We start from the raw sequence: 72,089 nt of genomic DNA, 5'->3' as shown, positions 1-72,089 counted from the left end.
GGGAAGAATGGCAGAGTGTGGATATGGCTTCGTTACATTAATCATATTCTTTGAGGACTTCGTGTAATCAGATACTTGAAGGAGGCGTACTGTGGGGTGGGATTTGACATCTCCACCCCACCCCCGCCTGGCTTTTTATGGGCTTAGCATTTCATAAGGATAAAAATAAGAGAAGGAAACTTACCATGCACTGTGTGTAAAGGCATATACACGTATTTCTAATAGGGCCCAGTATATCCTCTTGTGGGGTAGTGTCAATGGGTGGATTGTAACCCCAGTGTTAACACCGAGCTGCCATTACTCAGAAGCTGATTATGTAAGCCCGGATTTATTCATTCAACATTTCTTCAGTGCATCTTTACTGAGCAGCTACTATGTAATGGGCATTGTGCTGAGAACAATGGTGGATTAAGTAAACCGAGTCCCTGCTCCCAGGGAGGGAACAGGGTTAGAGTTTCGACTCTGGTGGGGGAGACAGATCTTAAACAAGCAAACAAACAGATTGTCTAAGCTGAGTTCTCTAGAAACACCGTCTGAGATGAGGATTCTTGCAAAGGTGATTTATTGAAGACTCCATAAAGGAGTCTAACAGAAGCCTTATAAGGCGGTGTGGACAGCAGAAAAGGGCAGGGAATGAAGCTAAACAAAGCTGAGTCCAGCCTCAGCTTGATCCCAGGAGAGCTTAAATGTATGAATGGCCCCAAGAGTGACCCACTTTGAGACACTGCCCTGGACCTGGGCTTTTGGACTCAGTGATGAGTCAGTCACTGGTTGCCCACTGCCTTATGGAATCAGTGTCCATTGTCGTGACCTCCTAGGCGTCCCTGGGCAGCATGGATCCTTGCTGACCATCAGTGTCCCTTGGGAAGAGGGAGTAGCTGGGAGTCATTAGCAGACAACACTCACAGTGACTAGAGAGTTGGTCCCCAGCCAGGCATGAGGAGCTGGTCAGGGTACCTGGTTTCTACTACATGCAGAAATAGAGTCTTTTAAGTTGGTAGTAATGCCATGAAGAAAAAGAGGAATGGAAGACGGACAGGTCACAAAATGCTTCTTCAGAGAGGACCTCTGAACTGAAACCCAAATGACAAGTGGAACCAGCATCGTGAGGATATGGGACACCACCTTCCTAGGGACATGAAACAGCAAGGGCAAATAACCCAGGGGTGGGTTTTTTTAAAGGGTGACAGTTTAAGGTACTTAAGGAACAAAAAGAGAGCCCAGGTGGTCCAAGTACCATAAACAAAGGAGCGGGTGGTAGAGGAGAAGGTGAAAGAAACAGGCAGGGGGTCAGGGACACAGGGTGTGGCGGGCCAGGAGAAGGGCTTTGGATTTTATTCTGAGGTCAGAGGAGAGCCTACCTCACTATTCAGCCAACCAACATCTGATATCCCAGTCTAGACATTAAACCACCAGCCCACATTCAGCCCCTCCTAGCACCAGGCTAGAGGCTTTGAGATACTAAGCACAGGGTGAGTGTGGTGCGCACGGGATGCTGCCCGTTTCACCATGGAGACAGGTCCTGCTGGATGGTCTGGTTCTGACCCTCAGAGGAAGCACACTCACATGAATTGGAAGATCAGCTGCAAACACCAGCTCTCCCTGCACTAAGACCGCCTTCCTGTTGGTTCATGCGGCAGCCTGTGGTTTTCTCAAGCTTTGTCATGGATGACCTGTAGTTTTGATGGAAATCTGAAGCTTTCAGGAACACATTTCCCCCAGATTAGAACCCAGTGCATTTTCCTACTAGGGCAACATTCTACAGGGTGGATAGCCCTGCAGAACTCAGCTGCCCAGATTGTGATTCATGGCCATTCTATTTAGAAATGCAGGACCACGGGCCCCATCGCAGGCCCACTGAATCGGGATCTGCTATTTAACCAGGCCCCCAGGTGATTTGCGTGCATATTCAAAGTTTGCTGAACTCTGTTGTAAAAGTTGTTTCTACAGGAAAATGTGTCCTGAAGTTTAATAAGTCACTTATTAAACTCCAGAACATACAACCAATGCGTAAAAAAAGTGTTGAACTTTATGACATAATTGGAAAAGAGAAAAACATGTACTAATCCTTTGCACAATCATTGTCACTGGTGTGGACATCAGGAAGAGGCCTGGATTCCCAACAAGACTGAAGAGAGACCCCAAAAGGAAAGGGATTTGGAGAAGGAAGGAGTGAGGAAGGTAGCTTTGATGGAGAGTTTCACAGAAAAGGAGACGTCAGCATTAGTCTAGGTTTGTCTGAAAATATTTCTACGAGGTAAGACTTCCAGAATGGTAGAAATCCAGAAATCTACTCTTTCATAAAAACAATGAGAATGCAGACAAAATGATCAAAATCAACTTTTTCAGAGCTCTGGAAATTCATCAAAAGCTTGCAACAATCCAAGAAGTATTTATTCAAGAAAACGTTAGCTTTACAAGATGATCATAGGTATTACCCCCAAGAAGATTCTGTGGTCAAATGGAAAACATTGGATGTGAGAAAGTTAAACAGGTTTCTCTCAGCAGGACTGTTCAGAGCCTGTAATGTGCCAAATGCACAGTGTATATAGTATGCAGTTTTCCCCCAGACTTAATTGACCACAGATCCCTTCTGTTGTGAGCTATTTTGTGGATTTAAATCCTAAGAAATACACTTTGGGAAATACTAGGTAAGACTTTGAGGTGAGATCCGAGAAAAAAGCAAGAGTTCTGGACACTGGAGGAGAGGGTGAGTATAGTGTGCACAGAATCCCCTGAAAGCCCTGTTATTTTTCTGGAAGGTGTTTAGAAAGGAAACTAGTTCAAAAGTAAAGTAGTAAAAATTGGGGTGTCGAAGGTTGGATGGAGTAATTCAGGATAAAGAAGAATTTTTTTAAATAACTTATCTTTTAATTTATTATTTTTTTAATTGAAGTATAGTCAGTTACAGTGTGTCAGTTTCTGGTGAACAGCATAATGTCCCAGTCATGCATATATATACATATATTCATTTTCACGTTATTTTTCATTAATGATTTTTACAAGATATTAAATATAGTTCCTCTGCCACACAGAAGAGATTAATTTTTTAATCTATTTTTATATATAGAGGTTAACATATGCAAATCTCATACTCCCAAATTTATCCCTTTCCACCCCCTTTCTCACAGTAACCATAAGATTATTTACTAATGTCTGTGAGTCTGTTTCTGTTTTGTAGATGAGTTCATTAGTGTCCTAGGATAAAGAAGAATTTCTTAAACAAGTTACACAAAGCACAGACCATAAAAGATTGATTATTATGATGTCATCAGAATTAAAACTTCTGTAGAACAACAAGAAAAATCATTAGAAATAAACTTCTGTAGAATGAAAAATAAAGTGAAGAGACAAGCCAGCGACTACGAGAAGATGTTTGCAATACATGTAACCAACAAGGGTTCATATCCAGAAAATATCAAGAGCAACAGATATTAACTGGATAATATTGAAGGGTAAACACAGAAGGAAATGTAGATGATCAGAAAATATGTAAAAAGGTGCTCAACTTCTAGAACTATCCAGGAAATACAAATCAAATTAAAATCATCATGAATTTGACAAATATTCTAATCCCTGACAACACCAAGCACCAATGGAAAGGTAGAGCATGGCAACTCTCATATATCACTAATAGGGGTATAAACTGGGATAACCATTTTGGAGAGTGATTTAGCAAAATTTAGAAAAGTTGAAGACATGCCTACACCGTAGAGAAACTCCCACTTGTATGCACAAGGAGACAGATCCAGGAGAGTTTGTTTCAGCATTGTTTGTGAAAGCAACCTAAATGGCCATTAGCAGAACAATAGATAAATATATTGTTGCATATTCACACGATGGAATATTATATAATAGTTAAAAATGAATAAAGGTTGTAGGTATTAAATAGATAAACAACAAGGTCCTACTATATAGCACAGGGAACATATTAAATACCCCATCATGGCCTATAATGAAAAAGAATATGAAAAGAAATATATATATATATATATATATATATATATATATATATATATATATATATATATAAAACTGAATCACTATGCTGCACACCAGAAATTAACATAACATTGTAAACTGACTATATTTCAATTAAAAAAAAAGGGTACAGCTGTTAACATTGATAAATCCTAATAGGACACATAGAGTATGAAACCATTTACTTATTTATTTATTTAATTTTTTATTGATTTATAATCATTTTACATTGTGTCAAATTCCAGTGTAAAGCACAATTTTTCAGTCATACATGAACATATATTCATTGAGACATTTTTTTCTCTGTGAGCTACCATATGATCTTGTGTATATTTCCCTGTGCTATACAGTATAATCTTGTTTATCTATTCTACAATTTTGAAATCCTGTCTATCCCTCCCCACTCTCTGCCCCCTTGGCAACCACAAGTTTGTATTCTATGTCTATGAGTCTATTTCTGTTTTGTATTTATGCTTTGTTTTTGTTTTTTTTTTTTTAGATTCCACATATGAGTGATCTCATATGGTATTTTTCTTTCTCTTTCTGGCTTACTTCACTTAGAATGACATTCTCCAGGTGCATCCATGTTGCTGCAAATGGCGTTATGTTGTCAGTTTTTATGGCTGAGTAGTATTCCATTGTATAAATATACCACATCTTCTTTATCCAGTCATCCATTAATGGACATTTAGGCTGTTTCTATGTTTTGGCTATTGTAAATAGTGCTGCTATGAAATAACATTTATTAAAAAGTTTTTAAAAATGCAAACATATATTTCATATCACTTATTGGATCCTTTTCAGATGCTAAAAATATGCATGGACATGATGCATACAAATTTATCATGATGGTGACCTCTACGGAGAGAGGGTAATGGGGCGGGGGAGGGATACACAGGGACTACATCTCTGTCTATAACTTTGTTACTTTACAAAAAGACATATTAAGCAGATACGGAAAAAGGTTTAAATTTGATCAGGCTATGTATGGATGAGTAGGGGTTTGCAATAGTATTCTCTCTTTTTTTCTGTATATAATACTTGTTATGAGTTGAATTATGTCCCTCCAAAATTCATATGTTGAAGTCCTAACCCCTAATTACCCCAGAATATAACCTTATGGAAATAAATTCGTTAAAGGTCTAATTAGTTAAGATGAGATCATGGTGGAGTAGGATGGGTCCCCTGATCCAATATGACTGGTGTTCTTATTAAAAAAAAAAAGAACTGTGAACATAGACCTGAGTGAAAGTATAGCACCATATCAACACTAAGGCAGACATCAGAGTGATGTGTCTACAAGCCCCAAACTCCAAAGCTTGCCAGTAAACCACCAGAAGCTGGAGGAGAGGCATGCAACAGGTCCTTCCTCAGAAGGAACTGACCCCAGTGATACCTTGGTTTCAGACTTCTCATTTCCAGAACTGTGAGACAGCACATTTCTGTTGCTGAAGCCACCATTAGTGGTAATTTGTTATAGCAGCTCTAGCAAATTAATACAAATTTTATAATAAAAGACAGCTCTGAGCAGAGATACAGTCTTCAAACAGGAATCACTTTGAGTTCTTGAACAGAAAAGAGAAAGGGCAGAGTGCTAGGAGTAAACTTCCTAACTGGCGCTATAAAGGATTCAAGGGGATGTGAGACCAGACCCAAAGTCGATGAGGGGCTGCTGGGGCAAGGCACGTGCTGGGCCCCATTGAGGTGATGCTGTAGGGAACAGAGGGAAAGGACAGAGCCAAAGGAGACATCATGAATGCCATCCACCTTGGCCTCAGAGCCAGGCTAGGGAAGGCAGAACATAGTAATGCTTAAAACAATGGGTTCTAGAGTCAGCCACTAATGGGCTTGAATCCCATTTGTCCCTAACTAGTTCAATGACCTTGACAGATTATATAACCATTTTGCCTCAATCTATCCATCTATTCTGTACATGTAAACATCGCACTTCTGTCATAGGATGGATGTGAGGATTAAATGAAATAATGCAGTTAAAATACTTAATTAATACATGGCATGTATTAAGTATATTATGAATATTAGATATCACATTGTAGTACCACTCACGTCCCCATCAGACAAGCTGAAACCACTCCAGGTATCTCGAATAGTGGGAACCTAATACGAGGGATTGGTTTTACAGATAAATGTAAGGTCTTGGAAAACACTAGGAGATGGGTGAAGCAGCCTAGAGATTAGCAGCTACAATAAGCTGGTGTTATTATACCCAGAATGTGAGGGACAACATGGAAAAGAGGTGGTACTCGTTTCCTAGGGCTGCCTTAACAAATTACCATAACCTAGGTGGCGTAAAACAACAAAAGTTTACTCTTTCACACTTCTGAAAGCTAGAAGTTCAAAATCAAGGTGGCAGCCAAGTTGGTTCCCTCTGAGGGCTTTGAGGGAGAATCTGTTTCATGCCTCCTCCCTGATAGCTTCTGGTGATGGTCAGCAGTCCTTGGCATTCCTTGGCTTGCAGATACATCGCTCCAATTTCTCTGCCTCCACCTTCACGTGGCTTCTCACTCCACGTCTCTGTCCTCTCCTCTTCTTACAAGGACATGAGCCACACTGGATGAAGACCCACCCTATCCCAGTATGACTTCATTTTTAACTAATTCCACCTACAAAGACCTTACTTCCAAATGAGATCACAATCAAAGATACTGGAGGTTAAGACTTAGCTATATATTTTGGGGGAATACAATTCAACCCACAACAGTTATGTTCTCAGTAGTAAGTCAAGGCCATTCAGGGTGGGCTAGAATGTTGGCTGATACTATTGAGCCAAAGAGGGAAGGACCATAGCATGAGAGATGCAGCCACAGACTCTGCCCAGCTATTGCTATAGCACCAGAGGCAGAAAGAGACAGGGAAAAATATCCCTGCTGCTCCCTTCCTTCTGCCCTCCCATCTCTCACTAGTGCCTCCTATTGGCCAAAACAGCTGGAAAGGAGCTGATGCAAGAGCCTGGGAACTTTATCCTGCAAAAGTCAGCCATTCCTTTCCCCCGATCCAAAGCACGAGGCCAGAGGTTGGACAATGTCAGTAGTAACTGGTGAAAGTTTTTCAAGGCCTGGGTGGACCTAGTCACCACGGCTGGGATGAGAGGGAGGGGTGAGAGGATTCTGAAGTGTTGACAATGAATATCCAACAAGAGAGAAGAACAAGATGAGCACGATCTCTGCCCAAGGAGATGTTGATCTAGTGGACGAGAAAGATAATTTATTTTATTTATAAAAGCTTAAAATTCAAACTTACATAAGTGCTATGACAGGTAAGGAGAGTGAATGATGAGAACAGCCATGGCTATTAAAGTTAAAGTGAGGGTTTAGGGAGGCCCTCCTTGAAGAAATGACATTTAAGCTGAACATTTCATAGGTTCTTTGGATCCACTCAGTTCTCCTTCCTTTGTAGAACTGGCATCTCTCACATCCTGTGATCCTCGAGGGGCTGCTTGTCCCAGGTCCAGTGGGACATCACATGACACAACCCAGGCCAATCAGACTCTTCCTCCCTGGAAGTTGAGTTTAAATTAAACACACAAGAACGGCAGCACTAGAGGTTGAGCTCTCTGATGGCGATGCCCAAGAACTGTCTAGGAAACTGCCCCAGAGAAGCTGTGACATATTCTATTTTCCAAAGATTGCTGTAGTAGTTTCTCCCATCCCACCTGGTCTTCTTATGATAGGACCTTGATTCTGTTCCCTTTGAGATATAGGTCTGTGCTCTCTCCACTTGAATCAAATCGGCCTTATGACTGGTGGAAATGATGCTCTGTGACTTCTGAGGCTATGTCCCAAAGGGCAATAATACAACATCCAGCTGGCTCTCTTGGGATCCTTGGAACCGAGCCACCACGGAACCTAGATATCTGCTTTCCATAACCCTCTGTGTTCCAGGCTCATTGCAATGAGGCCAGTACCAAAAGCTTCACCACACTGGAAAGAAGCTCAAGATCCCACGGAGAGAAACCAAGGCTCCCAGCTCCCTACTGCCGGTGACCTCCCAGCTGACAGCCATGTGAGTGAGCCACATTGAAAGTGGCTCCTCCAGCCCCCATCTGGGCCATGCCAGCTGATACTTCATTGAACAGAGACTCTTTGTCCCCTCTGATTCCTGCCCAAGTTGAAGATTCATAAGCAAAATAAATGATTGTTGTTGTTTTGTGCCATCAAGCTTTGGAGCAGCTTATTACCCAGCAATGAATCTTGGAACAGCAGTCTTGACTTTCCTGTCTTCCATGGCCTGCCTCTTTGGCTCTTTTCAATTTTATAAGCTACTTAGTATTCTTTTGATTAATTTATTCTAACCTAGATTAACCAAAATCTGTTCCTTTTTCATGTAAACAAAGAGCCTTGGCAGATAGCCCTGGAGAAGGACAGTAGACAAACATCAACGAAGAGGTAACAGTGGGCTCTTGTTCAGGTAAGAGCCTGGGACCTTGAAAGGGATTAGAACAATTGGTGAGGCTGGAGTGTAGTGAGCGAAGGGGCACATGGGGCTCGGAGTGAGGATGAGAGGGAGCAAAACGGTACGGATCATGTCCCAAGCCTCAGCGAGGTATGTCATACATAACGTCTCACTCAGCTGCATATCAGATTGTTGAGTAAGAAGTAAGTCCTAGTTTTAAGCAACTCCTCACTTCTACACAAACACACAAACACACACACACGCACACACACACACACGATACCCTGTTTAAGGGAAAACAAAATTGAGACTCAAAGACCACTATTTAACACTGACCTGGAACTTGACCTAGCTCTATTTTTCTCCAAAGCTTGACCCAGTAGAAGATTTACAACTTAAGAGAGCAGAGTGTCAGGAGATTGATATGGGGGACACGCACGGACGACTAAACAGCCCGGTTGGAAAGACTCAGTGACATTATGAAGCCATAAAACTCATTTTACAAAAAAAAACGGGGGGGGGGGTAGGAGGAAGCATACAGACTTGGGATGTGGGTTGGATCCTGCCATGAGATATGTAGTCTTAGGGATTTCACTTGACCTCCCTCAGAGTCCATTTTCTCATCTCTGGAATAGCTGGAGAGGATACTCAAGTCTCTGTTGTAAGGTTTCATAATGATACTTGTAAATTGGATGGTGTTTGATAGGTATCAAAATGTCACCAATAACACTAGATATTAAGAATTAATTATTTTTACCAGTTAGTCTTACCAATGAGTGTTACTAGTAACACCCAAGGGTGCATAGCCAGAGACCCAAAAAAGTAGGAGAGGGTGAAGAAAAGCAGGAAAAAGGGAGGAAACAGAGTAGAATGGGAGAAAGGGATGCAAGGAAGAAGGAATTACTGGAGGGAGGGAACTGGGGAAGCAGGAACAAAGAAAATCAAATCTCACGCTGGGTGATTTTTAAGTCTCTATGCAGAAAGCCAGTCCATAGCCTGAAGCAACTCCTGGTGCCACTGCCCCTGTAGGAGAGGTGCCAGCCACGTGCAGTCCAGCCCTGTGATCTTGTAATGGATCAGATATTCATGCTCAGGGGTTAGAACACCTGCAGCTCCTGTGAGACCGGTCCCCAAACCATCCAATGCTCCTTTTGCCAAGACAGCAGGTCGTCAGCCCCCCTCTGAAGTGAATCCTCTTCAGGCAAGTGCCAACAGCTCACTGAATTCTTGGTCACCATGGGGTGACCTCCTAAGGTAGCCTTGCTGCTCTCTGACCTTCATTCTTGGGGGAGCTGCAGAAGGAATTGGAGGTGGGCATGGAAGGGCGCCCCCTGCGGGCAGTGGGCAGAGTAGCCCACACCCTCCTCAGCACCAAGTTTCCATTTCTGCCCAGCACCCAATGAAAGGAAGCAGTTTTCAAAACATGTCATCCACGAATGAGGCAAGCAACAGATGAAAGGAATTACAGCAACTCCCCAAGTCATCTAAAGTGTGGCCAGCGTGGCTAGAATTCCTGGAATTGAACTTTCTAGACAAGTGGGAGAAGTGGATCAAAGGGAGTTTCTTTTTTAAAAGGGAAGTGGATCTGTGCTACGATATTCAGAACAGGGGTGACTGGGGAAGACTGATTCGGTTCCTTCCATCTTCCTAGCCTTGGTGGCCTTACTGGAAATTCCTACCCTCCCAGCTTCCCATCCCCACATCAGGGCGAGGCCCCTTTCTCTGAAGAAAATAGAAGTTGCAATGCTTGGCATATTAATTCAGAGCATATGGTCCAAAATATTGTTTGCTATGGCTCGTGGGCTTATGATATTTAATTTAAAATAGATTTTCCTAAATAAAAAGAGACTTTATACAGATGGCCATTAAAAGCAAACCGTTTTGCTGCTCGGCATTGTTAAAATACAATGTTTTTAAAGCATTTTATAGCACGTTGGCCCTTTGGCAAGAATGGAGCATTCCGAAAAGATGGAGACTTGGCGTGATGACAAGATGGTCCTGATGCCATTGTCACAAGTCCTATTCTGGGGGCAAGTTTTACCTCCGAAGGCTCGATTTTCTCTTGTACAGAAAATTTCCTGTCTACATCCTGAAGTTATATTCAGATCTGAGAAGGTCCGACCCTTGAGATCAAGCAGCTGAGGTGATGGCCACAAACGCTTCATGATGTCATTTCTCGTTAAACAGGAACAGATTGTTTCCACAGCAAACATCTAGCAAGCGCAAGGCCAGGTGTTTTCCCATTTTCCATGTCTCCTCCAGCGGTAGTGGGAGCATGGTGGGGCTTGCTTTTTCTCTCTCTCTTTTTTTCGGTCTTCTTTAAACCATTACCTGAGGTTGAGGACTGCCGCTGAAAGGGTGGCCTGGTTTTGTAAAGGCCTGGAGGTCAGTCCACGTATAAGTGAAGTGAGGCTGGTCTACACGGAGCATGTGAGGAGTGGTTGTGCTACTCCGGGTGATGGAGGATGATCAGAGTGGTTACAAAATAAAAATAACTTCTGATTCATCTCACGGACGACCATACCATGAATTATGTTAATCCAGCTTGGTTTCTTCAGCCGGTACATTTTAGGACCTCAGAAGAGGGCAGGAGACCCAGCGGGTAGAGCCCACTAAGCTGCTTAACCATGAAACACACAATGGAAAATGACATGGAAAAGAATCGATGGTGTGGACTTGCAGGCTTCAACTCCGAGTGGGAACATTCTGGGCAGCCCCGGCCTCCATCTTCCATCCTCCTCACAAAACCAGTCACAGACAATATCCTCTGGAATATGATCAGGAGAGAGCACGTATCTCGGGGTCCAATCTCCTGAGCTGGCTTTTATGATGCAATGACAGCCGCTAAAGACTTCTGTGGGAAAAGCTGATACTTGAGAAATGGTTTCGTATTAGTTCAGGATAGAAGAGAAAGCTGATAGCAGTTTCTAGATTGTCAGTAATCCTTTCTTATGAGTGGCCAAAGAGAAACAGCCCACTTCCTGATGGAGGCTCAGAGCAGCGTGGAGGTACAAGAACAATCGTTCCCAACGCAGTCCCGTCTGTAATTAGCAATGCCCCAGCCGTGGCGTGGTTTGCTTTTCTAGTTCAGTAACCTTTAACAACACTTGTAATCAGCTGGGTTTTTAAAAGCGGGGGCGAAGGCCAGGGGAAAGAGTCACATTACACTCAGCACAGCAGGCCTGGAGAAATGCTCACTGCTGGACACACCTTTCTGCCAGGGTGGCTTTCTGTGCCTTTGTTTGAAGGGATATAAACAAAGCTTAGGGGAACACAGGAGCGCTTCTGCAGTCCCCTGGGGTAACTTTGTAGGGGAAGCTGTCTCCTTTGTCCGTGGACTGAGGGATCGGGTTTGCAGGCAGACTGAGGACGGCAACCCTGCCTTTTGGGGAGCTTTGGGGACAGTTGTTTGTTTACCTGGTCTGTACCTGGGTATCAGGTGCTTAAATGGGGCATAAACCTGCCAGGGCTTGAAAGAGTCAGAATACGTATCTGAAGGAATTAACAAAACCAGAAGACACCTTTGCCCAACAAAGCAGGCAAGGCCCCTACTGGGGTCTTTGCAATTCAACTCCAGAAAATTCTTCAGATGGGTTATCAATTAGCACCCGCTGTGGTGAGCAGGAAGGTAAATATTGATTTGTAAAGTTCCCATCTCCGTGGCTGTCTTTGAATGAACTCACGAGGATTGACCCCTCTTAACCAGGCATTAAAATTAAAGAAAAAAAAAAAGGAGCTAAGGTTTTTTTCCTTGTTAAGATGATTTTTTTTCTTTTTATAAAAAGCACTGCATGTTCAGTATAAATGAATTAGGAAGTCTAGCTAATAGAAAAGGAAAATGCAAAAGCATGTATAAGCTGAGTACTCAGCATTAGCTACTGTTAACTGTGGTATATGACATTTCAAACTTGAAAAAACACATTTACAGACAATTTCTAACAAAACTCAGGGCAGGGCGTACACACTGTTTTGTAAACCCCTTGTGTCACTTTTGAGTCTCTGTTGTGGCCATTACTTGCAACGGATAAATCTGCATTTACATCATTTTTAATGGCGGCTTGGTATTATATGTCACGATGTGCAAAAGCTTATTTAATCAAGCCTTTGTTTTTAGATGTTCAGACGGTTTTTTGGGGTGTTGTAATCTGCTTCCATGAACCACCTTCTGGGTAAATATTTACATTAAAGTATTATTGTTGTTGTTGTTCAAATGGAATACCTTGGTGATGCTTTGGAAAGTTTTCTGAGAACTACACCCAAGGCAAGAAGCTGGCATAAACTCAAATGAGCCAGTGGCCGTCTAAACATGTCTGAATAGAAGATGTGAGTGGAGTTGCCCAATAGGTGTTACTGAAATAGTAAAATAGGAAATGTTAAAAGAAATTCTGTAAGAATATCAGGCAATGAACCAAATTGTACAGGGCCACCAATGACCTGTTAGATGCCTGCCATCTCTAATTTCTAAGCATACTATTTTAGGAGCCTCTGTTTTTATAACACATAAATGCATGTGGCATCTTCCTGGGTTATTTGGACCAAATACTATAATTCTTCAAACTCAGCAGGCTGTTTTAGGGATTACAAAAAAAAAAAAAAACCTGGTTCAAATGGTGATAGGGAGCTGAGGGGAGATGTCAAAATGACAGTGCTAAAGGGGAAAATGCTAGGACAGAGCAGGTCTAAAGTCATCCTTAGTGAACTCAAAATATATGATTTGATAAAAATAATCTTAAACTCTGCTTTCAAGGAGAGTGTTTATATGGAGCATGGGCAGCAGTGAAGAAACTCAGCAGACAGCCCTGGATATAGAGGGCAACCATGTGGCGGGGCTGTCACCACCTCCCAGTCCTTGTAGGCTGGACACAGCTAATCAGTCAGACGGCTCCTCCCTGAGTCCACACCCAGGCCCAGAATCCTCCATCCAGGCCTCCAGGCTGTGATGACCAGCCTATTGGAATTAGCACTGGAGCTGGTACTTGGCTTTTATCTCTGGCCCAATGGGCTTACACCAATAAGGGATGTGCTGGAGGAAGGGGGAGGATTTAGTTTGTTAGGAAAGTGAGAAACTGATGTCTGGATTAATGGAGCTAAGAGACAGGAGAAGGGCATTCTGCTGAAAAAGGTGAGACTCTCTCCTGGTGGAACAATCCCAAAGAGGCCTGTTTTTCTTTACGTAATTAGGAATTTTAATCTGCAGACTTTCCTGCAGTATTTAATCACAGCCCCTCCCCCCACTAGGATGAAGGGGGGCACCTATAAATGACTGTGTGTCAGCAAATTGAAAGCTCTCATTTCTATATACAGATCTTTCAATTATTCAACATTTATTGTGTGTGTTTGTCTTCAGTTGGTTTACCCGAGAAAGAGGAGCCTGAGGCAGGACTTGCATGCAGCTAATTTACTACGGAACTTGAGTTCTGGGAACCTCGGTGAGGGACTGGAAAGACAACGCACACAATGAAGAAAAGCTGATATGAGGATGTGGGCTACATCCCCCCTGGAGCCATGGAGGAGCTTCTAGATTCTTCCTCAGCCTTATCTGCTGACGGACCTGAGGAAGGGAGTGTTTAATCCATGTCTCCACCCCTATAGGTCAAAGATTACCAGAGGAACAAGTCTCTTGCCCTTGCGTGGGTGCCAAGTGGGTTTCTGCTGGCAGACCTGGAGCAGAAAGTGACAGTGCGGCCTGTGCCGAGGGCTCTGGGACTGTCAGATTCCCCTCCTGTGAGGCGGGTTGCTACTGCTGTGGCTGGAGGGAAATACATCCCAAGAGAACATGAGGAAGGGCTGCAAGAGGTGTCAGATGCGGCAACTCTGCACCAGCCCAGGGCTGATCACGTGGCCCATCACCCATGGTGCCACATGGCTGTGTCACCGGAGAGTAGGTTCCTGTCTTGCACAGGAAAGAATTCAAGAACAAGCCATCGTAAAGTGAAAGCAAGCTTATTTAGAGAGATACACATTCCATAGACAGAATGCAGTCTGTTTCAGAAGAGAAAGCCGCCCCCGGATTCACTGTGGTCTCCACAACTCCCTATCGCTTTACAGTCCCATCAAACCCAGTACCTGACCAGCCCCTGTGGACATTAGAGTTTATGACTCCTGTTCGGATTCCAGTTTGTCATTTGCTTTCGTTATTTAAAAATTCTGTTTTCTAAGTGACTAAATAAACAGTGGAGATTTAAATGACTTCCGATGTTAAATTGCCTGGTTCCGTGCTCTGAGACGCAGTCTTATTCTCCAGAAATAACTACAATAAGACTTAGAGTTACTCTCTCTGCCTCTAGAACGGGCTGTGAGGACTTCAAGAGTCATTGAATCTCTCTGGTCGCAGAGTCTTATGGTTCCTTTCATGATTATGGTAGTCGTTCTTGCCTCCGGGCCCCACTTCCTGGCCCTCTGGTGATTGTGAGGGGGCCACGTGACTACTTAAAGTCAATGAAATGTGAGTAGAAATGGCATGTGTCACTTCTTGGCTGAAGGTTTTATTGTAGGCATGTGACTCCCAAACTTCCTTTCTTCCTTTGGGTACAGTAGCTGGCAACAGTCAAGATGGCGGCTGCTCCCTCAGCCTGGGTCCCAGGAAGGCAAGGATGAACGCAGTCCTCTGCCAGCCCATAATGGCTGCCCCGTGAGCCATAGTTTGCTGACCGATTTTAAGCAGCTGATATTTCAGGATTCTTTGTTATTATGCCCTATCCTGACTGATGCACGTGGACTTACACCCTTTCCTGGAAATTGGGTTCAATGGGTGCTAGGATTCTAAAACAGTGCCTGTGTATTAATATGATTCTTTTCAAGTTATTTCCACTTAGTGTTCTTTTCTTTTCTTTAATCTTCTGAAACGTCCAATCTCCCTACCTAATGCTCATACTCTTTTTAGGACACAGCAACAAGTAACTCGTGCCCTCAAAACTACCACTACCCATTTTTATGATATTACATCTTATTTTTTCTTGTATGATAGAGATTTAGACATTGATATAGATATAAATATTTGTGTCCTTTCTGTTCCCCACTGAACATTATCTTTAAATTTTTTCATTATTGTAACTTCTTTTAAACATGATTTTAAATGTTTTTCATTATTATATTGATGAAATAGTTATCTTATTTGTGGATATAGTTTCCAACTATTTCTTATCATTCATTCACTAGCAAGTATTAACTGAGTGCCTAGTATGTACCAAGTTCTACTCGAAGGGCTGGGAACAAAGAAGCAATAAGACAGACAAAAGTCCATGCCTTCATGGAATTTATATTCTATGGAGGAAGACACACAAGTAACTTATGAAGAAATATTATGTATTATAATTTCAGATAGTACCATGTGCTATGAAGGAAAATAAAGCAAGCAAGGAATCACTGTCACATAGAAGTATTAGAAGTAATAAAAGAATTAGAGACACTCTTTCTGAGTAAGTGGCAGCTGAATTGTGGGGAAGAACAAGCCTTAGGGGCTGATGGGAGAGCGAGTTTATAGGCACGGAGGCCAAAATAAGCATGGTCTGTACCAGGACTGGACAGTCCAAAATGACTGGAGCCACGTGAGCAGGGAGAAGGCAGTTAGAAGATAAAGATGCCAAACTACCAAGGGCATTGTAGACCATGAGAAAAAGTTTACATTTGATCGGTGGGCATTGAAGAGCTTTGCAAGTGGAAGAGTAGCATCATCTGATTTAGCTTAAAAAAGAAAAAAATCACTCTGGCTGCTGAGTGGAGAATGGCCAGTTGGAAAGGGAAGGCTTGGCAGCGGGGAGGGCAAGCACAGAAGCAGAGGGAACAGAGAGGGGTGGTTGTAGAAGCTCATGTAACAGACACACGGGCTGCTTCACACAGGGCAGCAGTTTCCAAACATTTTTTCTTGTTCACCCTAACAGGATTTTGAAAAACCGTTAAGTTCTTCCCCACATTTTTAAGTTGACATCTAAAATTTTCCAACCTAGGTATTAAGTAGTTACCAAAAAGTGTAATTTCTGCTCATTATATATGTTGACAACTTAAAATAAAACTGTTATGTATCACACTTTTCAAGATATTTAGTTGAAGCTAAATGCCATAATTTATCAAATACCATGTCAAGTGTGCATTCACTTTAAAAGTACACTAACAAGCTTTTCCATGACAATAAGTTATTTTATTCTGTTCTTTATCTTTTAACTCATATTTTTATTCTGCTTTCCATTACATTTCCCTACAGATTTTTATCCTAATGTCATATATTTTAATGTCTGAAGGTCTTTTATTGATTATCCTAGCATATTCTCTACATCAAAATTACGTGTCAAAATTAGAGTCTTTTTAAATTCCTAAAGCTCATAAAGCCTTTAACCAATGATTTTTTCTGATTGAGTTATCAGAAATTCTAATACACAATTAACTATAATAGTACACAGTTGGCTACAATAACATAAACATATTCCTATCACATAACTGATTGCAATAACATCAACTATTAATTACTAACACAAAATTGATGGCAATAAAATAAACACATTACAAATGCTATTGAATAATGATTAGACATAAAAAACATAAAGTTTATTAGAAATGCATCTCTTCGGGGGATTAACAGAGCTTTTTTTGCCCTTGAATTTTTCCCTTTTTTTAAATTGCTGCTAGAATGAGACAGAGCTCAGCATCAATTCTATCCTAATTTTTATTTTTATTGATATAAGTGCTAAGAAAACTTATCCACATAAATATGTTAATAGAAGTGGAAGGAGTTGTACTGCAGCAAAAACTGTCAATGACTTGACCTCCTTCTGAATTATATGCCAAAATATATGACAAGCTGATCTGTCTTCGAACTATGTTGTAATGACCTATTAGCTCAGTGGGTCCTTTCCTCATTTTGTTGAGCACCCGGAACTGGAAGCAATCTGACTTTACGAAGGATTGTCCCAGTCCTTGGATCCACTCCTCTAGTTCCTCTCACCAAGGAACCTAAGGGGTTTTCCACCCCAGGGTGAGGTGCCACCGTGAGCTCAGGAACGGATGCTGAGTAAGCTTTTCTGCTGTGACAGATGAAGAAGGTAACTGGGGAAGGACAGTTGTGAGAGGAGCAGTACCAAGACTGTCAGCGACCTCGGCATCCTTCTCAGGCAGATCTGTTTGGAGAAAGAGAAAAGGGAATTTGATTGCCTTAGACTATTCAGCTCTTGTACGCCTGGGAAAACTTTCATGGAAACCCACAGATGCGAAAAACCCTGGTTTCAAGTCCACTGAGCTCGGTTTTAACAGTGAAAGTGGTGAGAATTACTAGAGTTAGAGTAAGTGTGAAAGGCTCATACTTGCTTGCTGATGGAGTAGATATGGGGTATGACTAGGCAGAGGGAGTCCAAGATGTACCTCAGTGTATGAGGAAGAGGGGTGGGTATAAGGGAGTCTGATACACAGTAATGAATTTTATAATCTCAGTGGCTTGAGAAACAGACATTTATTTTTTATTCAGGCAAAGTCTGCTGGGTTAAGATTGACTCTAGGATTCAGGATTTCTCCAAAGCGTGATGCTGCCACGTCAACACATGGCATCCAAGGTTCTACAAAAGAGAAGGAGAATGGAGCTCCAGGGTTTAACTTTCTTGTCCTGGAAATAACTCCAGTCACTTTTGCTTACAGTCCATTGGCCAGGGCTAGTCACCTAGTCCCAAGACGATTGCCTAAGAGGCCGGAATGGAGGAGACCATAAGGGCGTTTTGTGAGGACTGTCATGGCCATGCTGCGTTTTGGTGTGTGAAATTAGATGAACAATGTTTCTGAGTGGGAAAATAATATTTGCATAGATTCATTGCAAACCAGAGTTTTTTTTTTTGGTGGGGGGCGGATAATAGTTTTCATCTAGAAGAATAAACAGGCAAGACCAGTGGAGGGAAATAGGAAAAATAACACCAATGAGAAGGATGTGCCTTAAGAAATATTGAAATATATAACAAATCCAAAATTATTACAATGGATAGTTTCAAAAGAACAAGAGAGAAAAACCCTGAAACAGACCTTAGTTTATATAAATTCTTAATGTCTGAAGAAAGACAGACTTGTGGGCACCTGTACCACTCTATGTACCATTACTGAAATAAATTACAGGTGGGTTAAAAAGTTGAATAGGAAACAAAATACTTACTTCAAGAAATGATCTTGAGATAATTTAAATAATCACCTATATTTTTCCTTCAAGAAAAAATGTAGGTGATTATTTAAATCACTTCAAAATGAGCAAGGAATTCCAAAGCATAAAGCAATAGAAGAAATCATGAAAGACTAAAGGCATCTGAGAATATACTAATTTTTATCAGTAGGCAATACAAACGAAATTAAAAGGCAAATGACAAACTGAGAACAGACACTTAGATAACCATGAGACAACGGGTTAACAATCTCAATTTAAAGAACTACAAAATTGTGATGCTGCCCACATGCCAAGTTTTAATAAAAAATAAGGGAATTCACACTAGAAATAAAAATAGCTAAGAAAGACCATGGCATGCAACATAAAATAAAATAATATTTTTGATCACCAAATTGTCAGATAATTTTAAGCTGTGACTTTAGCAGTCAATGCTGGTAAGCCTTTAATGCCAATGGTGATGACATACTATGTATGCTAGGGGAAGTGTAGGCTGGAGCAAATGTCCTGAAAGCAATTTGTAATATGTAATCAATACCAAGATGTTAAAATGTCCATGCCAACGTTCTGTATCTGGCAAATATACATACCTGTGTGTATTCATTGATCTGTACAAGAGTTGTGTGCTTTCCTATGTATAAATTATAATCTCAATTTAAACGAAGGGGGAAGGAATATTTATATTCTGCCTACAATCATTAAAAATTTTATATTCTTTAACCCAGTAATTCCACTGCCATGGATTATCCTAAAGAAATAATAAATATATAGTTAAAATGTGTGTATAAAGATGTTTACTACAGGGTAACTTACAAGAGTGAAACTTGGAAAAAAATACCAATATACTGCAAAATAGGAACAGATTATTTTTAATATGGTAATTTTCTTAAATGGAATTACAAGAACATTTTGTTAAACTGAGATAATTATCATAATATGATGATCAATAGTAATTCAGAATAAAAAACTTTATAGGATATAACTTGGTCCCATTTTAAAATATATTCCTATGGAAACATATGCCTAGAAATGAAAATGTATAAAAATGTTAAAACAGTAATAGTAGTTATCTCTGAGTGATTTTTTATTTTCCTTTTCCTTCTCAGTATTATCCAATTTTAAATAATTAACAACATAATAATTAATAAATGATGTTAATAAAATAAATAGAAAAATAATTAAGTGCAGTCCCAGGAGGGTCTCCTACTCTCCAAAAATGGCCCTCAGGCTTTTGGAGGAAATTCAGCTTTTGCCAAAATCACAAAATCATTAGTAGTCCAGTTCGGTCCCCAAAACCAGATCCATCATTTAGGCGTTGGTGCAGTGCTGTACAGAGGAAAGCATGCTGGGTTGTAAGTCACAGGTTAACTTTCGATGTGGTCGTTACCATGACTGCTCACCAAGGAGATTTACAACAAGGAGATCCTGAAACTCAACACACCCTTTGAAACATTATAGGTGAAGAGAGAACAGAAAAGCTGGCTGGATTTTGTTTATCTTACAGGAGAAAATTTGTCACTTTAGTCTGGTAGAACTCACCCGTCATCATGGGCAGTTAACTTGGGAGAATATCTTTTTCTGCCTCTGTCTGTAGTAACACTCTGATGCCCCCTAGGCTTCATCTGACCGGGGGTGGTAAGAGAAGACCAGGAAGATAAGGATGGCAGACTCCTACGCATCTTCACTTTCTTCTTGACAACACCCTGATTTTGTTTGTGGTCCAGCTCTAGGGAATGAAACATGATTATTCCTTATGGCCATCCCATGTCTTCTGGGCAAATATTCTCTTTCACATCCTTCCTTGAAGCTGGATGTGGACCAATAGAATAAGTCTAGCTTTTCAGGGAAAGCTTTTCTTCTAAGATAACAAGACAGAAGCTTATGAGGAAACAGCCTTTTGCCTCTGCCTCACTGTCCCACTGGAAGGCAATCATGATGCCTGGAGCCACTGCAGCCACCTTAGGACCATAAGAAAAAGCTTAGGAGAATTCCATAGAAGCCAACCCAATGCTCTGACATGGTTTAGCTGCAGAACCAGCTCTGGAGAGTCTGTAAGTTTCCTGAGCAATTAAGCTGTTGGTGTCTAGGTTTTGTTATTTGCAGCTAAATGCTTCTTAATTAGATACAATGACACTTTACAGATGGCCTTGATTTGATCATGATCTTGTTCCTAACTTCCCAAATATGGATTTGTGGCTATCTGGGACACCTCTAATGGGGTTTTCTAAACATGACTATACTCTGGCAAACTAACTTGGGAAGTGCAGAAGGCCTTGACAACAGTTAAATCAGATGGGGCCCGCCCCAGTTAAATCTTTCCAATTCAAGGATGCTTGAGACCTCCATTATTCCTCCTGCCCTGGTGTTTATCATCTTCAGTTAACTTGCCTGGTGGCCAATGTTCTAATTCTGTTCCCTGGATCCACTCTTTGGGAGATGTGCTATATTTAGAAACATCTATGCCTGTTGCTTACAAATATTTTTTTTTTAATTCCTTGGTTTGTATGGGCATAGCTAGCAGAGTTGACAAACAAACTCATGGAAAATGTATTTTTATCTAAACATGTCTATCAGTATCTTGTCATGAGCTTCTTAGTAAGAGTCTACCTTAACCCATAAGAGTCCGTCTAATAGCAGAACTTTGGGCCAGAGTTTTTAAAATAGGCAAACTCTTTGATATCCATGCAAAGGACTGCCTGTCTGTCAGTGCGTAAGTCCAGCCTGAATTACTCCCACAGAGTTACAGACACACATCCTGACACACTCCTACATAATCTGAACTCAAGTGCGTAAACAAAAGAACTTTTAAAACAATGATCCATCTAAAGATTTTAGAAAACTACGTGATGTTAGCACTCACCCCAGTTACTAGCAAGAATGACCTAGACTCAATGTCCCCACTCTCTGACAACATGTGACAATACGTATTCCATACCCGAACACTGCCAGGGATGTGAGCATGGAATATTGCCCTGGATATCAGGGCTTTGGACCTAGTCCTCTTTCTGCCGTGAATTCACTCTGATTTTGAGCAAGTCCCTTCCTCTCTCTGGGCCTTAGTTTTTTGCTTTTTGCTTTGTGTGTGTGTGTGTGTGTGTGTGTGTGTGTATGTGCGTGTGTGTGTGTGTGTGTGTGTGTGTGTGTGGTATAAAGAGATGAATTGGACCAGATAATCTGAAAGGCTCCAATCTGCTTTCAGATCCTCCTGCCTAGGAATGTAGACAAACAGAAAGTTTTCCCTCCTTCTATTAGAAGATGCCCTGGAAACCTGAAAAATGATAATATTTGGAATGCCAGAGTTTACTGAGAACTTACTGTAGGCCAGGCACTAGACTGTGAACAGCTTTTTGTGTATTACGTCTCTCTTATTCCTTAAGATAACTAACCATTATCATCTCCACTTTGCCAATAAAGAAGTAGGTCTGAAGGGCCTCCATGATTGGATCCCACAAATGAGAGGAAAGAGCTTAGGTTCCAAAACCCATCCTCTTCTCCATCACATCACCCTACATCCAGAAGGAATTTAGCAAGGGTCCAGCAGTATTTACAACAGCACCTGAGCTTAATTGTAGCAAAGAACAAGACTCAGGATTCTCTTTATTTCTGTCTGAAATTAAGCATGCATACCAGTAAAATGTTGTAGTTCATATTTTTTTGGAGGCTGTGTTTTGGCTCCCATGGGTAAATGGCGTCTTCTTGCTAAAGGCTCTGATAGGCAAAGAACAATCTGCTACATTCCATCGTGGGAGTCCCGTCACCAAGGCTTTTTGTGTCCTGTTACGATTTGGGTTTTCGCGCATCGCTGTCGCTGAATCCCATAAACATCCCCAGAGTTCAGGATATTGTAACACTTACTCTAAAGGTATTGTGAATATGCTGAGTAAAAACACACTTGCCCTCTGTAAGCTGTGGTTTTGCTTTGAAATCTCTGTAATTAACACATTCGCATTTCAGGCACTGGGTATTATTGAGTTCAAAGAAACAAAGATGTATTTCATCTTTTTTTTTTCCCCTCTAGATGATTCATCAGTTCCACTCCTCCCGCCCACAGACGTCTAAATTTCAGTTTTCTGCGAAGCTACAAAGCGTGAACTGGCATCTACGCATTAAGTCAGAGGACACCAAGTGTTAAACTGCAATACCGCCAAGGGTTTGGTGTCAACCCTCTTAACCTGTTTTCCGGTGGAGGCGTCATTAACAATGCTCTTTGCCCTTGGGCACTAAAAGGAAAAGACTCCAGTAACCCTACACCAGCAGTTCCACTTAAGTAACTACCTGATGCATGGTTATCTTTCCAGGCTATCCGGTGAAGGGGGTGGAAACATTTGCTTCTGTGTCCCTGGCAAGCTGGTTAATGCTTGTCAAAGCAACGGCTCTCTGTTCGCTGAGGCTCCATCTCTGATCCGTATTTGAATTTGAACACTTGTGATAACCAGATAATGCTCGGGTTTGTGTGTTTACTGGACTATGAGACAGCACAAACTTCAGCATGTCCACTTAAAACACACACACACACACACACACACACACACACAATTAGACAAGTAAGAGGAAATATTTCATACGGAAACGCCCTAGTTAACTTCCTAGGTGTATCTGCGCTAATTTGAAATATCATCTCTAGCAGTCCCTAGACAATGAGTTTGGAAAATTCCTCTTCAATTTATTTTATGTTGCTATTTTATTTTATTTTTTGATTTGTTCAAGTAAATATATTCATCAATATTTTCTTTATTTGCACAAATAAATATATGAAGTCTCCAAATATTCACTAAGGATTTGGTTAAAAGAGCTCTAAGCACTATTTTTAATGTATTAAGACTGCCCCTGGCTATCTTCTTTAGTCTTGACCAGTAGACGCAGCTAATTAGGTTGAATATTCCAGAGAAATGGAAGTCCCTGCCGAGAGAGATAATTCAAGCCATTCCCTGTTTTATAATGAACATTGTAAAAAATGATTTCTTCATTATGAGAGGAAGGGGCCGCTCCGAGGGGGTGGAAATCAGCAGAAAGAACGCCCCTCAGGTTTTGCCAAGGGAACGTTTTGCACAGGTACAGATCCTTAGCATTTAAAAATGTTCTTTGACGATCAAGCAGTCCCACTCTTCCAAGCCAATCATTTTTCAACCTAAGATCAAAAGTGACATTTTAAAAGAGGCACATAAAGAAAGAGAAGGAATTGCTGCAGTTGAGTAATTCCAAGGGCTCGTCGCCTTGTATATAAATGAGTTCTGTGTATAATCTCGTGCTCCTGTGTAACTCGGACCCGAGCTCTCTGCCAGGAAATATCTGCGGCCACTGTTCAACAGGATATGGCCCATCTTGCCTGTGGCTCTACTGGCTCTGAACAGTACACAGTGCATTTTTGTCCCGGGGTGGAGACGGTAAAGGGCACCTTTATTTGCTGGCTGCAAGTTGACTTTGGATGCCCGGTCACACTCGAAGCTCACCACTTTTGGATGTGGGATGTTCCCGGGACTTTTCACCGAACAGGCCACCCTGAGCTTCGGCCCAGAACTGCATGTATTTTGCTGCAGACAGCAACACTGTTTCCTCGACGTGTGTACCCTTCTGGAGACATGGTGAAGTAGAGTGATCTCCCCGCAGCAGCCAGGAACATCCCAAGAGACTCCAACCAGATTGTCCAAATTTCAAGCTACTTTCCCATCCTGCTGCATAAAAAGGCCTATTCACAGTTAATCCATAGATCTAGAATAACCGATGTCTCAGCCTAAGAAGCCAAGAGGTAGCACCACCACCTTTCCATTTTCCATTTTAAGTCTTTCTTTATGTCCACCCCAAGTCATGCCTCATTAAATATAGAGACAGGAAAGCTGGTTGCCCACTGGTCATATTCTGCACACTGGGAACCCCCTCTAAGTCTGAGCACATGCTCAGTATAATCACTTCTGACCCTCACTGCCTACTGCACAAGTCCTGATTCTTTTGCTTGAATTTGAAGGATCTGTATCACCTTGCCTCAAACTATCTAATCCGTGCTGTATCCCCACTGGTCACTTACATTAAACCTGCTGCCTCCAACTCTCTGCTCTTCTTGGGATCCTAAATTTGTCATACTTGTCCCTGCCTCCCTGCCTTTGTTCACATTGTTTCTGAACCTTGACTTCAAATAACTCCATGCTTGTATTGATGGATAATTGTTGATGGAGTGCTGGATATGAGTCAAGTCCTGTGCCAGGTCACTTAACATCTGGTATATTATCTTCCCTGCACAACAGCCAAGGAAGGTAAGTATATTTAATCCTGTGACACCAAACAGGAAACGGAGGCCTGGAGATCAAAGCAGATGCTAAGATGCCTCCCCAAGAGCTGCTTCCCTTTTCGAGACCAAGGCAACACGTTCTCCTTCCTGCTGAGGGAGTTGCGTGCTGACAGCTCACACTGTCGGCCTCCCAGGAATTAGAGGGGAGCTGCTTTTCTCTCCTTGGAGGCAGCCCACATCCTGTGACTTCTTGGTGCAAGAATATAAAGGTCTGGACCCCTTGACTTAATCTGGGACATTTCTAGAGGCCCATCCCTAGTCCAGAGCTCCCTGTGGGGTCAGTGGAGGCCTCTGGTGTTACAGCATCAAGTCTTAATTTCTTCTCTCCCCAGCCTGCTTCCCCCACCCCTCACCAGCTTTGCTCCTGAGATCACTGCCTGCTAAACCTCCCGCATACAAATCTCAGAATCTCAGAGTCTATTTCCTGGGGGATCCAACTTGAGGAGGAAGGCGGCTTTACGGGCCCCAAATCAAGACCAAGTAAGTGGTAGATCTGGGATTCAATCATGATTCTGTGTTCTTTTCTTTTGCTGCTCCTTCCCCTATTGAAAGACCACCCATCTTTCCCTTCTCAGATGGACACAAGCTCTTTTTTGAGCCTCTCCAACTCCAGACACTGCAGCAGAGGAAAGTGTGGGAAAATGTGGCGGGGGTGGGGGCAGGAGGAAGTGTGTGAGCTCATGAATCCAGGGCCTCGATGTGTTTTATTTGTCCTGTGTTGGCCTTTAAAAGATTAGTCAGCATTTTTTAAATCCACAGATTTCACTCCAATATACAGATTTCCAACTTCTCTTAAAAAATCAGAATAGCCAGGGGTTACTAGGTGGTCCCATGGTTGCTTGAGCACAACACCGGCGATTGGGTCGTGGTGGCCCCTGTAGACACTGCCACTGGCTGCCGTCTGCACCATCCCCAAGCAATCCCTGACACGGGGCCGGGGGACAGCTGTCATTTATCATGTTGCTGGTCAATGTTTACTCTTTTAATAGGGAAATGGGTCTCTATATGTGTGTCCCTACCAAAAAATTAGAAAAATTAAAAATAGGCCAGAAGATTGCATATTTAAAGGGGAAAAAATGGGAGAAAGCTCTGTGGGAGGGGAATGAGAGGGAATCTTAATTTTATCTGTTTAATGTGTAAACAGAATGGGTGAATTCCAAAAATACATGTCACATTGGCCAGTACATGGTCTCCCCAACACCTATGGAAATTAAAGTTTGGTCTGCCAACAAGACCAAGGAATGGCATGATGAGTCAGGTTTTGGTGGTGGTTTAGCAGAAATAGCCCCAGATTTGGAGCCCAGGGAGAGGATGGTGAGGGAGGAGAGGGGTCTGTTCCTGCTTCTGCTATGATACCGTCCTATGGACAAACCCCAGAACCTGCCCAAATTCAGACCCTACATTAGATAATCTCAAAAGTTCTGCCCGACTGTAAAATCCTAAGATCTGTGATTTGTTTATTACTTTGAATGATGAAGTTTGCCCAAGTCATAGACGTATGAGCACCCAGGTTATGCCTGGTATTTCTTCGTATCTCTCACAGTGTAAAGTGGAAGATAAGCATTGTTGTATACATCTTGATTGATTAAATGACTGCTCTCCAGAGCGCAAAGCTAGGATCTTTTTCACAAGGAGAAGGTAATAAAGACAGCAGACTTCCAGCTAAAGAAAAAGAAGAAAGCCAACAAACAGAGATGCGTTACAGATAGTGGGAGCTGCACACAGCATGGAAGAAAAGTAACCACAGTTCACAAATGGAAAATGTCGTAACAATTCTGGGGAAAAAAAAAAGAGTCAAAAATGAGTTTCCTCTAGCACTACAATTTCTCATGAACAGAAAGGGCCCTTTGGTCGTAGTCTGGAGGGAATTGAAACTCGCTACTCTGGAAAATCGATTCATCAGGATGAGAGAAAGTCACAGCTTTCTATGTGAGATCTCCCTCTCCTGGCACCCCCTTTTGTTTCAGAGGCATGTTTCAGAAAGGCTGGGGGGGTGTCTGAGATTGATATGAATCACCCGGAGTTTGGCTAAGCCTCTACTCCCTCTTTGATTCTCTGCCATTATTCTAGGCATCATTGTTTTAAGAGGATTTTTCCTCAATTATTTCTTCAATCCAACTGCCTTCTTCGTTTAGACTGATGCCACACTGCAGCTTCTGTCTCATTTTCCTTAAAAAGCCAATCCCTTGATAGGTATTGAATGTAACTTTCCTAAACCCTGAGGAAGTACGGAGAGGTTCCATGTTGTACCATGATGCCTTCCACCATCTTCCTGTCCCCTCACTCCTTTCTGGTTTCAGTGCCTTCCAAAAGGCCATGTTCCCACCCATTTCTCTCCCCAGCACACATCTGAGAAGAGTAGCCTGGACCCCATCCTTCAACTGCTTCTCTTTTGAGAAAAAGACCCTACAAGCTGACCTACTTAGAATTCCCAGGTCCCTAGTGTTCTTGTGAACAAAAATGTCTTCATCCTGCTTGCTGTAAGTATGTACCCTGGGCATGGCATCTATATATTTTCTCTGCCTGGCACCTACATTTGATTCTTTGTCTAGAGGACTGAATGCAATTTTTGATGATTATTTAGTTTAACCCCTCATTTCGCAGCTAGGAAAACTGAGGCCCAACAAAATTCAATTCTTCTAGAATTCCTAAATTTAAGTCAACTACTTCCACCAATGACCAACAGAAGAAATAACTCTTTGTTCCTCGTGGAGAACTACTGATCATCTTTGTTCCAAAACCATATATAACTTATGTTATGGGTGATACCAAAAAAAAAAAAAGTCAAAACAATTCTTTAAAAAATACTTAATGTTTGCCTTACACTTTGATATTAGAACTTAATGTTCACATCACGTGGAATGTGTATAATAAGTGCTGTGGGGGAACAGCTTGATGGGGTGACAAACAGACCCAGAACCATCAAGTACACGGCAAAGAGGTTTGATGCATTGTGGGAAATTCCTAGAGCTAAGGGATTGGGACCTGGAGGAATCATGGGCTAGGGGATCTAGTGGCATGGGAGGTGGGTAGCTTGGGGGCCAGATGGGAGAGGGTACAGCCTTGCATGATAGTTAGGATTTTATTTATTTTGTTTGGTGGGTAGTGGAGTCACTGAGAAGGTCCAAAGAGAGAGGAATTTGGTATATTTCTGCTTTTTGCATCTACAAGAAGGTAGAAGATTGCCCACAGAGGGGTAACGCTGAAAGCTAAGAAGACATTTAAGAGGCTCTTGCAATGATCCAGATGAGAAAGGATGCCAGAGAAATGGCCAGAGAGGGAAGATAAGGGAAGATAAGGGAGGGAGACATTTTAGGGAACAGAATCAACAGGGCCTGAGGAGCAGCTGAACATGGCCAGCAATCAACAAAAACTAGGCAACTGAAGCATCTTTGTCCAAAAAGCCACTTACTTGGTAATTATCATACTAGCTGGAGTATCATTTTTATATTTAGACTGCAAATCCAACTAATTATCCCATGCTTTCAGCTCCAAATGCTACAAAATACCTTGGCCAAATTTAAACATACATTTAGTAGATGGCACTCCTATTAATTTTCTAGTCCTCAACTTAATCACACATAAAATTTTCCAGTAGTTTCAAAATCCAAGAGTCGTTAAGTTCTGAACGTTCTAGAGTTCATTTTATTGCTGTTTCCTCTTCTTCATAAGGCTAATTTCAAATGTGGCCTCTTGCTAGGTTGTAAGTTGATAATAATGCCACAAAAAACCCTAGACAGATAGCTTGAGGATAAAAGAGACAACAAAGGAACAATATTCTAGTTTCTGATTTGGGTAAAAATCAGTCAGTGCTATTGACAAACCAAACAGTGGATCAGAGTTGCAAATGCAAATGCCTACACAGTGCAGGCCAGTAGCCAACAAAGTAGAAAGGTTTGGGTGTGTGCACATTGTATGTGTGATGAGTGCTGCAGGAAAATGGAGAACATACATCTGAAGAGGCAGCTCCTACCCCTTTTTAGCCTTTGGTTAGCCTGCAAAAATGCTGGTTCAATGTTACCAGATGTTCTGGGTTTGCTCACCAATAGGTGAAAATTTGGCTAATATTTTGAAAACTCTGGAGCCAGACAAACCACAGCTGCTGGACACATTCAGCCCATGACCTATGAGTTTGTAGACTTGTTATTCAAAGTATGGCCCGGGGACCAGTAACATCAGCATTCCCTGGGAGCTTGCTAGAAATGCAGAATCTCAAGCTCTATTGTAGGCTTGCTCAAGCAGGATCTGCGTTTTTAACAGAGTCGCTGGTGACTGCTTTCCAATTCAGGGGTGAGAAGTGCCGGCTTCCGTAACCTCATGCACAGAGCCTATATGGTTAGTTTCTCCCTCCAGATGCAGAGCAGACATGCAGAAGAACACATTTCTGTTACCGAAGAAGAGCATGGGCTGTTCTTTGGAGCCAAGGGAGGCAACATCCCACTCCACCAGGGCCCCCTTTGAGTCGACTCCAGAGGAGTGACACAAGATGTCTTCTAAAGCCCGCACATCCCTGGTTGGGTGGTAGGTGTGTCTTATGCAGGACTGGGACTAGGTTGAGGCCAGAGGCAGTTGCTTCAGGTGTAAAATTTAATGAGGGCGCCAAACCACTCTGCAATTAAGATAGTAATGCAAGAATCCTTTCATGCAGTATCATGCTAATAATTAATTATTAATAAAATGATCATTTGATGCATCATTGTGTTTATTATCAATTCATATTAATAAAATAATGCTTTAATGCCATTTTAAAATTCGAAATTAATGCCAAATAAACCCCTTTTGAACAAAACATTAAAATTTTCATCTCGCCTCCGCCTAGTTTCAGCTCTGCTTCTGTATATGCCATTTTTGAATATCTTAATAACTTATTATTTCCTGTTATGTAGACTGGTCTCTTAAAAGCCATTGGACAAGATGTGTCATTAGAAACTTATAAAAATAAATTTAATAAAAAAATGTTCCAATTAGAAAAACATTTCATTCTAACCCCGGAGAATCTAAGATGCTTCAGTCCAACAGGCTGTATCGTCTCTGGCTTAGCCTGGAGCCATCCAGCCTTCATCCCTCGCCCGCATCATCTGAGTGCCAAACCAAGAGCTAAAGCCACTGTTAAGGAGGAAAACGTTGCTTTGTTCTTCTCCTTTGGAAGTCCAGTAACCTTAGAAGAGGAGATAGGCTGGAAATGGGGCCTTGGAGGGCTGGCAGGGATGAAAATAACCGTGAAGCTGCCTTTGTGTGTCTATTTCACACGTCGACTTCCGCTTCAGGGCCAGAACCTGGAAGTGTCCCACGGTCCAGAAGAGATGAAACTCGAGGTGGGAATGAATGAGTGACCACTAGGCGTGTTTCAGTTCCTGTCTGGGGACTAGCAGCTGTAGATAGCAAGAATATATGAGCTTTTCTTACCGACTAGGCAGGCTGGAACCTGGAAGGAAAAGCTGACCAAGTGCACCCTGAACAGCAGCACTGGGGAGGCTATTTCTCAGTTTTTCTCGTGGTGTTGGTGTCTGTATCCATTCGGGCACAATGGGAACTGACTTTGTGAGTAAGCAAGTGAGGTATGGAATGAGCCAGATGGGCTTTGAATGTAGTATCAGAGCGCGTCCAACTGTTACAATGCTAGCACGTAGCAGTAGCACTCAGCCTGTGATCTTAACTGAGGGCACCGTCCCAAGCCTCGGTTTCCTCATCCTCACAGGACAGACATGAGTTCATGCCCATGAAATTCTTTAATATGTGACCTAGCATGGAACCTCCTGAGAGGAGGCAGCAACCATCCTCGCCAACCAAGTATAAGATTCCAAAGACAGAGGTTCTCTATTTTATCCCTGGCACTTAGCAGTAATTTACATTCGCATAGTCAATTTAAAGTTTCAAAGTACGTTCCCTTAAAACCATTCTATTGTGTCCTCCCAACATTCTAATGAATTTGGCAAGGCAAGAATTATTATCATTATTTTTAAATGGAAAAACCAGAACAGTTGGTAGACGTGTCTTCTGGCTTTGAGTCCAATAATATTTCCATTGCTCTGCCCTTTCTGTTTTGCAAATAACAGGGGCTCAATACATATTTGTTGAATATACAATTTCAGGGAGCCAAAGGAAAAGTTCAAAATACACATGCTCTCATCCTACACCAGAAAAATGCAGAAAATGCAGAAAAATGTTGGGTTTTTCCCTGATGATACATTAGGAAGTTGCTCAAGGTGAAACGATTGATCTTTAAATAGCTTCGAATCCCCCACAGCATCAAGAATTATGCAAACATAGTAACTGGGATTAATTTTTCTGGCTGATTGATTTATATATGATCATTGATATATGGATATTAGATGTTTGCTTACATTAGATGTTTGCCCATGTTTTCATAAATAAACAAAACAGAGACCGGTGTTCATGTCAATTATAGTAAAGTGTTAACTGACCCTCAGCCATAATCTGCTACGGCCACCACCATCACCACAGTCCCACAGGGAGGAATTTTGTACTGACTTAGCCAGAGCCACCTCCCCTCTGCCTGGGCAGTCAGAGCTCTTTGGGAGTTCATCTTTCACAAACACATTAGAAATACTGGAGCCATTCTATGGGTCAGTGCTGAATTTAAGGAGCTACATATCAACTTGAATCAGACTGATTACAACTCCTCTGAACCTAATTGGCACACCCTAACTGCATTCATGTTTTATTAAAAGCAACTTTCATTACACAGACGGTGCTGTCAGAAAAATAAATTACATCTGCAAGTACTTAGGTATAAAATTTTGCAGATAACTTCCAGTCGTTGGTAATTTTATATTAGAAACTGCTTTTCCAATACATGCTGAAACTTTGTTCATCAGTATTAAACACACTTTACCTACCACTCTTGGAATATTTATAGGATTTGTAATATAACCATTTTTTTTCTTCTTTAGAGATTTAGTAAACTGTTTTCTGCCAATTTTACTTTTGGCAGCCTCCATAGGCCCTTTGGAAACTATAAATTGGTTTGCATTTTATATTCCACTGTTTACCCCCACCCCCCGAATAGATTCCAATTCATTTTTTTAAAAAAATTAGTGGTAGGTGTTGGCGGCAAAACAAATGGGTTCTGCTTGAAACCACAACAAATGACTCATATAACCTTACAGACGGGAACATAAAAATGACCTATTTCATGCTTTAACTCTGAATACCATATTTGAATTCCCACGATGGGGAGTTTTTGTTGACTACAGGATTCCCCACAAGTTCCCTTTTCTGAAATGTATCCTTAATTTGCATATATGTGTCACCACCACCGATGTTCCAAGTTAGATCCTTGTATTACTTCAGAATGATTTTTCAAGTGATGAACATCGACTAACAGTAGTTTAAGAAAACAAAACTCTTTATTTTGTGATCATTTTAGACTGAGAGCAGCATCGCAAGGATAGTACAGAGAGTTCCCATACACCCTTCACCCCACATCCTGTAACATCTTACATAACCGTAATACATTTGTCAAATGTAAGAAATTAACATGGGTGCAATACTCAAGTAATCGACAGACTTCTTTTGGGCTTGCCAAGTTTTCCCACTAATGTCTTTTGCTGTTCCAAGATTCAGTGCAGGATCCCACATTGCATTTATTTTTTATGTCTTCTTAATCTCCTCAAATCTGTGACAGCTACTTAGCTTTTCCTTGTCTTTTATGACCTGGAACGTTTTTGAAGAACACTGGGCAGCTCTTTTCTATAATGGCTCCCAGTTTGGGTTGGTATGATGTTTTTCCATGATTAAGTTAGAGTTGTACTTCGCTGGGAAGAATACCTTAAGGTGAATGTCCTCGACACTGAGGGCACGTGATGATGCTTTATCTTAATGGTGCTGTTAACCTTAATCACGTGGATAAGGCGGTGACCACCAACTTTCTCCACTGCTAAGTTACTATTTTTCCCTTTGCAATTAATGCATATTTATTGGGGGAGAGGGGAGGTAGTTCAAGACTAGGCAAATATCCTATTTCTCCTTAAACTTTTGCTCACTAATTTTTAACATCCATCCGTAGATCTTACCTGCAACAATGGTTACTGTGGCGTTCTGATGATGATTATTTTCTTCTTCCTCATCTATTAACTGGAATTCCTCTGTAGGGAAGAGCTGTCTTTTCTAACCCACATTTTTATTTATTCGTATATCGATTCATCAGTATGCAGTCAAGGATATTTATTTAATCTTTAGTTTACAGTAATCAGATTATTCACTTTTGTTGCTTCCATTTTTCCCAATGCCTTGGTCATTGGGAGCTTTTTCAGGTTAGCTCTTGTGACCTTGTAACAGGCACCTCTTCCTTTTTTTCTAAAACCACTTCTTTGGTTTCTGGCACCACAATATGTTCCAGGCTCATCTCAGATTTTCCCTGCCCCAGCCCTGCAGTCAGCCACTTTTCCAAAGAGTCTTTGTTCCTTTTACTGGAGAATGATGTTTAGGTACTAGGAGTCCTTGCTGATACTGAGATGTAACTGTTTTTGTGTCTTCTCAGGAGACAGAGCTAGGAAATGGGTATCTGTGTATGTATCCTAATCCATGCTTACACACTTACCTGTATTTATTCTTGTATCTACCTCTCTGCAGATACATTTTTAAAAACAAGGAATTTTTACTGATACTGCTGACTCTTCACCAGGCTGCAGGGTTTTCTCTAGCCCTCTTCACTTCCTCATATGTAACTTCTTCCTCTGACAAAGAGAAACCCAGTTTCTCACTCTCTACAATGTATTTACTTATGTCTCCAACCCTGGTGTACGAAGAAAGTAGTTTCCGAATTGCTAACCCTGCTCCTGGGAAAAACTAATTTACCAACTGGAGAACAGTGTCTGCCCGCAGTGCTTTTTGCCTTCAGCCTTAAGGTCAGAACACTATTTTCCAGTTACCTAAGTTAGTTTCTTTCTTCCCCTCTCCCTTCAGTGTGGTTATTACTCATTTGCAACCAAGTTTTCATTCATTTATCACAGGCTGTGTTCCATCTCAGATTCTCCCTGCATCCTGGTTGTTTTTTTCTTAAATATACACCAAGGAATGTTCCTCTTTGTGGTGTACAGTGCTATAGACATCGACAAATTCATGGAATTGTGCACCCAGCACTTACAGAACAATTCCATCACCTCTAAGTTTGCTGGAGCTATGTCCTTGTATCCAACCCACCTCCCCAGGGCCCACTCCCCACTCCTGGCAATCACTGATCTGTTTTCAGTTTCTATCAAAGCTTTGCTTTTTCCAGACTGTCATGAAATGGAATCATACAATATGTAGTCTTTGGGGTCTAGCTTCTTTCTCTTAGCAACATGCATTTAAGACATATCTTTGTTTTTTGTGTCAATCCAGAGTTTGTTCTTTTCTTTATTCCTCAGTAATATTCCATTGAGGGGATCCATCACATTCTCTTTACTTATTCACTTGTCAAAGCACACTGGGTTGGTTTGCTCATTCATCATGCGTTCAGTATCATATCTTAAAAATTCTTTAACCCCGAATGACACAACTTTATCCTCTGTTGTCTTCCAGAAGTTGTATAGTTTTATGTTTTATATTTAAATTATTGTATGATTGCATCCCCCCAAAAATGTCCAGGTGTTGTGTTGTAGTTCTCAGCAGTGAATGAGGAAGGTAATTTGCTGGCCATCTCAGCAGCAGAGGCAGGAGCAGCAGGCCTGGTGCAGAAGCTGGAGATGCTTTGGCCCATCCTCCTCCCTCTGAGAGCTTCCTGGGGGACCTGACTACCAGCACAAGGTAACTCACTGAGTCTTTTTTTTTTTTTCTGGTATGTCTTAGTTTTTTTTTTTTTTAACATTTTTTATTGATTTATAATCATTTTACAATGTTGTGTAACTCACTGAGTCTTTAAAAGGCCATTTCATCATTGCATCAAACCATCTGCTTCAGGATGGGAAAAAACATAGTAAGACCAGTGAATTCCATGAGCATGGTCCATTGCTACATTTCTCTCACTGGGAACTGAGTTCTCTGATCAGAAATAATGCCATGTGGAATACCATGATGGTGGGTAGGCATTCTATTAGTCCATGGATGGTAGTTTTAGCAGAAGCATTGTGTTCAGGGAAGGCAAATCCATATCCTGTAAGAACACAATGCTGTCCTTTCCATGATGGAAGTGGTCTGTGTAATCAGCCTGTCCAAGTAGCAGGTAGCTGCTGGTCACCCTGGAGAACAATGCCACATCAGGGACTTTGTGTTGGTCTCTGCTGATGGCAGGTTGGACACTCCGCAGTGGCTGGAGCCAGGTTGGCCTTGGTGAGTAGAAGCCCATGTTGCTGAGCCCAGAAATAACCTCCATATCTGTCACCATGGTCACTTTGTTCATGGGTGATGACATGGGTGGCTTGGAAAAAGGCTGACTTGTATTCACAGAATGGGTCACCCTGGCCGTATTTGCAGAATGGGTCATCCTGGCCACTTGATTATTAAAATCCTCATCTGCTAAGGGCATCCTTTGGTAAGTACGTACATGGGACACAAGCATCTTCATGTTTTTGCCCATTCAGAGCCCCATCCATATAACTCATCCCCAATGTCCTTGTCACCAATTCTCCAATTATTTTTCTTCCAAATCCTGAGCATCCAGCTGAACGAACCATTGCTCCACAGACCATGAATCAGTCTAAAATTGCACCTCTGGCCATTTTTTCTTCCAAGAAAAGTGAGCAGCCAGGCGCACTGCTCACGGTTCTACCCACTGGGGGAATTTCCTTCCCCACCCTGAGAGGGGTCTGAGAAAGGGGCCGCAGTGCTTTAGCTGTTCACAGTCAGGAGTTGCCTGCATATCATGCAGGACCATGTACTGACCAAGCCTGAGTCTTCTCTTCCTCTGTCAACCGATCAGTGATTGTAGGGAACTCCCCGAAGGGCCATCGGTGCAGGCTGGGAGAGAGCAGGCGATGCAGCAGGAGCAGAGGCCAGGGGCATTTGGGGCATTTGGACCACTTCTTCATGTGACTTACTTGTGCCTTCAGGGTCTTCTCAGGCAGGATCACTATACAGCATTCCCATTTGGTGATGCAGTGTCCTGTACATACCCAATTGATGGCTTGGTGGGGCAGGTGACACCCAGTTCATAGTGGGTGGCTCAGGTCATGTGGCAATCTGGTGGCACATGGTTAAGGATTTAGTCTCTACTAAGGCCCAGTACTAGGCCAAGAGCTGTTTCTCGAAAGAGGACTCGCTAGTTAGCCACAAAGGATGGAGGGCTTTGCTCTCCAAACCCTAAGGGCCTGCACTGTGATTCACCTGTAGGGACCAACCACAGGCTCCAGACATCATCCCTATGTGCCACTCCTGCTCCCATCAGATCTGCTAGATCACAGGGTCCAAGTGGCAGAACAGCCACACTGCAGCCTGGACCTTTGCAGAACCTTCCCTTGTTCTGGGCCCCACTCAAAACTGGCATCTTTCTGGATGATTTGGTAAATGGGCCAGAGTAACACACCCAAAAGAGGAATACATTGCCTCCAAAATCCCAAGAGGCCCAACCTGCCTCTTCCTTGGTCTTCGGGGGAGCTGGGTGCAGCAACTTATCCTTTACCATAGAAGAGATATCTTGATGCCCCCCACACTGAACCCCCTAGACATCTCACTGAAATAGAAGGCACCTGAATTTTAACCTACCACACAAACGTCTTACCAGTAAGTCTTGAGTAGTTGCTACTTCTTGCTTACTAGGTCCAGTTGGCATCATGCCATTGGTGTAATGGACCAGGGTGATATCTCTCAGAAGGGACAGGCCATCCCGATCTCTGAGAACTGAATCACGACATAGGTAGGTCTGAAGAGTTGATAGAATCCCAAGATAAGACGGCTGAAAGCAGAGTGCTTTTGGTGGGTCTTACACACAGGGGTGGAGAAAAGGACACTTGCCAGGTTAATCGCTACACGTCAGGTTCCAGGTTACGTGTCAATTTGCTCAAGTGATTAAACCACATCTGGCACAACCCCTGCAACTGGCACCACCAGCTGGTTCACCTTAAAACCATCCATTGTGACTCTTCAAGATCCAGTTGTCTTCTGCGCAGGCCAGATGGACAAGTTGAATGGGGACGTGTTGGGGATCACCACCAATGCCACCACCATCTTTCTGTCTGTGATGGTGGCCCTAATTTCTGCAGTCCCTCCAGAAATGTGGCATGGCTTTTGGTTTACTATCTTCCTAGGTTGAAGCAGGTCTAGTGCCTTCCACCTGGCCTTTTCCACCATAATCGACCTCACTCCACAGGTCAGGGAACAAGGTGGGAACGCTGCCTGCTGCTGCTGGTGAGTTTGTCTGTTCTAATTATGGATTTTGGAACTGGGGAAGCGACCACAGGATGCATCCAGGGACCCAGTGGGCCCACTGTGAGATGGGCCTGAGCTAAAACTTTATTGATCATCTGACCTCCATGAGCCCCTACTCTCGTGAGGGACCACAGTGACGTTTCGGGTCTCCTGGAATCAGTGTCAGTTCAGAGCCAGTGTCCAGCGGTCTCCAAAAGGTCTGATCATTTCCTTTTCCCCACTACACACTTAGCCTGGTAAGGGGCCATGGGTCCTTTTGGAGAAGGATGGGAGAAAGGATAGCAGATAATTTTTGTTAGGATACTGGGGTCCTTCCTCCAGGAGACTCAGCCTCCTCTTCATTTGAGAGGTTCTAGGTCTATCAACTGGCTTAAGCCTAGGGACTGATGGAGGGGCCGTGACTCTTTTATTATAGTTCAGGTTAGACTTTTGTTCTCTTGACCTAGAACTCCTCTGCTTAGACAGCTCAATTAAGAATTTGGTAGGCTTCCTATTTCACATCTTGAAATACCATGGTTCACTAGCTAACATCATAGTTCTGCGGGAGTGGGGCTACTCTGACGGTTGCTCTGACTCTGGTGTCCATTATGGTAAGCGTGCCCACCTTGCCTTTGGCAGCTGAGTGTCACCAGTTGGCCCCTCCACTGGAGGAGCCAATTACTCCCACAACACGTAGCTTTTCCAGTTCAGCAACTGCAGTACATATGGTTCAGGTCTGGCCTCCAGAGAAGAATGACCACAGAGCTCTCCATGGATGCTGGGGTCCCCCCGACAAACACATCTCTCAGAGTTGTGGTGAACAGCAGGTCTGCTGTAGTCTGAGCTCCTCAGGCTGATCCCTTGCCGGGCTCAGTCTCACCCCCAGGCCTTCACTTGCCATTCCTTCAGGAATCTCTGCCCTCTGCTTCTCGGCTTAGCCGAATCCTCTTCATCCATGCTGCCAGTTTGACTGAGGAACTAACAGGAGATGCTAATGCCTCTGTCTTTCATCCTCTGTTTGTGTCTCCCTAACGCACTTGGGTCCTCTTGTCTGGTCTCCCCTCCTCCTTGAAGGTAGCGATCCTGACTTTGGGTTTACTATATTGCTGTACCTGGAGGTCACAAGATACCATAACCTGCCATATAGGAAGACTAAATTTTGAGAGCAGAGGGCAGATCAGCCCCAGTCTCGTTCCTGACCCCCTCCCAGAAGTGGAAACCGGCAGGTCATGGGGCGCCCCCTCCACTGCGCTCCCCCCAGGGAAGCAGAGCTGACTGTGGGCTCCCTTGGTCTCCTTCCATCCTATGAAACATGCATTTTCTGTTCCTGGCTTAATAGTGCAGCTCTGATACAGCAGGATTACACATGTGCTGCTGTGAAATGTGAAATCAGAGCCAGGCGGGACCTCCCCTGAGAAAGGCTGCCTATAAATCGTAAAAGCCTTAAATGAATAGCTTAGAGGCACAGGGTTGCCTTGGGTTAGGGTTAATTGGGTCGGGTACAAAGAGTTTTATGTTCATAACTTACTGTCCATCCAGCCTCTTCCTGGTTTTCTGAAAGTTACTTTGCTCCAGGACCAATTTGGGTTTGCTTTGCTGACAATGATTGGTTTGAAGCTGAACTCTTTTCAGCTGCTGGAAACTTGTAACGTGCTCAGTATCTGCTAGGTTTTCTCTCTCTGATGCTGCCATTTCAGATGCATCGAAATGGAGTTTGAGGTTTTCGGGGTTTGTTTAAATCCTTCTTCTCAATGCAGAGTATTGCCTCTAACTTACTGTTTTCACTCTGCTCTTTATAAACCTTCAAAACAGCTTTTTTTTTTTTTTTTTTGGTCTTTTCTGACTATCTATTCTCTAGCACATCCTCTGCTAAGACTCCCATGTTTGGATGTCAGGGTTAAGCTTGAAGCTGAAGTCCGAGCTCTAAGAGCCCAGACTCCATGTTCACCGAGACTCAAAGGCAAAGGCCAGCTCTGTCATGACTATTTCTGTGGCTTGAGACCAACCATTTCACTGTGCTGAGCCTCAGCTTCCTCTCTGGCTGGATGGTTCTGACAACCAGTCATGGCTTTTGTGAAACTGCAATGAGGTGACACATACAAAGCGCATGCTTATGTGGCTCCGTGTTCGAAAGTATTGGAAGTACCCTGTCAGGGTTCAAATCCCAGCCTCAGCTGGGGCAGAAGTTCTCTGTGCCTTGGTTTCCTGAGTTGTGAAGGGGAACCCATAATCGCCTTTCCATGCTGGATTATCATCAGGATTAAATGAGCCAATATGTAGGGAATGCTCACAGCCATGCCTGGCAAATCACAAGCAATCAAAACAGGGTTAGCTATTAAGATTATAGAAAAGCAGTCAAAGAAGTTCTCCCAGCTGCAAAGCTGTCACTTTCTAAATAACCTGCTCATCATAAAATCCACTTTTCTCTGGAAATAAAACATCCACCTGTTGTTCTAATCTCTCCAGTTTTCCATCCTGCTACAAGGGCAGCTCACCCGGGCATCCAGAAGGAACAGTGGGAGGCAGTACAGAATGAAACCCTATGAAATGTCAAAATGGAGCTGTAGGTTTACCCCATCCACTGCTTTACGTTCAGAGACTGCATATAATCACAGCCTAGACTGGATGAAAAAAAAAAAAAAGAAAGAAAAGAAAAGAAAGACAGGACCATCATGCCCTCTCAATACAGCTAAAAAGTCTCTTATTTGCAACTGAGACTACTGGCTGGTGAAAGAGCAAAGAATGAGGAAATGTCACACAGAGAAAGAAAAGTTAGACATCCCAGCACCCTGGGAGAAAAGACTGAAGCGTTTCTGCCTCTGACCTGCCAAGCCCTGACTCCTGTGCATTTCCTGTTCTGGGAGATACCCTGGTTCCTTTCAGTCCTATCTACATTGTGCTTGAGCCGGTCTAAGTAGAGTTCTTGAAAGCAAAGAGTCTTGACGAAACCAGTGTCCAACATAAATGTGTTGGGTAAGATGGGATGGCATCTCTTAAATCCCTATAAGACATTAGAGCTACTCATGCATTGATCAATACTTGGTCAGTGAATGGTGGACACCAGCACCATCACACACGGGTGTATCCACAAAGACAGAATGAGGCCAAACTCACAGGTACGAGGACGTGTCGAGAATTCTCCACACCAAAAATCCTACGGCAAGACAGGATCTTTTTCTTGCTTACGCTGACAGACTTAATCATTCTCATTAGTTCTAGCTCAGCTACATGTTTAAATGGAGTTGGTGAGTGAGGGGTTAAGCTAGGAGACAACACAAAGTGCCCGAGTTTATAAACATTTAATTTCTTGGAATTCGTCCCTCATTCCTCCAAACTGGAAGTGATATTTGTTGGAGAGAAGCCCTGGGAGGGCAGAGTCCCAGGATTAGCCCCCAGCATGAGTCACACCCTAGAAATGACTCAGGGAGAGGACAGCAGGACACAGCGGGAAGATCACCGCCCCGTGTGGGGGACCTCCTGGCTTCCACAAAGCGGTCCTTCAACACTCTCACCATGGAGCGTGGAGTGCATCACTCATTCTCTCTGATTTTGCATCTCCATCTCTCACATGAGGGCTGGCTCTTCTCACGTGTCTGAGCCTCAGACCCCGTCAAAGCCTGGGATGTGCCTGGACTGAACAGGGTCAGATGCAACAAGTTGAGTGTGTAGTAGCTGAGAGATCCCTCTGATTTCTTAAAGCCTCCTCCAACTTGTTGCCATGTCCTAAAACAAGCAGCTCAGATGAGACTTTGCTCAGGTCCGATGCCTGGGAGACCGTCAGCTGGAGCTGAAGTGGGAGAAAGTGCAGTTGGGTGCAGCCTCACAGGCTGACAATAGTCTTACAATCTGAAGAGATTCTGCCACTTTCTGTCTTCTTCCTTAGAGACAGAGGATTGAGACGGCCGTTTTCAGGATTCAAAAGTCCCATTTCTCAGTGTGTAATTGCTCATGATAGCTTTAAATTTAGATGAGCATGGATTCTAATCCTGAACCGTAACTCTAGCCCTTTGAGTCATCTGATTTTGGATGGTGATTTCATCTCCCCAAGCCTCGATTTCCTAGTGCCATGGGGATATTGGTGACACTTGCCTCAGAGGGCTGTAAAGGGAGACAATTTATGCAATTTACTCCCCTGACTTGCCCAGCATTAAAGCTCAGTGCACGCCAACCGACACAACACCTCCTTCTGATGCTAACAGGGTCTCCTGCTGAACCCACCGCAGCCTCAGAATGAGACAGCCAGAGGCTGCTTGGCTTGGGACCTTGGCTTTTGCTGGAAAGGGAACACCTTCTCCTGACTCAGAAACAACCAACACACACTCCTAAGACCCGTGATTTGAGTCATGGGAAGAGACACCGAAACTACTGCATTGTTTATCTCCAAGCCCTTATGCAATATTTTTCCCACTATTTTTAAGCCTTCTGTCCCCTTCCCCTCCCACCCTTCCCTTTCCCCTACTTCAACCCTCTACAGCCCAGCTCCTGGTTCAATTCAGCTATTTCAGTTTGGGGTCAAACGGTCTAGACAGGAACCAAAAAATGCATAGTCTGCATGCTGGTCTCACAATTATTCCCAGCAGAGCCGAGGGACACGGGACCGATGGAGAGAGGAACTTAGGTTCAGTGACAACCCAGCATAGTGCTCAATCAATTGTCAGAATGCAGTATTATGATGACATTTAGCTGCTCACACCCTTGGCTTTTCTCTTCTTGGCTTTTATCCATTCTTAAGAGAACATTCTGGAAACCACAGCCAATCTTTTGGCTACCCCAGAACAAAATAGGAAAGACAGTCTGGTGGATTCTGGGGGGGCTTCTCCAGCCCTTGACATAGTTTCGTCACACACTGGCCCATCCGTTAGCCTCAGCTGTGTAACCCATGACCACCAAATCTTGGTGGCATAGAGCAAGAAGCACTTCTTTGGCTCCCGTGCCTGTGGGTTGGCCAATCTCAACCACTTCCTGCCACAAGGGAGGTCATCTGTGCATGACCTTCTTACATGATGGTGGATGTGCAAGGCTACCTACCCGACCATACAAACCCATCCTGTTCCTGCCCCATGTCCCGTCTGGTCGGATCTCATGGGCTGAAACAAGTCAGGTGACCATGTCCGAGGTCAAAGGTGAACGAGTATATTCCTCCCATGAAAGTGTGGGAGAGACGGTGGCAAATTCTGAAAAGAAATGATTTAATCCACCAACACACTTCAAATTCCGTCCTAAAAGATGGAACCCCTGCACGCATGTCTGAAACGCTCATAGGTGCCACCTTGTGGGGTAGATACAGAAAGGGGGAAATGGCCCTTATCCCTCCGTCAGCTGGAGGAAGACTTTCTCTACACCTCAGCGCTGACATCTTGTTTTCTGTCTCCCACCAGCTGCTTAATAATCTCCTGCTGTTGCGTAAATGGGCATTTCCCATCTCTTGCTAAACTGAGAATGTTACATGATGGCATCCCAGCCTCCTACTGCTTTTGCGTTTTGGTGAGAGCTCCTCATGCCTTTCAAGACATGGCTCATTTTTTCTCTTCTTGGATGGTTCCCCCAACAACTCCATGCTGCCACTGCCCCACTTCTGTGCCTCTGCTCCACCCTTTGCAGACGCTACCATGGTGTTTGTCATGCAGCTAGGATCCCTGTTGGCTCATCAGCCCAGGAGATTAGTGTTTCTGAAGGCGTAGCTAGTGTGTCTGCTGGGTCAGAAGTTCCAGGGTGCATGTTCCTAGGCTCCACCATCAACAGTCAAATACAAAAACTTTGATGGTGGGAGTGGTGCCAATCAGACAGACCACTACCTGCAGCACGAGCGAGGGACACCAGAACCCCCAGCTCTGCGAGGCAGCGTTCTTATGTTTGCTGACTTGGGGGGAGACCCGACGGATCCTGGGTGAGAGGCCAGAGCGGTTAGAATTAGGAGGAAGAGTTCCCAGGAGGATTGGGAAATTCGGTATTTATCCACAAAGTTTTTATTATTCTGACAGTCAGCTCAGCTGTCCTGATGTGTTTCACTTGAGCCGGCCATGATAGCACTAGTCTTATTAATCATGTTTCCCAGGATTAAGGAAATATGGGGATTCTCAGGAATCCACATTTTCAATAAGCTTCCTGAGTGCTGTAGAAGCACATTAAAATTCCAGAGCCATTGAACTTGTGCGTCAGCTCCTTGGAGATGGAGGTTACCCTTTTCACATCTGAAGTCCCATCCACAGTTTAACACATAGCTGTTCTATCTAGGACATGAGCTCTCACAGAACAGCCCATCATGGCTGGTTCGTCCTGTCCGGACACTCAATTTTAGGTTCTGTTCAACAATTTAACTGGCTACGTTCCCCATTTTCTCAGTGCTAATTTCCAGTGGAGACTCCAGCTCATCTTTTAGAATTAGGTAACACATGTCAAGATGGTTGACCTATTGAATGAGATTGCTTGGCGTTCAGGCAAATGGAAGGAGGAGGCAGAAAGAATAAAGAAGAAATTCCATTTGTTTTCTGTAAGGATGTTGCTGAAGATTTTTTTTTCATCCCATGGCATCTTCTTTATGAGGAAAAAAAATTAAAATAATATGTTTTCTTCTTTGGCCTTTTATCCCAGGAATTGTACTTATTGTGAGCAGTGGGATTTTGTTTTCAATTTTGACAGACACCAAAAGTCATGCAGATATCTTAATACACATAAACCTTTTTGCATTCACTGCTGGAAACCTAGGAGTAACAATTATGACCTGCCTTTAGAAAGTGCCCACCTAGTTGTAGTTTGATGAGGACATGATTCCTAGCTGATGAATTGTGAAGTTTTTGTTTTGTGTTGTTTTGCTTTTAAGTGTTCCATCGTTATCAGAAAAGCAACTCAAAAAAGGACTCTCTGCCACAGGGCCACCTCTGGACCCACCCAGGCAGAGCCCGTCCCACAGAACCTGGACACGGCCACCTGGGCTGGGGACCGGCACATTTACAAAGTCAACACTTCATAATGAAGGATGGGGGCCTGCTGAGCTCACAGGACCCACCACCTGTGCATGGCCCATGGGCCTGTGGTGGGGATGCCCCACCGTGTGGGCAGGAGGGCCCCTGGCAGGAGGGCGCTGGGTGGGGTGCATGGGGAGCAGCCCCTCAGATGTCCATGTAGTCATCATCCTCGTCTGTCTGGCTTTCCAGTGAGGACTCCTGGCTCGACATCTCCAGGACCTCCAGGGCCGGCTGGCACAGGCTCTCCTTCCTCATGTTGGTAGCCGACTGGGCAGATAGGAGGGCCGACTTCAGCTTGGTCTCCTCCAAGATAGTGCCTTTGGGTGAGTGACCTCGGGGGGACACTTGGTGGCAGCCAAGGGGATGACCAGCTTAGGCATGTTGGGCTGGAAGAGCGACTTGGCCTGGCCGGGCTCTGCCTTGCCCAGGTGGCACTCGGGTGGCTGGGCACTCCCATCTCTGGGCACCTTGGAGCTGGCACCCTGGCTGCAGGTGGGCTCGGCGCCTGTCTGGGGAATGGCTTCTGCTGGCCAGCAGTGTGGCTCTGCCGGCGGGGGGAGCCTCAGGGGCCGTCTTCCCCTGCTCGCTGCACCATGGCTTCTGGGACTGGAAGCCTGTACCCTCTGCCCGTCCTGCCAGCTCTTCTCCTTCTGGGCCCAGAGAGGCCGTGCTGAGGGTGGCCTCAGGCCTGTGTGGCCATGGGGTCCCTGGGTCCTTGGATGGGTCTGGGGTGGCGGCTGATGCCGAGGGAGGACCGGTGATGACAGCCGAGGCAGGAGGCGGCTCAGGATGAGGCTTGGTGTGGGCGTCACTGGGCCACTGGAGAGCTGTTGGCTGGCACAGGGTCAGAGGCCGTGAGGGTCACTGCTGCAGGAAAGAAGTTCTTCCCACTGTCCTTGGGGTGCTTTGGGGTGGTGGGTGTGTCCCCTGCAGCCTGCCTCCTTGTCCACCTGCTTGATGGGCATGTATGTCTGGGACATGAGCCTCCCGATGCAGCCCAGGTGGTAGCCACGCCCTTCTGGCCCTGCTGCCACACCAGGCAGTTTTGAGCTGAAGCAACTAGTTGTCGGTTTGAGACCCTCCAGAGCTCTCTTTCCCTCTGTTAAAACAACATTTGAGAAGGCAGTTGCTCTGTCATTCTGAGTCCTGAAGTGTGAAGAGTGAGGAGCAGAGCCTCTGGTCACCCCTCAGTGGACTTAAACCAAAGTGAGAAATAAACTTTTGTTTGGTTAAATCATGAAGATCTTAGTTTTTATTATTATTGTTGTTATTGCAGCAAAACTTAACCTATCCTACCTGATTCCTAGTTAATAAGTATCAAATCAAGGGTTTGGACCAGTGTGGCCTTTCTCCAGATCCCTTGCCATTACCTAATGTACAACAGAGATCATCAAAACCATCCACTGCACAGATAAATTCGAACATAAGAATATAGATAAAAGTGCTTTGTAATCTGTAAACACTTTATAAACATTTTATGAAAGGAAGTAATATTGTCAAACTTAATGATACTGATACTGATCTGGCCTCCTTAACATGGCTCTGAGGTCTTTGGGGAAAGGAATTCTTGAGTATTTTGAGGTCTTACACACTCCTGGAGTATGTCTGCCTTATTATAGGACATCTTACAAGTTCTTAAAGAATTCTTGTTGAATTGTATTTAATGGGTGATGCAGAGGATCAAGAAAATACTTTTGTGACACAGAAGCCCATTTTTTTTACTGGTCCTCATAATAATAGGACTTTGCCTGTTAAAACTTTGGGAGCAAGATTGCTTACCTTTGCAGAGGACAAAAACCAGGAGGTTTCTAGCAGCTAATGTTTAGTTCCTAAGGGAAGTGTCAGAGGGAGGCTGGAGGTCAGGATGGACTGTTCCAGACCCCAGGGAGGAGAGATGGAAGTAAATCATGAATATGATCACCACTGAAGCTGAGAAAGAGCCTATTAATGTCATGTAATCAATTTCAAAAAGATACAGTTGCACTTAGGGTATTTAAACCTTGGAGGTTGAAACTAAATCATACTTGTCACATGCACACAGCATCACTAATGAGCTTATGTAAATATTTAATCTTCTCTATTTGCATTACTCAGCCCAGCCTATCGCACCAGCCTTTTCCCTAATACCGGAATCCAGTCTCGTAGAACCACTCGGGTTTCTGGAACTCACCATGCTTTTTTATGCCTCCTACTTTCACATGTGCCTTTGCCTCTGAACTCCCATCTTTCCCCCTCTTCCTACCCAGTAACCACCCACACATCCTTCAGGGCTCAGCTCAGACACATCCTTCCTGCTTCCTACTTTGGGAAACCTTGCCTGAACCTTCTACAACTTCCCATCCTAGTAGAATTTTTAGTTTCCTCGTCTATGCTCCCATTACACCTTGCTAACATTTCATAATCCTGAGTATTACACCTATCTGTTCAAAAAACATTTATGAAATCTTACTATGCACCAGTCAGTCATGGTGCCAGAGGCGGAGTATACAGAATTGAATAAGAAATCATACTTCTTTGTGAATTTATTAACAGGAAGTGTCTCATTTTTTAACTCGCAAGCATCATGCAATTGTGGGCTTATAAACATAGAAATAGTTCTCTGCTGCCATATCTAATAAAGATGGGAAAAGAGGTGAGATTGAAAGAGAGTTCTAATGTAGTCAGAACTGTGTTCTCTTTCTATTTGTGTCCATATTCTGTATCCATCAGGACTGTTTTGGAAGTGACAGGAGAGCAATTCAAGCTGGGTGAGTTGCAAAAGAAAATATATTGGCTCATGGACTCCAGAAAAGATTGACCATCCAAGCTAGGGGAAGGTCAAGGATGGAACCTAATTTTAGGAGCAATAATAATAACGAATAGTGATTTGAGTGCTACTCAGAGTCTCTCTGTGTTTTACATTTCAACTTTCTCTGTCTGCTCTTCTTGTTTTCTCTGTTTGCTCTTTTTATTTTCTCTGTTGGGAGCTTGGCTTCTTTGGCCTGGAGGGAAGCATGGTCACCAAGACCTCCTCGGTTTTCTGTCTGACAGCTTTCACCACTGGTGGCAGATGGCTAATGCTTCTTGGTTACAGACTGACAAGTCCCAGAGCAGGGTGCTGATTGGCTCAGCCCTGACCCTTTGCCCAATCCTGGGGGTGCTCAGTGTTCCCAGGGGATTAGAGAACCACAATTGGCTTGGTTGTCTCAGATGTCCACCTTCAAACAACCATGAAAGGCTGGAGGGGTAAGGTAATGCAGTTTCTCTGGAAAAAAAAATGGTAGGCAGATAGCCACCATTTTCTACGCATTGTTTCTATCATTCATTCAACATTCTTTGCATGCTTACTATGTTTCATGCATTCTGCCAGGATGAGCTGGGGAAGAGAAATAAAGCGTAGGCAATTCTTATCTGATTACCTGGTGGGAGAGGCTAGAGAGGCAATGTGGCCTAAGGGTTGGGTACTCAGGGATTAAAAATGCCAGGCTGAGTATCTTAGTTATAAGACTTACGAGATTGTGATCCCAGGACTCTGATTTCAGTCTCTTCATCTATAAAATGGGGGTAACAATCAACTCTCTCATGAAACAGCTATGAGGTTTAGTGAGCCATGTGTAAAATATCTCATAGTGCCTCCCATGGAGTAAGCACTCAATCAAATTTAGCTATCATTTCATGTATGATCATAAGTCAAGGTGGAAGGAATTATGTTTTGAAATGAAAATACAGGGGGAGGGTATAGCTTAGTGGTAGAGCACATGCTTACCATACAAAAGTTCCTGGGTTCAATCACCAGTGCCTCCATCAAATCAACAAACCCTATGCAAAGGAACTCAGACAAATAATACTGGCAGTAAGGTCCAAAGAAAGCATCGCTAGAAGAATAATTTAATCTTTAAGATTTGAACAGAAGGGATGGAAGATAAATGGCACTTAAGAAAGATGGACAATTCAGGAAGAAGGAGCAGCATGGGTCCAAATAACAGGACATGACATGAGCAAAGGAAGTTTTGATTTATACAGGGTTTTTAGAGCCTGAGACACACACACACACACACACACACACACACACACATAGGACAGAAGATGTTACTATAAAGGAGGTTTGTATTGAGACTGTGAAGAAATTGAAAGCCAAGCAAAGGGATTGGGACTTGACTGAATAGAAAAGGGAGAGTCGTTGAAGGTTTTGGAGCCTGGAACTGAGTAACAGGATCTAAATGCACATTTGTCATTGAATAAAGGCTTTTATTAGAGCCTAAGTTACTAAAAGAATAAATTAGAAATCCCCTTCAGTCTCATCTCTTTTTCTGTCTTTGTTAGATATGGGTGCAGAGAAACATTTCTCCATGATTAGGAAACAGTTATCATAAGGACTGTTATAAATGACAACCAGCACTCAATCTCAGTTTTGGAGGCCAATAAGGAACAGTGGGGACTATGGCAAATTAGGGACCATGAGTCCCTCAAAAGAAGACAACCACTTCTCAGCTTCATTAGATGTTTAACATGCAGCTGTACAGGCCCAGTGTTAGCAAATATTCTGATGGGTCTAGAAAAGCTTAAAAATCTAGATTTTTTGTGAAATTCTCACTTTGTTTTGTTTTCATGTTGGCTGAATTGTGTGTTTTTCCTTTTTTTTCTTAATCTATAGGTTAAATGAAATATTTATGGACTGAATTTGTCTTATGGACCATCAGTTTGAGGGCCCTGGATTCAAGATGACCCAGAATTAAATACTGATCTGGAGATCTGGAAACCTTTACTGTATGACCATTCCACAGTTTTTGCTAAAGGACTCAGCAACGAAAACAAAGAAAGAAAATGCCATGCACTAGAAGTATTCCCAGAAAACCAAAAGACATCTAAAGAGCTGAAGTTATCAAATGTAAAAGAAATTAATTAAAATTTTAAAAACAAAAAAGACACATAGAGAGAGCTCATAACAACCACAGATGGATTTTCACATTTAGTCATAACCTAGGTGTCTGATTTTCAATTCTACATGACATTTTCCATGGATGCTGCTTAAAAAAACAAAAAAACAAAAAACAATAAAAAAAAAAGACTAAGGTACAGTGACATGGAGAGAATCAAGGCTTTAGCATTTGAGAAATCTGAGTTAAAATGACTAATTTTTTTGTTATTATTATTGAAGAACAGTCAATTACAATGTGTCAGTCTCTGGTGTATAGCACAATTTTCCAGTCATGCATGTACATACATATACTCATTTTTGTATTTGGCTGTCATTTTGACAGGAACATTTATATGGTAAAGTATTACCTGTAGCAGTTTATATTACTTACTATTGCTACGCAATGCTGTAGAAGAAGCAACTACAAAATATCAGCGTCATACAACAATAAGCGTGTGTTGCTTATTGATCTTGGCTGGCCTTGCGTGTGCTTCTTCAAGTTTACTCTGTTCCCCATGTCTCTCCTCTTCCTCCTTGCATGAGCAGCACACAGCACACCCAGGACCTTCACACAATGATGACAGAGATGGAGGAGAACAGATAGCAAGAAATATGCAAGGCCTCCTAAGCTTCAGCTCACACCTGGCACATGATCACCACTATCAGCCAAAGGAAGGCACTTGGTAGAGGGCATGGGTATGGAGAGGCACAAAGAATCTTTGCAGTCTACCACACTCACCAAAACTGGGAACAGCTCAGATGCCAACCAACTTACAATGGACAGATAAATCAGGGCACAGTTCCTAAACAGAAAATATTGCAGCAATAAAGAAGATGAATGTGCCGAGGCTTCACTCAGCAACCTGGATAAATCTTACAAACCTGCTATTGAAGAAAAGAAGGAAAACACAAATGAATAAACACAATACGTATCTATCCCTAAAAAGTTCAAAGAGAGGCAAATTCAACTAGATCGTGTATCTACCCATATAGGTGGTAAAACCATAAAAACAAGGGGAGAAAATGATTATCAGAAAAGTTGAAACAGTGGCTCTGTCTGTTCTAAGTGTCCTGATCAGAAAGGGACAGAAGGGGAGATGGGGCTGCTCTGTCCTGACCTGGACTGTAGTTACTCAGCCGCTTTGTCATTGTTCGTCAGACTCTGCATTTCCGTTTTAAACAGTTTTCCATATGAATGCTATACTTCATTAAAGTTGTTTTTTTAAGTTCAGTTATAAGTCAAAATAAAAAGACTAAAAGTTATGGATGAAAAACATCCAGTTTTGCTATTTAAATCTGATGTGATTGGGAGAGAGCTATGTTAACTCTGTATCTCCATTTTTTTCTTTGGTGACAGGCTTGTCTTTGGTCTCTCAGGCTTGTCCTAAGGAGTAGATGAGAAAGTGCCTAAGAGAGGATTTTAAAAAAATGTATATTAAAAATAATTTCTATGCCTTTGACATTAAGAAAACGGGTGGGAGACTAATTCTGAAATCATGTTCCCTAGCAGTGCTTCTTGTATTTTCTTATTTCTCTAAAAGGGGAATAAAGCAGGGGAGGAACGTGTACTCAAGTGTATATAATTCCAAAGTAACTAATTCAAGGGGAAGAGGGTCCCAATAACCATAAAACACCCAAATCCCAAAGATGAGCCACAGGGCAGTGTGGGAGCACCCCCGGTACATTTGGGAGCCCCACCAGAATACAAAGCGCTTGGAGAATTTTTTTTAAGTTCATCCCATTATCCTTCTGGTGTGAAAAAAATGAGTCCAGGAAGCTTCTCAGTGTGTAAATCAGATCTATCCCTGTGACCACTGATACCGAGAACTCTCAGGACAGGACGGCTCTGGAGAGGAGCGTGGTGTGGCCGGCCCCTCGGCGCAGGGCTCCCCGCTGCCTGCCAGATGGAGCTGGGTCCTCCCGGGAGGTCTGCCCTGACAGCAAACGGTTATCTTTACCCCATCCTTCATGTCCCCTCTTATCAGCAGAGGAATGTGGGGAGGTAGCAGGCATTAGCTGTGAAGGCATTTGGGATTTTGTGAGGGTGAGTGCATCAGAATGGGGGCCTACAGGCCTTCAGCACCTTCTCCAAATAGGTGTGTGTGACCTGCCGCGGTGGAATCCTCTGGTCCAGCTGAAGGTGTGAGCCTCAAAGACTGCACAGATACTATTAAAAGGAGCCAGCATTTTTGAGTCCTTGCTGTTTACAAACACCGTCTTAAGAGCTCACCAACCCCCCAGCCAACACTTTCTGCCAACAACCAGGTTCCATGCTTATCTCTCTTTTTAACTTCAGAAAGTGAGGCAGGGAGAGATGGTATAGGAGCTAGAGGTGACCCAGGGAAAGTGGACTATGATTCAGGTGAGAGGGGTGCCCATGCTGGTGGGACAGCCCTGGTCTGAGGAGTGGTTGGGAGCGTGAGGGGGGAAAGCTGGGTACTGGATGGTAACCATGGCCAACTTTGCAGCCTTTGTTCTATGGCTTTGTTTTTTTCTCAGACATCTCACACACTTGCAAATGTAAGTATAAAACCCATTCCCAAACCAACTACACAGAAGCGATCCTTTGCTTCTCCCCTGTTTCAGATCATTGGCTATCTTGGGCACAGAAAACAGAGAAATTGACACACTGCATATGATGTCAGCCAGGATTACTGTACCATTTTCCAACGACTTTGGGTCCATGAGTTGGGTTTTGTCTGCTATCAGTTACCCTTTCTCTCTGGAAAGGGAGGTGTTGAAATAATCACAGAGAACAGGTACACTCTCCCCCCACCGCCGGCCCCTCTCCCCCCAGCTCACGGGGGCGGGGGAACCTTTCCCACCCCTCAGCCTCTCCGGCCCCAGCTGTGGGGGCCTGGTCCTCCCTACTTTATAGAGAAAGGGAATTCCAAGGAGAACCTTGGGCTGGTTTATTTTTAATTGTTGACCTCCAAGGCCTTCTGTTTGCATCTGTTTATTAAATCGCGAGCTCAGCTGTGAAATGCCCTTTATGATGTTGTTTTATTGGTGGGCCATTCAGGGACCCAGCGCCACACAAACAGGATAAATATTTTTCTTTGCAGCGCACACCCCACGTTGGGGGCCACGGAACAAGGGGAGCGAGGATCGTTTGTTTACGAGCTCTGATTCATTCATTACTTGGCCAGGAGCTGTGAAATGTAAATCTCACATTCCGCGGGGACAATCACCGCCAGCTTGAGCTCATTTGGAGGTGTGATGTTCCACTCAAAAGGAGGCTGTTAATTTTATTGACCAAATTTGGAAAGTGGGCGCTCCAAAATTAAACAGGGCCTTCGGAAAAGAAATCACCCTTTAGGTTTCTCAAAGACCTGGAGAGTGGTCATAGGGTTTTGTTTTTTGATTTTTTTTTCTGTCTCCCCACCCCACACCCAACCTCCAACAAAGAAACTTCAAATGCCAGGGCTGTTTACCGGAAGCATCAAGTAAAATAGCTGTTTGCCTCATTTTCTAGTTTCAAAAGAGTTGCTCTCTCTGAGATAGGTTTGTCAGTATTAATTATAGCAACCTTTGCTGAGCGCTTGGCTCTCTGCTTTCATTACATTATCTCCTGTAATTCACACAGCCACCTCGGAAGGGTTTGTTGTTATGGCCCCTGTGTTACACGCCGGAAACTGAAGCTCAAAGCAAAGGAGACTCTTGCCTTGGGCCCCAGGGCTGAGGCTCAAAAGCAGCAGGTCCACTCTGACTCCAGGGCCTGGGTGCCTCAGCCACCCGGCTCTCCTGCTCTCTCTTTCAAAGTTGACTTTTCTGGCGCTTTAGAGCGACAGTTCCCAGCAGCCACTAAGCAGTTAGGGACTGCAGATTCAACCCGTTCTGTTCACGCTCAGAACAAAAACAGGAATCTGAGTGGCTGAAAGAGCTCAAAAGCTCCATACTGTCCTCACCGCTGGTCTGCCCCCCTGCCCCTCCATGGTCAGGCACGGGGTCCGCAAAGAAGAAATATCTTCAACTTCAAAAGTCATCCTTGGGGTTCCCGGTCCCCGCCCCTCCTTGCACTCTCTTTACGCCTGGCAGGAAAGGGTCAATTCAAATCAAATGAGGCAGAGACTGAGATGGCACAGGGCATCCGGGGCTCCACTGGGTGTTTACCCACAGAATGAGTGGGCCCAGGTCAATATTTGGACGTGGCGAAGGCCCGGTTTATAATTGTGCAGACTTGTCTCTGAATTGGGCTTTGAAATGTGCGTTTGCCATGTTTCTCTGTGGCCTCATTCTTTTCGGAGGGGAAAGGCTATTTGGGGAGATTTTCTTTAGAAAGGTTGCTGGGGGCAGCGAAGAAAAAGGGACAAGTTCAGAATATCCCAACGTGATATGAAAAAAAAATGTAAACCATGTCACAAAAGCTCTGCCATCAAGAAATGTTATTGTTGGTTGAATGGTAGGAACCATCTGGGTCTCTTTTAATGACCGGGGGCTCCCTCGGTGGATGGTACAGATGCCTCTTTTGTTATTGGTGCGATCTTGTAAATAGTTAAAATATTTACCAAGGCACCTCTGAGCCGGAGCTATCCCATTTTATTATTTATACCTTTTCAGAGGGACAAAAATGGAGGTGTCCACTAAACGTGATGGATTAGGCTTATAAACAGCCATTATGGCCGTCAAACCTCGAATGTCAGCTTCTCCTTTGTGTCTGCGCATTTCTAAGCTAACCAGTGATCCATGCATAAGATAGGAGGTTAAGAATGCGCAGAGAAAAGGAGGGTTGGCTCCGAGCAAGATGTATCTTCTGCTGATTAGAAATACAGCTGTAGAAAGTGAGGGGGACGCTGGGCGGGAGGCGAGAAAAGGGACGTGCGTGTGCGTGTGCGTGCGTCTGTGTGCGTGTGTGAGCGCGTGTGTGCGTGCGTGTGTGTGTGTGTGTGTGTGTGTGTAGGCAGAAGAGGGGGAGCTGGGAGGTGCAGAAGTCTGGACTGCAACCTGACACGCTGTATTTCAGTTCTCAAATTTGAGACTGAAAACCTGCAAGGCCTCTACCTGCCAAGCATCCTTCAGCTGTTTTCTTAACTGATTGCAGCTGGCTTTTGTTTTCCCAAGATAAAAATCAGGAAATGCAAAAATTGAATAGGATTTAAGAAGATAAAGGATGGGCCCTCCCTGGGAAGAGGGAAAAGGGCCAGCCAGCAGGTACCAAAGCTTGTGGACAGAGGGAGATCCTGTCTCTTGCTAATTAAGTAAAACATCTTAAAATGGGACAGAGGCAGCCTGTGTGGCAGGTGATCTGTGCGATGCCTAAAAGCTGAACCAGAGTGACTGACTCCCAAAAGTGAGACTCAAAATACCTGGTAAAGTTAGATGTTAAGGAAAGAGGATATTTTTAAGTCAAACTATTTATAATTTATAATAGGATATATTATCAATCCCATTAGTGCAAGAAAACAAAGTAACTTTTCTTGCAGGTAAAGGGGGTGAATGTAAATTATATTATTGTTGGCCCAGGATTTTGCTGCACATGTGTTGGAAACAGTTTCTGTCAAAAGTGGCTTCCATTATAATTTTACTTTTAAACCCCAGCTCCTTTAATCTCCCAGAGTTTGTTGCTGATTTCCTGCCACACCACAAACTATGCCTGCAACTCAGCCCCTTGCTCTCTTAAAAGGAAGCTGTAGAGTTCACAGGCAAACAGCTCGTGCTTGCTTTAGAAAGGATCAGGCTCCAAGTGCTGAAAAATCATCTACCAACTCTAAACAGAAAGTAGAATTTTAATTTTGGTGAAATATTTCCTAGCTGTGTCCTCTAGGATCTAACTGAGAATGTATGACCTCATTTATTTATTTACTTATTTACTTGTTTATTTTGGGGACTTGGATGAGAACTTATTGATGTAACTAACAGAAAATTGTATTTCCCCATGGCTTTGCACACAGAAGAGAAAAAGAAGACATTTAGAGAATACTAAGAAACTAACAAACTTCCTTCTCAGATTAGTAACCAAGGGGCAGCTCCATCCTGAGGATTCCCCCCTTTGGTTTCCTTTAACTACCTCCTGGAGAAATATCACACCACCCCTCCCTGCCCCAATCAGGCTGGTATCCACCACATTAGTATGCTGGTGCATTAACTAATTTGCCTCTATAAATGCTGAGATCTGAATCACACCACTGTTTTGGCTAGAGACTAAATAATTTCTCTCATCACTTTCTTTGGAGAGAAAAAAGAAAGAAAGAAAAAGAAACACACACACACAACACACATTTTCTAAACAGCTTTCTAACTCAGGCTACGGTCCTTGACATTAATAAGTGGGTGATGATTTGGCTCAGAAGCATCTTCTATAAAACGGACGCTCAATGTAAACCTCCTTTAAGACAGTAATTTTACTTTTTACTCACAATTACAAGTAATACTAATAACTTTGATCTGCCAACCCTCATGTAATAATCACAAATTCCTATCCAGGCTCGCTTGATGGTTCCCCTGGCAAATTTCAAAATACAGACACACTACTATGCCCATGTTTGATTACTGCTACATGTAATCTCACCCACTCATGAATGAAAAAGAACTTTCAGTAACTCAGAAAAAGTTGACAAAGCAAAAAGAGCTTGGAAAATTTCAGGCAGTTGAACCAAACATTTTTAATATTCTATATGATTATACAAAAATGGAACACTTATATGTTATGCATCACATGGTTCGTAGGGCCCATCCACAGAGCCCAGAGCCACTAATTGCATCACTTCCATAGCCCCTGCTTTCCTGATAAACACACACACAAACCCTAAAATACTACACTGAAGTCTGAAAAAACACCCACAAACTTTCAGAAGGCATATCCTTCTGTCCTCTTAGATAACCCTGGACAGTTACTTTGAAAATAGCTCTCACCACTTTGGTAAGAAACAAAAGATTTGTGCTCTTATTGATACCTCCTCCCTATCCATCTAGTCAGGAGCTTTTGATTATTCCTGAAAGAAGCCAGTTTCAGAAGCCCAGCTAACCTCTCTCTAATATCAGGATGCAGGGCAGCTGACATTTTGGTCATCAATGAGGAAAATGCCCAGGTAGGGCTATCAGATTTAGCAAATAAAAATATAGGATATCCAGTTAAATCTGAAGTTCAGATGATCAAGAAATTTTTATTTTTATTGTAAGTATGTTCCCATTTGAGATATAGTTATCTGGCAGCACTAATACAAGGAAGCCTGACATTGAGTATATTTCTGCTAGAGATGAGCAATCTAGACCCAGAAGGAAGCCAGGAGCCTAGGAGCTCTGGGAGAGTGACTGATCCTGGGCATCTTACTTCTTACTTTATGATTTTAAATAAGAAAGAGGGCACACGCACCCAGGACACGGAAGAACTCTCAGAGTGAAGTGTCTCACTGAGGGATAGGAAGGCAGTGGCAGCCCGTGGGAGGCTGTCACCAGCAACTAACTAGAGCTAACATCTAGTCTAACACAGTAACTCACTCTTCCTCACAATAATTCAATGAGGTAGAACTCTCATGCCCATTTTACAGATGCAGACACTGAGGCACAGTTTCCAGGGCCACACAGCTGTGGAACAGAGGTTTCAACCCAGACAGTCTGGCTCCAGCTTAAAATAAAATGATAGCAAATCCTCAAAAGAAACAATTTAACTTTCCAAAGGACCTCAGCTGTACACAGAGGCTAAAATTAAAATGGCTACTCCCTCATTTCCACCACATACCCTGCCACCTCTGCCCTGGCATTGTTGGAGCCCCAGACCATGCCTGGTCTGCCCAGTGAGGAATCAGTGCTGGAAACAGGGTGGGGAGGAATATGTGTGAGAGAGAACAGGACAGTGGTGAGCCCCTGTGATACCCCACCAGAGTCCCCTCTCCGACCCACCTCTCCCAACCCACAGGGGCAGAGGGCAGTCAAAGGCATGAGCCTGCAGGCCCAAATGAGGAGCTCCGGCAAAAACTTTTTTAAATTTAAAGACCACCCAGGTGCATGCTGGTCTGTCCCCAGTTTAGGGTCTTTGCCTCTTGCTTTCCAGCAAGAAAAGAAACAGATGTGATGCCCATTCATGTCTCATGGAGACAGAAGGGGAGGGAGGAACCGGGGGGCTGGGGGTGGGGGGAGCGCAGCACTGTCTTTGGCCTATGCATTCTGTCTTGAGGGATGGGGACTTAACTTCCACAGGGTCTGAGCTTGTGGCTGTCACCTGTCAACTCAAAGTCCGGCACATGGTAGGCGATCAATACATGGATGTTCAATTGAATTAAAATTAAATAATGCAATCAAAACTCTTGGTGGTGCCCAGGGAGTGGGTTTAAGACTGGCCTGGCCTTGGGATTTGGATCCTGACCAGATGAGTTTCACTTGGTTGGAGTTACCATTTGTTGAGGGGTCGGGGGATGGCTGGCTTCTCTCCTTCCCTCCCTGGACTCGTTCAGTTCAGATTGTCCTAAACAATTATCCCCAAAGGGGAAAAAAAAAAGTCCTGTTGAACAAATCCTCCACTTTTGTCTCCTCCGGGGCTGCAGACCGTGGTCCCTGCTTATTCAGCCCTCCCTCCCCCCCATCCTGTGCCTGGGACGGTCTGTGGTTATGAGTCAATGATCAGACAGGAAAGGGCACGCTTACCATAGGGGAGGAGGATTCAGCAGGGCTCTCGGCTTTGATGCTGGCTCTTACATCCTGAATGCATGAAAGGCTATGGGAGGGAAAGGAAGAAATATAAAAGCAGAAAGGAAGAAAATGTTATTAAAAAAAGAAGAAGTTGAAAAAAGGGGTGGGGGGAGTGCTTAGTCTGAAATGTATCATCGACAAATATCTTGGGGAGACAAAAGCTAGTTAAAAACTGAGCAGAGATAAGCCGTCTCCTTCAGTGACTCATCTTCCCAGGGAATAATGGCAAAGAGGCGGTGTTTGGGAGGGAAGTGATGTGCAAATAGCAGTGTCCGTGAAGCTGGGGTTAATTACAGGAAGGACTTCCAGGGTAATTGCCAATAAACAACGGGACAAGCAGAACTGGGCATCCGTGCTCGTGCTTGGACGTCAGCTGTCTGTGATTCGAGCAGGCTCCCCAGACACTGGCCCTGCCTCTGGGCGGTACCCAGAGGGCAGTACTCCTCCTTCAGAAGAGCCTCAGGCTGGGACCCTGTTGCCTTGTGGTCTGACCCAGCATCCCCAACAGCCCAGTCCAGGACAGCCCCTTCTCACATTAATGCCTGAAAAATACAGGAATAAACTGCTGGCTATGCTGTTAAAAAATGAACAATCTTGGCTCAAGAAAAGGCAAGAAGCACCCCTAAACCACCAGCTAAGTCCAGCCTGGGTATGGAGAACCAGGATTGGTATCTCTAAGTGTTTTTTAAAAAGGAGTGGGTTTCCCTCGGAGGCACCAAAAGCAGTTTGTCTTCATCTCATGCCCCCTTTTAAGAGATTAAAACATATGTTATCACTATGCAATTTAAGTACAACTTGTGCTGGTTAAGTCCAGAAACCCACCACATCCTGGGGACGCAGAGTTAGAAGAAGAAGGAAGCTGGGAAGCACTTAGAAATGTTGGAAAAGAAAACCCCGCCCTCCTGTCAGCTCCCTCCATAGTCGCCGTCTTGTATGAACTGATGCACTTTCAGGATCCTGAAGGCGCACAGTCACCTCTCGGCTGCCCTGCTAAGGCAGTTCAGTGGAAACTCACACGAAGCAGATTCTCAGTCCAAAAAGACTGACTCTTGGTGACCCTATTGGGAGGACATGCTGGAAACCTGATGCGGGACAGCCACCAGCCTCCTGACCCAGCCTCGGTTTCCCCACCTGTGAAATGGGGAGGTAATCAAGATGGTGTGTCAGTGTGCCGGCAGCCCTCACATCTGATTCCCTGTCACTTGGGGACCCCACGATCAGGTAATCCACCCTTGAGTGCCCGACCCTATTTCCCTGTCTCTTTTCTCGCTTCTACCGCCTTTAAAAAAAAAAAAAAGATTCAATTCTCTGTTTACAATGTTGTGTTCATTTCTGATGTACAGCGTAGTGGTTCAGTTATACATATATATATATTCCTTTTCATATTCTTTTCCATTATAGGCTATTGCAAGGTATTGAATATATATTCCCCGTGCTCTACAGTAGGACCTTGCTGTTTATCTATTTTACATATAGTAGTTAGTATCTTTTCTACCACCTTGAATAATGCCTTCACCATAAAAAAAAAACTCAATAAATAAATATTCTGAATGAATTTATGCATGCATGATTGGGCAAATTTTGTGGCTTTTTGTGAAACATAAATGGTTTGCGGGTGGGTGTAGGCATGGGGAGGGGGAACTTCTTTTTCAATCCAATGGATTTACTTTGAAAGACCAAATAGGATACAAAATAATAATAGCTAACATTTATTGTGATCAAACACATTACAGACTTATTCTAATTATGTCTCAAAGCATCCTTCTAGGGAAGCCACTATTATGGTCTTCACGTCATTGATGAGGAAGGGAAGACTCAGAAAGATCAAGGGATGAGTTATTAAGCGGGAAGAGCTGGGTGTCAGGCTCAGCAACTTCTGACTATAGGGCCCTGTGGTTAAGCATTTCCTTGAATGGAAGGAGGGTCTGGCTGTGTCCCTGCTCCTAACTTGCTGAGTGTCCTTGGGTGAGTCGCTGACCCTATCTGGTCACAAGGGAGCCCTCCTGAGCTAGGGGATGTCTTTAAATCCTTCCAGGAGAGGCATTTCAGCCCTCAGTTCTCTGATCAAATGGCTCACCCTTAGAAGTCCCCCCTACAGCCCCCTCAGTTCGCCTGTGTTGTTTGTTACCCCATCCCCAGCAGTGTATCCACACAACAGTGCCTGGAGTGAACTGAATGCTCAAAAATTATCTATCAAGCTTTGGTGGGGGCCCCCAACTGCTATAAAAATCTGCAGATTGGGTGAGGTCAGCTTCCATGCCGTAAAGAGATTCCTCACCCCGGCCCCTGAAAACAGCAATTAAAGAACCCCCGCAGGCTGAGAAGAGAACTCTGACAGTTAGAAACCAAGGCCAAACCAAACACCATGGGCACCTCCTGCTAAGTAAGGCAGGGATGAGCCCTCTCCCTGCAGTGGGAGTGAGTCAGCCCGTAGAGGTTCCCCAGGGCTGGCGGCAGGCGGCTCCCGGGTCTTGTCCTCTGTCTCACTCACACTGGGGTGCAGGTGGGACTCGGAAGGACCGGGGATCAGAACGCTGGAGGCTTTGGTAACTGAGCAGCCCAGGCTGTCTGGCCAGGAGGGGGCTGCCATTTGGAAGGCACGCAAGCCCCCAGGAACAGATCGTAGCAACCAGCCACCCAAGCCTGCCTTGGGGACAGGGTTGAGGGGCCTCTCTGGTTGTACACAAGAGCCGATAATAAAAGCACAATGCAGAGGCCTCACTCCCCAGCTGGTTGTGCACGCCCCATTCGGTTGGCGGGGGTGGCCGTCTCCCTTTCAAGTGGGCTCCGGTCCCCCTCGGCCGCCTCCTCCTTGCTTGGTCTTTTAGTCACATACCAGACATGTCTCACAGAGCAGACCCGAAACCCCAGGTGGCAGAATCCCAGTTTCATATAAATTAGGCTGGGTAATGCTGTTCAGACACATTTTTTTGTCTAAATCATGCAAAAATAGGATTTTCTCAGGGGCATAAATCTGGCCCAAATCTAAACTTGAATGTACAATTGACTGGTATAGTTTATAGTGCAAACGTAGAATTATCTGGAAGACTTCTGCTTCCAAAGAGCCCAGCCCATTTTTTATCCGATCTGAAAGAAATGATTTATTTGCCGTCTTAAAAAAAAAATGCAAAAAGTCAGTGCATGGCAAAGGGGCCAGATGCAGGCCCTGATTCACCAGAGAAACGAGCCGTGCTCCAAGCAGACAGGCATCGCCCGGCACCACACGGAGGGACTGGTCCAAGTCGAGTCCCTCTGCCATGCCCCCAGTGCACACAGGTTTGAGCATTTAGCCTTGTTTAAGGTCAGTGTTGGTTCTGTTTTCCAAAGCAGGAAATTAGGACCAAGAATTGGGAAGAAAACTGAGCGCATTCTAAAAAGAGAAAGAAAAATAATAATAATAACTTTGCGACACAGTCAACAGAGAATCATATGCCCTCTGAATAACCCCTCTAAAAATGGCACTTTGTGCCTTATAATAAAAGCACTGCTTCGCTGACATCAGTTAGAGACACTTTCTTCAACACTTTTCTTCCTGTATCTAATTCTCTTACTTTCCAAGTCATCAAGTCAACGTGATGACCTTGAAGTTTTGACTCTAGTGTTCGAGATCCCTCGAATTTCATGTGAGAGTTGGGAGTGTAGAGCCCGCACTGAGGGACAGTCCCGTTAACCAATATCTGTCCCCTTCACTCCGTGGAATGGCCTTGGGGAATTTAAAATGACAGGGGAAAAAAATCATAGTATCCTTGCTCACAAGTTGTTTAAATTCTCATGGCAGTTTGCCATCAAACATCAAATTTATTCAATTCACAGTGACTTCAAAGAGTGCAGAACAACAACCCGAGGGCTGCATTTCTCAAAAAATATGTCAGCTGTAAGAAGGGGGAAAAAATGTTTCCTTAGGTGGATATAAAAGAAAATGACACTTGGTACCTACACCCTCCTGTTTGCCAGAAGATTCGATTTACGGATAAGCTAGTTTTTAAATGTAGCATGTTCCTAATTCTTATTCAACGACAGTTGAAAATGGGGCATTTAGGTGTAAAAAGAAAATACAAGGGGAAAAGAATTAGAGAGAAAAGTAAATTAGAACCAAAAAGGAGCCAGAGTAGGTGAAAGGTGTCAGAGGCTGTGAAAACAGCCAGAAATCTTCCTTTATGTCCTTAGATGGGGCAGGGGCCGTTGCGGGAGAGTCATCTTTAATCTCGTGAAATACAGAAGATTATCTTGGCTTGATACTAAGTTGGCTCCATCAGGGTGAGAAACAGAACTATGTGTGGGATCCCTGCGAAAGTTTCTCAGAAGGTTGCCCAGCACCCTTCTGGCAGCTTCCAGTCCACGCTCATGCCTGGGCCATGTGTTTTTTAATGTGCTCACTGCATCAGTTGCACCCTCGCCTCCACTGCTCTTCCTGGGACCCGAGACCTAGCCCCACCCTGGATCTCAGCCTCACCGCCCTCCCTTCCCCACTACCCTGCAGTCTACACTGCAGAGTCCAGAGCACAGGAAATTGCCCCCTGGCCTTCTTCTCCTAGCAAATGCCTACTCACTTTTCTTTTAGAAGCCACTTGCTGGTGGAAATCTTCCCTAACTTCTGAAATGAATCAGCACCAGGTGACAGCAGAGATTACAAACAGCAAGCCCCCAAACTTATCCAGTCAACAGTCATGTTTTAGTTTTGTTTTGAGTCCATATTTTTTAAATGTGAGTATTTCACATCAAAATCCAGATTATCAGCTTTTTTTTTTTTTAATTAGAAGATCTACTATTGCTGGACTCATATTCCCCAGAAGTTTAGCCAGAACAGAGGGGTGGGGGAAGGTGATGATCTTAGCCGCTGTTTCAGGGAATATTCTCCAAAAGTAGCATTTTTTTGGACAATATTTTAATTAAGATATGTTAGCGTAACTCTGGTTTAAATGATGCTGGGAGCAAGACTGAAAGATTCTCTGAGTACCTGCGAAGCAGCTGGCTGAGCAGAGGCATTACCCATGCAGGGAGGCAGGGGCTCTTTATTTGCATCACCCCCAGTTCTTCAAGCTCCCCCAGCAAAATGTGCATCGTGAAGGGCCAGCTCCAACCGATCCTGGTCACTGCCAAATCCCTGGTACAACTAAGAAGAAATGTGCTCTCCAGTCCGAAGGCTCACTTTGCAAATTGCTAGTAAATCCAGTGGTGCTTTCTAGGACAAAGCTTGCTACTTACCTGCCCTGTGATCTTGGGCAAGTCACGGAACCCCTCCTCATTTTATAAATAGGCCTAACAATGGTGATGATGGCATCAGTGTTAACGACCCTTCTCTCACAGTGTGCTCTGAGCATTAAATGAGAATATCACAGTGGAGGTACTATAGCAACTTAAAATGGTCACACACACAAGTTTTACTTATTCTGATGATTATGATAACGAGTGAACATTTACTACATTCCAGGTACTATGCAATCCACTTTATGGGCAATCTTCCTATGAGAAGCCACTGAAAATTGCCCATTTTATAGATGGGCAATTTTATAGAAACTCAGATTGCGTCATTTGCCCCAAATCATCAGCTGCTATAAGACAGACCCAGATCTGAACCCAGCTCTGTTGAATATTTCCAAGCAACATCATAGGGCTTAAAAAATTTTAAAGACCACAAAATGATTGTTGCAGTAGCAATGGAAACCGTTCACATGTATTGAGCCATTTCTTGTGTTAGGAGCCAGCCCTGCTGGCACATCACATGTCTTAGCTCTTTGAACAGTCACGAGGTGGGAAGCTGTTTTATTCTCTACTGTTCTTGGCTGGGTGGGTATGACAAAATATCACAGGTTTTATTGCTCAAGAGACGTGATGACCAGTTGAAATTGACCAAAGTTGTCAAGCTGCTGGAAGCTGATGGCTACCTTACGGGCTTTATCCTCCACTGTGTTTCCAATGGTTAGCCCAATGTCCAGCACACAGTAGAGGCTCAGTTAATATCTCTAGGCCTTAATATCTATAGGATAAGTGAATGAGGGAGCAAAGGCATGAACCTTGCTGACTCCTAAGAGGTGCTGTAAACGCGATTTGACTGAAATCACACGTCAACTGTTAAACGTTTTACACTATCCATCCCTTGCTCTAGCCTGGCGTGGAGACTCTTCTCAATCTGCGGGTTATTCACTAGACTAAGATAAAAATGGGTTAATTCCCCAGGATCCAATCCCTGTTAGCCTAGGAGTCTTTCTGCAACCAATATGGGTTTACCATGTACAAGATACATGTGTTTAATTTAACCCCACTAAGTCTATTATTATCATCATCGTCTCCAGTTTTCTGACAAAGTAGAAGCCGAAAAAGGTGAAGTAAATTTGCCCAAGATTCCACAGCTATAGTAAGGACGGAGTTAGGCTCTGAAACTGGGTTTGCCTGATTTCGGAATCTATGCTGTTGACCCAAAGGCCCTGTGGATTAGCCCTGCTCTCAGATTGGGTCCTAGAAATTTGGAAAACGAAAGTTGTACCACCTGACTGGGCATTTTCCCATTCAGGTCTGGGGAACTCTTAAAACAGTTCGGACAATTCCCCCTCTCACTTGTAAAACTTTTGGGAAGAAAACCACACGAAGCTTTTAACACTGTTTGTGTATTTGTGAATATCCTTAAGCTTCAAGGTCTGATATGATAGCAATCTTAATATCAACCAGAATTTTCACAAATGCTCATTTGTGATAAACTGTTCCACAGGCATTTGTGAATAACTTTCTATGGGGAGGGGAATCTGTCTCCTTCATATAGTATCTCTCCAGTTGGTCAAAGTCACTTAAGTCAGACTTTTTGATGTTTCACACAGAATCTGAGCATAATTTATTTTCTGGAAAAATTGTAAAAGGCTAATAAACATATTACTAAGTTCATAAGGGGGAGCATACAAGTCCTTTAAGAGAGCAAACAATTCTCAAGCAATTTAAAGACACCCTGTCATTAGTTTGGTGTGCTAATTACAAATCATTCTAATTGATTCAATAGTCTCCTGAAAGACTTCCGTAATGTACTAGGCAAACACTTTATTAGCCAAGCTGAGTTACTGTAGGTTCTTAAAAGAAAAAAAAAAAAGCTTTCTTGAGAACAATATCAAGTCAGAATTTCTTCCTATGAGAGAAGGACCCTTTCTTTGACTTTATTCTCAATGGGTGTTTGTTTCACTGTTTTGACTTCTTGCTTTTATTTAATGAATGCTAATGTGAGACAGAAAAGAAGAAAATGGACTTGGGTCCTTTCCCTACATCCATCTTGTCTCCTTTTGTAGGAAACATCTGTTGTTCATTCTTGACCAGGATCAATTCCCCTTTTTTCTTTAACAGTCCTGTGTTTTTCTTTTTTTCTTTTTTTTTCTTTTTTTTTTTTTTTTACTTTTCGGGAGCCGCCATATCTCCATTGTCTGTCCAGGCAGATTAGACAGATTGACCTCTACCTTCTTGGAAGCAGGATGCACGTAGGACTCAAGGCTGGCCAAAAAACACGTTCGTTCTCTACCTGGTTCCTAACAATGAATTCAGGATGGGCATGTGTCTCAAGGCAGGCCAATGACAGTAAGCGCTGGTTGCCCTGGAATTGCTGAGCTGGGAGAATGTAGGTTAGGAGCCTGACGGGCACCGCAGGAGAGAAGCCAATGAAGAGGTGGAGACAAAGAGAGGTAAGGAGACTCCTGATATTATTTGATACTCTGGATTAGGTCATGCCTAAAATCATTTGTACTCCTGGGTATTCCATTTAAATGGACCAATACATTCCTTTTTTTTTTTTTTAATTTTCTTTTTGCTCAGCCTTCTTTAGGTCATGTTTATATTCACTTGAATGAATATAAAAGATTTTTTTTCACTAAAGGAATCATTTAAAATAAAAAATTTTTTTCCATGTATATAATTTTATCTCCTTAAGATAAGACTAACTTCCTCTGAAATGGTTCAAATTGAAAACACTAATAGTTCCTTTATGTCACAACTGAAGACTGTTCATCTGACTTTTAGGCTCAAAACTTAGATAAGCAAAATATTTCACATATCTATATTCTCAATCATTTTAATTTTGATTGAAAATTAAATTAATCAAATCCTCCACCTCCTCCTCCCTTAGTCTCCAAGAATGACTTCCTTGACTTGAGGAATCCCTTGATCCTCATTCCATGAGCTCCTCAGTGAGCATGAGATTTTGGAAATAAAAACCATGAAGCTCTGCCGTAAATCACCTCAAAGCCAAGGAAGCACAGAAACTTCTTCCTGCCTGATGTGGAAAGAGAATTATTCAACAAAAAACACAAAGTTCAAGGAAAAAATATAATTCAATGCAAAAAAAATACCCACTGCCACTGTCTTGAAAATTAATTTTTGCCCAGTGAAGAAGAGCTTGAAGGATCAAGTTGGCCATAGAGTCTGCAGAAAAAGATGATGGTAATACCCTTAAGAAAAAAGCAAGACATTTGAATCTTATTCTAGTCTTGGACTCAAGACCATAATGGTCATTTCCCATTTGGGGTGTCAATTTGCCATCTGTAACATGGGGATGAGCAGATATACTTCTCCAAAAACATAGCGAAGATACAAGAGCTCCTTGCCCACAATAGTTATGTAAGAATATAATCCAATATCCAAAGCAAATCAATCTCCTAGACTGGTACCTAAGGAGCCAAGTTTTACAGAGCTTTCCAGGTGATTCTGCAAAACCAGCAAGTCTGAGAAAGAAGGGGAAGCACTAACGCTTTGAGTAAAGCAGTGGCTCTCAAAATAATTTAGATTCATCAGTGAAGTTGCTTATAAAAATAAATGTCCCGGGGCCATACCCTCAGGCCTGCCACCATGAGGCCAGGGATCCTGCCCATTCAAGAAGTAACATTGGTGACTCAGAGCCTGGAGTTGGAACCAAAGCCATAGATGATCCTCCAGAAAGCCCTCTCTTCCTGCTGGCTGGCTTGGCCTTAGTTGTTCTAAGAAGCAGCCCCCACAGAGCAAAGAGTCTCTGGGCTGCTTTGGGGAGCCCATCACAGCAGCCTGGACTGGTCATGTTGATCATCTGTGGGGACAAGTTGGTCTTCAAGAACTGAAATCAGACTCTCTGGTTTCGACAAATATAACATAGCAGACGATTGTTTTTGTGTCTTGCTTTTTAAAAGTGAAAGGGCATTTTTGGTGGTCAGTGTGGGGAGAGCTATTGACAGTTCACGCCTGTGCAAAATGCCGTCGATGCTTCCATGAAAAATACTGGCCAGGGGCCAGGCCAATGTTCTCTGGGAATGAGAAGCTCAGAGGACAGTTATAACACAGCCAATGGAGGAGAATCTTTGTTATTCGAAGACCTTGTGTGGTACTCAATGAGGTGTGGTGTAGATCCAGCAAAAGGACATCCAAATTTGAAGGAGCTGACACAAATGTGGGGTCTACCCTTGGATATGAGAATGAGCACTGTGGTTTCTCCTCCATGTCCCAGAGTTATGTCTAACATGAAGGGCAAGAGCAATGGTGGTCAGCATGAGAGAGTCCACCTTGCTTTGCTTTAGTCCAGAAGTCACAGACCATAGGTCACATCTAACCCCCATTTTTGAACTCAAGACAAAGAATTTTGAAACTAAACACCCACAGAACTCTAAAAAATTCTTAACACTCACTGCCAGCACTTAGAATTTTTGAGATTTCCCATTGAAATCCCCACCTTGCGCTTCTTTTGAAAAAAATTCAGTCTCAGGGACAGTGGGCTGTGTTTCCATGGCACCATGCTGGAGGCGATGAGCTACTGTTGCCCCAGAGGTGAGCCCTTCATCTTTCTCCTCTGGTGCAAGCATTTCTGGAACCAGCCTGGCCTTGGCAGGTATTTGCATTTGTGAGTTTCATGAAGTCATTTCCTCCTTCTGCAGAACATTTTTTTCTGTAAGTCTTAAATAGAATTGTTGCCGGAAAATGAGTGCGAGGAGCATGGCCATGTACCAGGTATCAGGTGAGTCTCTGGTGTGCACTCCACCAAGTGAGGGTCCTTGGCTTCACACAGGAAAAAATTCAAGATGAGCCATAGTAGAGTGAAAGTAGATTATTCAGGGAGATACTCACTCCGTAGGCAGTGCGCTAGGCCATCTCAAAACGCAAGAGAGAGAAGCAGCAGGCAAGAGGCGGCCCCAGAGCATGAGGTCATCTAAGAAAATGAGGTCGGCCATGCAGTGTCAGGGTGGTTAGCTTTTATGGGCTCGGTAATTTCATGTAACAAATTGGGGAGTTATTCCAACTACTTTGGGGAAGGGACAGGGATTCCCAGGAATTGAGCCCTGCCTACTTTTTGGCCTTTATGATCAGCCTCAGACCTGTCACAGGGCCTGTGGGAGGGATTTTTAGCATGCTAATATATTACAATGAGCATATAATGGGGCTCAAGGTCCACTGGGAGTTGAATTTCCGCCATCTTGATTCTAACCAGTTTTTGTCCTATCCTCAATGGCTGTGTCATTCTTTTTATGGTTGTGCCCTGCCCCCTTCCCTCCTGTCTCAGGATCACCTCCACTACCCAGATGGGCAAAACCAGGTGAATGGGTCCCATTTCACAGATGGAGAGACCAAACCCCAGGGAGGGGGCAGGATTTCCCTGAGATCAAAGAGCATCGTGACATCCATAAATCAGACCACTTCTCCCTTCCCCCCGGCCCCGACCCCCTCCACTTATTTCTAAGTGAGGTTATTACCCCAGCTCGCTTCAGGTGTTCCTGGCTTTGTGTCTCCATAAAAGAATGGGACTGAGCTCTGTTTGGCTTCCCCATCCTCTTCCTGACAGCGCTATTTAATGGACAAACAGTTTGTTTTATTTATCTGACAGGGTTTCTTCACATTGTTTCGGGTTATCAGCCCTCCCCTGCAGCTCATATTACAGCTTGTGCCGGGGTTCGACCCTCAGTAGGGTTCACTCTAAATCAGATCCTTATCGTAACTGCAGTGATAAATAGAGAGGCGAGGGGAGCCCACAGCCGGGTTATTTATTTAGTACCTCTGCGGATCATGTTTTATACAGCCGGGCCTTTTACCCATCCAGCTTCGGTTGCATTCAGGAACTAAAACCCAAAGCCCCTTAAATAATGTTCATTTAATAGCTGACGTTTTTATGAAATAAGTCTGTGTGGAAGGGGCTGGAATGGGATGATGCAGACAGAACACTGGAGCTGGGTTTCAGAGGGTGTGTGTGTGTGTGTGTGTGTGTGTGTGTGTGTGTTTTTGGTGAGGGGAGTTGAAAGAGGAGAGGACCTGGAGGGAGAGCTTTGATTTTCAAGTTTCTTCCAAACCAACAGAGAAGGCTTTGCTTTCAGGAGATGTCTCCCTTGGAGGTCTCTGGTTTTTAAAAAGAGAATTAAAAAAGAGAAGTCGGAATTAAGGTATACATTATGCTTCTCGGGGAGGTGGGCAAATGGGCATGAAGTCTTCCATAGGGGTGCGGGGTTGTTTATATGGGGCATGGAGGAGGGGTTCTCTCTGTGAATTATCTTGGACAGAACCTTCTGGGGGGTAGGGGGGTGGGCACGGGAACCGTCTGGCAGGAGCCTCGTTTCCATCCTGTTCCTCAAATACAAACTTTTGACATTTTCCACCAGTGAAGTCACACACACAGTCATTATATTGTGTGTGTGTGTGCACTGTGCATGTTAAATGTGTTATTTGGCCCAAAGTCATTATTTCATATAGCCAACTTATTATTATTTTTTTTAGAATCATCCAATAGCATTTTTTTATTCTTTTTTTGAAAACACTAGCAGTTGAAAATATGCAAGCAGCATAAACAACTTTCAACCGTCAAGTCCAGTGGGGACATCTGGGTGCACAATGCCACTGCCCTTTCCTTCCAGGGTTCCCTGGGTCACCGTCAGAGCCTCCCCCAGTTAGAACTTGAAGGAAAAGGTAGGGTCTTGTTTAAATCGTCCCCAACTGAACTGTACCTTCCAAGAGAGGCAGGAAAAATAGCCTTTTGATGTGCCCCACAATGGAAATGCAAATTCTCCCCCATCTCCTAGATACCTGGGCCCGACTCACTCCTCTCTACTGTAATCTGCTTAGCTCGTGCAGTGAATGACAAAAACAAAGAGCCTTTCTGTAAAAGAAAAAGAAGAGGGGAGAAAGTGGATTCCGTACCCTTTTTCTTAGTCCTCGCCAAATCCTCTCTCTGGGGTTTCAGCACGCGGCAGCGAGCACTGGGCATGTAGTCTGTCTTTCTGTTTGCTGTTCACCACTGAAATGATGACACCATCCCTGGAGGGGCCTCCAACCAAGGAGCTAGGGCGTACTTGGCAATGTTTCTTTAGCTTGGGATCTGGGGAAGGCTCCGGGAGTGAGGGCATCCTGATTGATCTTTCTAAGAAATGCCACCTATCGGGCTCAAAAATGTGAGATGATCTCTGGGCGGGGATGGCCTGAGCCCTCTTGCTGAGTCATAGAGCGTGGCTGTGAGGATCCCTGCATCACAGCATGCACAGGCTGCCAGGATGGAGTAAGATAGGACCCTCTGGATGGAATGGAGCACCAGGGGCTTCACGCTGGTACATGACCGGCTCAGAGGTCTGGAGGTTTTACAGAACCTGGGAGGTGTCATTCAGTGTCAATACTCAAAGATTCAAGACAGGCAAAGAGGTCAGGCTCTGAAATGCATGAGAGTTGAGTGCCTGGCCCAGCACCTAGAAGATGCTTCACACTGGCTCGTCAACCAACAGGACACCACAGCGAAGGCACCATTGTTGGGGGAAGATGGGGACGAGACTGTGGTCACCATGGTAGGGGAAGGAAGCCACGGTTAGAACCACATGTAGATAATTAGAAAAAAAAACCGTGGGTTCATTTGGATTTCTAAACTTCTAAAAATGATGGTAGTTATGTATACTGAAAAGAATTAATCAAGAATTATCAAGGGGAGAAGGGTATAGCTCAAGCGGTAGAGCACATGCTTAGCATGCATGAGGTCCTGAGTTCAATTCCCAGTACCTCCATCAAAAAAAGAAAAAAAATCTAATTACCTCCCCCTGCAAAAAAAATAAATAAGGAATTATCAAGAAATGCATTCCCTCGCTATTACTTTTATTCAGTAACTCATATAAGTACTTATTTTGTGCCAGGCACTGTTCTCAGCACTTTACAAGTATTAATTTATTTAAGCCTCATTACAATACTCTGGCCTAAGCCCTTATGCATCATTGCTGTTTAACAGATCTGGAAACTGTGGCCTTGGGAGGTTAAGTAACTTACCTGAAGTCACTTTGCCTCCACGTGGGACTCAATCCCAGGCAAGCTGGCTCAAGTCCAAGGGCTTCTCAGAGACCCCAGAAGCAGATCACAGATACACCACACTTGGGCTATCTGCCTTCAGAGGGGCCACATTCAAGACTCTCCAAGGCAGGACTTTGCTGTCATTTTCAGGATTTGTCCCTGTCACTAATGCCTTAAATCTGTTCTACTCACACCTGACCACCCGCTTCTGTGATCTGAAACATCTGCTGAGCATTGATGGCCTGTCTTTCTAGTTCTTGTCTGTCTGTTGGATCAGATTACAGGCATCTCATTGTGCCCTGATCTCTGGTATTTTGGGTCCTCTTTTCCTGTTTGCTCCCCAGGTGTCTCTGCCTTACGTGAATAGATCTAACTGCTCATACTCAGCTCTAGGATTCTCTCATCTCCCGCACCTTCCTGCTCCTGATCCCTGATGGTCTCCTGCATCCATCACTAGCCTGCAGATAGCATCACATCCACTGCCTGCTAGGCAACAGATACTCAGTGAATGTTTGTTGAATGAATGCATGAGCGAATAAATGTCAAGTAAACAAACGAGGCCTCTGCCAAGTGCTAAGGCCCTAAACCTGGTCTCGTAAGGTGCCCTCCCACTTGAGACAATTATCCAAACACATTAATCCCTGAAAGAAGCTGGAACCAGGTCATTACTTTGAGTAGAAAACAGAAGTTAAAAGCAACTCTTTCTTTGAGTCCCCAAACGTGGGTTCAAAGGGTTCAAACTCATTCCAGCTGGAAGGATTCCATCCTTAACATCTTTCTAAAAAGCACTGGGCAAAAACTTATGGGGAAAAAATGCTGGCAAAATAACGTAAAAGAAATGAACAAAATACAGAAATTTTATCTTATATCTCCAACCCCCAACTACAGCCACGTGTCCTTCAGATTCTAGAACACATCATGTTCCTTCCCCCACAAGACCCTGGACCACTATTCCTTCAGCCTGGAATGCTGTCCTGGCCCTTCCTTGGTTATCAAGTCCCCTCACACTTATTCCCTCGAAGTCATCTCAATCATTAATTCCTCATGGAATATTTCTTTGACCATCTAAGTCAAATCTTACTGCAGATTGTAGCATCACATCCCTCTTCTCTACATTTGTCAGAGTTACATTTTCACTTTGGGGTGTCAGTCTGATCAGTGTTGGACTCCTCCAGTCAAACATTCACTGCATCGGACCAGAATTTGTGCTTTACATCATGCTAATATAGTATCTGACATAGTGTAGGTTGTCAACAGGCTGCTGAATGAACAAGTGTA

This window comes from Vicugna pacos, chromosome 9, assembly GCF_048564905.1.
Source record: "Vicugna pacos chromosome 9, VicPac4, whole genome shotgun sequence".
In the NCBI taxonomy this organism is placed as follows: Eukaryota; Metazoa; Chordata; class Mammalia; order Artiodactyla; family Camelidae; genus Vicugna; species Vicugna pacos.
The sequence above is the reverse complement of the archived record's forward strand: the minus strand, read 5'-3'. Positions refer to the sequence as shown.